Below are 69044 nucleotides of genomic sequence, written 5' to 3' on the forward strand. Positions count from 1 at the left end.
TACATAAATTTTAGAATTAGCCCATCAGTCAAGGGGAATTAAGGAGGACACTTGTGGGGATGAGCACTGGATGTTATATGTAAGTGATCAATTACTAAATTCTATTCCTGAAATCATTATTACACTACATGTTAACTAACTTGGATATAAATTTTAAAAAAATAATAAAAAAAATATGGGCAGAGGACATGAATAGACATTTTTCCAAAGAAGACATATAGATGGTCAACAGGCACATGAAAAGATGCTCTTTATCACTAATCATCAGGGAAATGGAAATCAAAAGCTCATTGAGATACCACCTCACACCTGTCAGAATAGCTAAAATCAAATACAAAAAAAATAACAAGTGTTGGCAAGGATGTGGAGAAAAAGGAAACACATGTACTGTTGGTAGGAATGCTAGCTGGTGCAGTCACTGTGGAAAACAGTATGGACATTCTCCCCAAAATTAAAGATGAAGTTACCATATGGTCCAGTAATTCTGCTACTGGTATTTACCCAAATAAAAGAGATATTATGTGCCCCTGTGTTTATTTCAGTATTATTTATAATAACCAAGTTATGGAAGCTATCCAAGTGTCCATCAATAGATAAATGGATAAAAAGATGTGGTTTATATATAAAGATACATACTATGGAATACTAACTACTCAGCCATAAGAAAGAATGAAATCTTGCCCTTTGCAACAACATGGATGGAGCTACAAGATATAATGCTAAGTGAAATAAGTCAGAGGAAGACAAATACCACGTGATTTCTTTCATTCATATGTGGAATTTAAAAAACAAAATAAATGAATTAAAGAGAGAGAGAGAAACCAAAAACCAGACTCAAATATAAAGAATAAACTGGTGGTTGGTTGCTGAAGGGGAGGCAGGTGGAGGGATGAGTGGAATTGGTAAAAGGACTAAATACACTTATAATGAGCACTAAGTAATATACAGAATTGTTGGAATCATTATATTGTACATAAGAAACTAATACAATACTGTATGTTAATTATACTTGATTTAAAAATGTCTAAAAAATTAAAAAAAATCAGCCCATCAGTTTGCAAATACATACACATAAGTTACTGGATTTTGGTTGAATAGCAAAAAAAAAAAATCTATGAAAAAATTTTGAGGAATTGACATATTTCCAATATTTAGTTTTCCATCCATAAGCATAATAAGTCCTGCCATTTAGACTTTCTTTCACGTCTCTCAGTTACATTCTTTTAATGTTCTGTGAGGAGGTCTTGACCATTCTTGGATTTTTGGATCCCTTTAGAAATGTCATCAATCTTCATATTTGCTAATTCAGCAAGGAAAATGTCAGGGCAGACGATGAGATTCAGAGTCATGGACAAGCCTGCTAGGGAAGACTCATTTCTGTGCTGTCCTGTCTCTGTTTTGATTTATTTGTTTTGTATTTTTTTCTTGTGGTGGTGGTTGTTTTTCAAAGCCTTGAGGTAGGTGTGGGATCCTCTGTGGCCAAGTATCCAATCCATTTTTGAGTAGAAGAACCCTGTTTTATTCACCAGTTTATAACAAAGCCACCCTGGGAATTCACTCTTCGAACACTTTGCCAGTGGTATCTTGGTGTAACTTCTGGTACCCCTGGTTTTTAAGACCTTTTTTTTCATGAAGTTCCTCACTCTAACATGTCTTCTCATCTCAGGAAATCTCCTTCTAGGGGCTTTCTGCCCTTGTATCCATCTGAATTTCTAGGTTCCACTGGAATGCTGCTTTCCAGTTCCACCAGTCTGCAGCAGCAAAAGAGGGTCCCTGTGAAGCCATTCTCCGCTGGTCATGTCCCCTGATTCTCTTCCTCCACTTCTTTCTTCTATTTTCATGTCCAGGAGGGGAGTGCAGGGTCCCATCACTTACTCCCTCTGAGTCACTGCTCCTTGTGATAGTGATTTGCAAGTGAACCCTGTTTATCTTTCCCTGGCACTTCTGGTACTTACATAACTCTCTTCCCTGCCATCAATGATGTACTTTTTATCATTACAATTTCTTACAGAATTTCCATTAACATTATATGGGGGATGGGATGAGGGGGTGAGAATTAAATGTATGTTTTCAAATCTCATCTTTTCCCACAGCTTTAAAACCATTGTACTAGTTAATACATTAGAATCTGGAAAGGTGTTACCTTCAAAACTCTTCCACCTGCTTCTGATGTTGAAATCTCTTAAGGGATCGGGGCGCCTGGGTGGCTCAGTCGGTTAAGCGGCCGACTTTGGCTCAGGTCATGATCTCACGGTCCGTGAGTTCAAGCCCCACGTCGGACTCTGTGCTGACAGCTCAGAGCCTGGAGCCTGTTTCAGATTCTGTGCCTCCCTCTCTCTGACCCTCCCCCGTTCATGCTTTGTCTCTCTTTGTCTCAAAAATAAATAAACGTTAAAAAAAAAAAAAAAGAAATCTCTTGAGGGAAAAACTCTTTCTGCCAAGATTAGAGGGATATCCAAGTACGGGTTTCTTTGGGAAAGTGATTCTGATAAAGGTTCAGATTAAGAAGTAATGGCAAATATCACTGCTTTTGAGGTAAGAACAGGTTTTGTTACTGGGGAAGGGGTCAAAACCTAAGGGAGATTTGGAGGGCATTGGGCATTTGAATGGGAGGGAATGAGGAAAAGGGATGTACTCATACTTATACCCTAAGTCTAGCCTTGGCAATGGGTCTGACTCTTCCTGTATCCATAGGGGTGAGTGTGTTTGTGGTGAGGGGGTGAGGGGGTACAGGGGATGTTGTTTCTATAAAAGACTAGTGACCTTCAGATAACTTAGTGTATTTTGCCATGCTTACCCTTTCTAACCTGGAACTTACCCCATGGACCAGGGTATCCAGTAAGATGGAGACTGGGTATCCCCAGCCCAAATAAATGGAAATAGAGAACAGAAGTGGTTCCATAAATCGGTGATGCTGGCTGACTTTATTTAACACAAGCAGGGATGTCTCCTTATTTCAGCACACAGACACGACATCTCCATGTTCCATTGTCACAGGGCCATAGCTGTATTTAATGACAAAAGCAAAGTGACAATAATTTTGCGAGGTGGATAGGATTTTTATTTTCCATATAGATCATGGTGCAATGCAAACATGAAAAGTCTTCTTTCAAAAATAATTTGGGAAATGTGCAGATGGATATGAAGGATGTTTATAGTCACGGCCAACCAAAAATACTGCTTGGACCACAATTAATTAAGTACATATATTTTTCAAATGCTTACCAGGTCTCTTATGTTATATTAAATCTTTGGGATTTTAAAGTAGCATGGCTTGCTTTCTGTGCTCAGGAAAAGATCTTCTAGGAGGGACTTAGAACTGACAAGGTAAAATTGTATCTAAAAGGTAGAACATTCAGTAAAATATATGTTGAAAACATATTATCAAGAATGAAAGAAATCAATATGGGTGCATGCTCATATAGAAGATGGTGAAAATGGGGAGACTTGACATGGACCTTGAGTAGTGGGGTAACATGTAGATAGAAGAGTATTATAGGTACAGTTCTCATTATAGATACAGATTTTCCAGGACTGCCTCAATCTGTTATTACGTTAATAACACATTTATTAAATGCCTACTATATACTAAGTACTTTGCATATGCTACCTATAATCCTCTCAACCATTAATCCTCCCCGTTTTTCCCCATTACTAAAATCCTCCCCATTTTTCAAATAAGCAAAGCAAGACTTAGAGAGCTTGCCAAAGGTCACATGGGTGCAAGGTGAGGAGCTGGAATTTCCAGTACACCACACCCTTCTGTATTCTGCCACCAAAAGTGTGCTTCCCAGGAGACATATCCTGACGTCTGGTTCGGAGTATATGGTCTCTGCTGTGTATTGGGTCATCAGTGTTTCTCCAGAGTCGCACATTGCCATCTGTCATTGGCAAAAACCATCCATGTGTTGCAAGCTTATCTTGAGATCTGGGACTTGAGTCGTTTCATCTTCCAGGGACACCATTTGAACTCTAGATAGTGAGTGCCCTCGGAATGGTCTCAGTCCTGGGCAGAGGCCAGGACTGTCTGAGTCCTGCACCTGGTGCTTGGCCCCTCTTGGCTCTGGCTTACCCTCATGTGCATCCCTTCTTTGTGTTCTATTCTGCTGGCTCTGATTCTTGGCTCTTGACTGATAACCTGCCCAACATCCAGGTACATACAGTTTAGATGGGGATGTTTTCTTTCTGTGGTTTACTTGCTCATGAACAAATAGTAGGATGAATAACAGACACTATGGCACCACCCTAGGCTTCCTGCTGAGCAGGGGGCTGCCGTATGCCTTCCTGAGCTAGACAGGGAAGCCTAGTTGGTATGCCTCTTTGGTGTCCCCTCCATGATTTTCGTACTAGTGCCGTCTGGGAGGGGAGAGGGACTTCCGTGCATTGCTGTCACTACTGCTGCTGTAGTCACCGGCCTCTCCCTCAGGGGTTGAGCCAGTGGGAATTCTGGAGAACTTTCCCTGGACCTTGGCAGAGGTGAGGTGGGAGGAGTGAGGAGTCAGGAGGGAGGAGGCAGGAGGAACCTGAGCCCATCAGTGCAGGTGGCAGAACTGCAGTGGGAGGAGGTAAGTGGCATTCTTATGCATGCTGGGTTATTCTAGAGTATTCTCAGACACCCTAAAATGGATGACAACCCCCAGAGCCTGAGGGCTGTCTGTGTGAGCATTTATCTGCCTTCAGAGGAACAGCTTTGCCTCCAGCATCTGGGTTTCTGGAAGCGAGACAATGACTTGCTTGGTAAAACTGTAGCCTTCTCTTGCTTCCCTGAAGGCATTGTAAACTCCCCTGTCCTTCTCTATTCTCTTCAGGGTTGTTGTAGAGTAATTTTGCGATGAGGATGACAGTGAATGGCAGCCTCTATCTCACTGGCCGACATATTGGATATAGGAAAATCAGCTTTGTTCTTTACTGTGTGTGAAAAATGCCTGCCAATTGCAGAACAAAGCCATGCTTATAAAAGATAACTTATGCACTGAATGAATACACTTAATGCTTGCATCTGGGCTTTCTATCCCCCAGGCGTAACGACATGAATAAATATGTGTGAATGAATGAATGGATATTTACAAGCTAGTGTTTTCTACTTTTTTTTTTTGATTTTTTTTTCAACGTTTTTATTTATTTTTGGGACAGAGAGAGACAGAGCATGAACGGGGAAGGGGCAGAGAGAGAGGGAGACACAGAATCGGAAACAGGCTCCAGGCTCTGAGCCATCAGCCCAGAGCCTGACGCGGGGCTCGAACTCACGGACCGCGAGATGGTGACCTGGCTGAAGTCGGACGCTTAACCGACTGCGCCACCCAGGCGTCCCCTACTTTTTTTTTTTTAACAGCAAATGATCTAAAACCCTGATGACAAGTTGCATTCCCCCCCAAAAGTCTGCTACGTGTTAGATGCTCCCTGTTGATGATATTTTCATTATTATCAATGATATTTGGCAACTTCTAGCAACAATGGTGAGAGGCTTGAACTTGTTGTTGTTGTTTTTAGTAATGTTTGGAGCTTTTGAGTACTTGATAAACTTATTCAGAATCAAAAGTTCTCCAAAAAAAGCCAAAGCTGGGTACAGCTGAGCTTTAGAAGGTCTCTGTACTGTAAATGTTGTCTTCTATAATAATTTATAGCCTGGATATCTCTGCTAGTATTTTTGCATTCGATAAAGATGGACTAGGGAGTGGGCTTCTCATGGGGCCCCCAAACGGCATGACACAAGAGGAGGGGAAGGAAAAGGACTTTTTAATTTGTGAGGCCCTGACATCTGCGGTTAGAACAGAACTACAACAGGAAACCTTGCATTTAATCAAAGTTGTAGCTGGAAGATTTTGATCCAAAGTCTATGGTAGAGTTTTCAATCCTAACATATTTGAAGAGAAGCTTATATTTATATTGATAAATCAAGTTGCATTTATTCCTTGACAGGGATGAAGTAAAACTATTCTGGAAGTTTATCTTAGAAAAGAGATGTGAAGTCTTTTGTTTGGCTGAAAAGTGCTTGGAGATCCGTATAGAGCGGACTGAAAACCTCAGTTTCACACTAGGGAAGTGTGTTATTCTATTCATGTTTTGTGACAGAATATGGGGTCTGGGTTTGCTCCAAAGCAAACACAGATTTCCTCCTTTATTCTTTGAGAAATAATCAGATTATGTTTTCCTGTCTGAACTTGGTAGTGTTGCCATAGGTGATGCTGCCTGGAACACCAGCAAATAGATAAAAAGCTCTACCTGTGACATTTTCTAGGTACAAGCCCTCCAGTCTTAGAATGTTCCCCAGAGGTGCAAAGATGGGATAAGGCTGGTTGTCCGGGCCATCCAGAGAGAAGCTGGAGCCCCAAGGACCGTAGTGCATGAGATTCTCTGTTCCCAAGCCCTTCCCTCCAGCTCAGTCAACCTCACTGGCTTCTCTCCTTCCTTGTTCCAGAAGGAGTTGGAGCATCATCTCTCCTGGAAAGCCTCCTGTAGTTAGTTGCTCTGCCTGCCCCAAAGCTCTTTCCAAGTATCTCCAGCCATCACAGAGCATGGACTGTTGGAAGGAGGCAGGGAAAATGTTAGTAATTTCCTAGTGCCCACAGTGTTTAATCTGAAGTGTTGCATTGAGGTGGCATTTCAGGCCATAGCTAGAGGCTTCCTGTTTTTTGTTTTTTGTTTCCTATTTCTGAAATGAAGAAAAACGATTTTTCTATACTTCTTTTCTTCTCATTTCCCCTCCTCTCCCCCACCTTTTCCCCCCCCCCCAATTTTTCTTTTCCTATGAGAAGTTGAGAAATTTTGGGGTTAGAGGAGGCATGAATAGGGACAAAAATCAGGGATAAGATGCAAAGGACCCTGATTTCTTTCCACTGGTCCCCTTGACATTACAATTAGCCTGTTTTAATGGCAGACACTGGAGTTTGCAGGTTGACTGAACAGAATTCACTTACAATAGTATCATTTTAAAGGTGAGTTAGTGAGGCAAACTTGAAGAATTTTAAAAATCTTTATTCAACTATGGACAAGAATTGTATCACATCACCAGTAAAAAGTCTACAGTTCTCTATATAAGATCATTGTAATGGTTGACCAATATGTTATTACCTGTCACCAAAGGTGGAAACAAATAGCAATAACATTTATTGAGATAAATATTAGGGATTTATACATGAGCCTTTGAAGTTTAAAAGTAGGAAGGTACTCATCTCAGGGCACATGATGTTCTGTAATGAGAGCATGCCGTAGGGGATACAAAGTAAAGACCAGAGCTGTTTTCTCACACCTGTTGCTACCTGTTTCCAGGCTCAGATTATGAACTTTGCTGTGTGCCAGGTCTCATAAAATCATTACACGGGGTGGGTTTATGAAGTGTTTCAGCAAAGTGGTTGAGAATGTGTGTTCCTGCACATGGACAGTGACTGGCCATTTCTGTCCGTGGGGCACAGAGCATCCATTTATGAGTGGTTTGCTGCCAGCCACACCCACAGGACCCGCAGAAGGATCCAGTGACAACACCACAATCTAACAGCAGTCCCAGCCCGGTCTCTTGTTAAAGGTTGTGAAAGCCAGGCAAGCCATTCATCTCATATGACAAAGTGGGTCTGGACCTCCGCTCCATCGCAGTTGAAATCAGGGTAGAGGATAAACAGAGGTTCCTGCTCAGTATTTTGGGGGGAGCTGGTGAAGGAGATTCTGTGAGATTAGAAGGCATCAATTACCTAGGGTGGTTAGGCCTGGCATTCCAAGACTTCCTGGCAGCTTCCTCCAAGACTCCTGTCCTACATTTTAGATTTTGCCAGCTATTTCCAGAGTTTTGGGGGGACTCAGAGTGTGTGTGTGTATGTGTGTGTGTGTGTGTGTGTGTGAGAGAGAGAGAGAGAGAGAGAGAGAGAGAGAGAGAGAGAGAGACAGAGAGAGAGAGAAGGAGGAGAAAAAGAGATGAGAGGAAATGGAAACACAAGGACTCTGATTTCTTTGTAGTTGTCATAACAGTGAATTAAGTCTTTCTTTTCTCAAATTCTCTACTGCTTCCCAAGTTAGTCACCATTACCATTTTGAAAGTTTCTGTTCCGTGTTTCGAGTTAGAAACATAGAAACTTTATCTTCCTTGCCTAGGAAATTTGGTTAGCTACAAAACAAAAATTTGGATTCTGGATTTTCTGATTCTTATGGAGTCAAATGATTGTGCATAAATTCTATTTATTACAGCATGTGTACCCTTGGAAAAGCAATTGAATCGCTTGAAATTTTCAGCTGAAAATAGGAATACCAATAATGACAACAATAAAATAACGATATTGAGGGATATGCTTGTGAGGGTCAAGAGAGAGGCTAATTTGCTGTTGCCTTTTTATAGTTTTAGTTGGTGTAATAGTTTTAAGTTATAAAGTTGGATAGAGGTCTGTCAAGAATCAATTGTGTGGTTTGCCAAAGTCTTTAATCTCATTGATTTCCAGAGGGCCATTTAATGCTTTAGGGTAGGAGTTGGCAGACTTTAGCTCTCAGTCCAAACCTGATTCTGTAAATAAAGTTTTAGTGGAACATAGTCATGTCCATTTGTTTCCTTACTTGCTATGTCTGCTTTCACGCTACAACTGAAAAATTGAGCTGTGAAAGATGGCCATACGGCACACAGACGCAAAATATTTACTGTCTGGTCGCTCGCAGAAAAAGTTTGCCAACCTCTGTTCCCAGGAGTTCCTGATGAAATAAACGGTCTCGAAATTTCTGCACTGCAATACTCAGTCTTTCATATAATTGTCAACACTGGACACCACACTTAGCAAAATATCAACAGAGCTCCCCTTCGAGTTCACAGTCTAGTTTGCCTCTCTGGTAAGTTTTAGTTTCTGAGGGGTGCTTTCCTGTTCGCTTGTTTGTCCCTCAACCACAAGTGGCTTTACCAGGAGGGTGTGTTGTCCACATATTCTAGTAATTACTTCTTCAAACCTTCAGTGTCACATTGCCACATTCTCACAGCACCTGGCCCCGCCCCTGTCATGCACACACTTGGTACAACTGCCATCGCTAACTTTGGCCTACGTGGCAGGCAACAAATGGCACGATTGGTGTGACTTTAAAATATTTACAGATATAAAGCCCCAGAAATCTTTATTAGTATCATGACCACAACTTAGCCCAACTGCCTACCCGTGCCCAGAGCCTGACACCATCCGTGGAGATGAATTCTTTTTCCTCAGATATTTGTGCATGTCCTGGCTGGTGAAGAGTGGCACATGGGACTTAAATTTTATAATAAACAAATGTTCACTGCCTAGAACGGATTAGTTAATATAAAGTGAAGCAAAAAGTCATGAACTCCTTTCTTAAAGATGTTACCTGATTCACCGAAGCCCTCAGAAATAGAACCACTGTCTAGAAACTGGCTCTAAACACCAATGGCTTGGCTCTTATCATCCAGTCTCAAATCTTCTGTGTCTGGCCCCTGGAGAGACAGTGGTTGACTGTAGAGAGAAGTTTCTGGGACAGTTACAGGGAAAAGATGCTTTAGTGCATGGGCGCGTTTAAACAACCAGATCCTCCTAGCATCTGGATTTTTGGTATATGTGACATACACAAGACTGTCATGGAAACCCTGGTGGCTGTGTGTGATAGGCTTCCCTCCCTGACCCTCCCTCCAAGGTGAACGACCACTATGAGGCCCCTCCTCCCCACCTTTGGCACAGAGCCCAGCTCTTCAAAGGCATTCTCCCAGCGTCCAAGTTCACTTAACAGCAAAGAGCAAGAATTTTACCTTTTTGGCCAGGGTCCAGGAGCTTTAGTAAGCCCTAAATATTTAAGAAAGATTTCAAAGGGATGCCAAGACTTGATTGGAATCGTCACTGGACCCACTTCTTGGTGGGTGGTTATCAAGCAATTGTAATTGATCACATGCATGGGTACCCATGAAATAATACTTGCCCTTCCTGTGAGCAGTGCTTTATGATCTATTCTATTTGTTTGTTCTCATGTGTCCTATACTATTCTGTCTTATCATGTACCAATGTATTTCTTTTTTTTTTTTAATGTTGATGTCCATCCACTAAATTTATTTCATTTTCCCCAGTGGATTATAATCTGCAGTTTGAAAAGCAACGTTCTAGGTACATTACTGACTCTTGCCTACTAAAATTGATGGCTAGGAAACAATATATATTTTCTTTCACACATGACACAGCATGACACAGGGACCTAATGGAGCACTCAGGCCTCTCTGGACATACACAACTTTTTTCCTTCTACAACTGGATGGGTTAATTTAAAATCCTGATTGTCTTTTTAATTTCATTATCTAGCTTTTTCTCTTCCTTTCTTATTTCCCCTAGTCTGTCTTTTTTTTTTTTTATTCTTTTTTCTTTCTGCCTTTGACCAGTAGTTCATCAGCCACTTAAAGGGTTGCCATGTTCCCTACTGTCCCTGAACACTTGCATGTGTGGCTCTGGCTTCCTTCCCCTCCAGACTGGATCAAGTCCACTTGTCTCTGCTGGGTTTCCCTGCTCCCTCTAGTTCTCAATGAACTCTTTTTCTTGGTTGTTCAGACAACACCCCCCTGTGGCACTTTTCCTGCTGCCTTGTAATTGCTCATCAGCTGTCTCCTTTACCAAACTTTGGTCCCATTGAAGGCTGGGACGGTGTTTTAATTTACCTACCACGGCATCCCCACAGTGTGGCGCAAGCCTAACATCCAGTTGGCTGGCCCTTGATGAAAATTTGTTGGATCAATGAGTAGATAATTTGGAACTGCTGACTGGAGGGGGAAGAACCACTAGATGAAGGATTTGAATGGGCAACCTTATTAAAATAAGTTCTGTGGGGCGCCTGGGTGGCTCCATTGGTTGTGGCTCAGGTCATGATCTCACGGCTTATAGGTTCCATCTCCACGTCTGGCTCTGTGCTGACAGCTCAGAGCCTGGAGCCTGCCTCAGATTCTCTCGGTCTCTCTGCCCTTCCCCTGCTCATTCTCATGTTCTGTCTCTCTCTCTCAAATATAAATAAACATTAAAAAAAATTGGTTCTGTTAATAGTCTTCTTTGGTTTTGTGAATGATGCCAAAATGTCCATGGAATTTCCTCCCAAAATAAGACTGTGCAGTTTTTTCCCTCTTATCTCTGGTGTACAGTCTTTGCATCTTCATTCAGGTCATACTTGCCCAAGACATTCTACTACGGCTGAGTCTGACTTAAAGATTGTTATGTGCATTAGTATGTGGATCAGATGGTAGGGGACACAGTGGCCTCCTAGACATGTTTATGGGCTGCAGGGAAGTGGGAAGAGATTATATGCATATTAAGGATCCTAGCTTCAGGCACATTCATGAAAGACTGCATGTGCCAAGGATCTGATCTGCATGGTTTTCATTGGCATGGTTGTTGATTGGGTATCGTGGCTGTCTCAGCAAGTGCACATGGGGGTTGGTGCATGGAAGCAACTGGGCTTGTTCTCCAGCAGATCAGATATCTAAGAGGAAGTATTTTCCCTTGCAGTGGCATTTTCATCTCAAATTTTGTATCGATTCAATTGAATTAATCCCATATCTATGGAATATAAGAATATAATTCATTTTATCAATATTTAGTTAAAATTTAACTTTAATATGGTTGATGGCTTTCAACTAATTCAACATGGGAAACGCCACTTCTCGGAAAACTCACCAACAAAAGGAGATTGTTTAGTCATCTCTTCTTTCTGTAATTTCATTTATGGAAGGACTATTGTTAGTTTCTACTAAGATAGAGGTTATTGTAGTGATACAACAGACACAGGCATTGCCTTCATGGGGCCTAAAGTATAAAGGAGAGACAGACATTAAACAAATACACATATACATAGTTGTAAGCTCTTACAGCTTAAGAGCTATAGTTGTCAGCTCTAAAGGCATATAAGCAATGATGGTGGTTTGGACTAAGGTAGTCCAGGAAGAGATGATAAGAAGTGGATAGACCTGGGATAGGTTTTGGAGTAGGAGTTCACTGTAGGACTTGGCAATGGATTGCATAAGTATGGGGGAGATGGAGAATTCAAAGGTTACCCTCAAAATTGTGTGCTGAACAACTGGACTAATAGAAGTTCCATTTGCATAGAGAGAAGGGCTGAAAAGGAAGAACAGGTTTGGGGAAAGATCATGAGGGAAGATCATGAGATGCTTGTGAGATGTCCAGTAGACATTAGAATATAGGAATTAAAGGAGATCTTGGGTCTGGAGATGCAATTTTGGGAGTCCTCGGTGGTGGGTGACCATGGAAGTAATGGGAGTGGCTGAGATCTTCCAGAGAGAGGGTGGGAAGAGAGGACCAGCATTTACAGCAGGAAGCAGACAGGAGGATCCAGCAGAGGAGACTGAGGATGGGTAGAGGCTCCACTAGACTTTCATCCACCTCTGAAGATGTCCGAGGGGCAGGGGCACGCGCAGGAGACAGAGTGAGAGGCCTGAGTTTTGTTGACCCATTTGACCCTCACTTGTTCTGTGGTTTTGAGCATTTTCTCTCTTGACAACCAACTGCTATGAACACTTAACTTTTTAAAACAGATAGGTAAAATAAGGGCTCTATTAAACGTGGCCTCTCCAGGTATGAATATTTAGGAAGAGAAGAGTCACTTAACATAATGACACATTTCACTATATTCAGTGGCACATTCTAGATTTATTTTTATGTATTTGACCATAAAACAAGAACTATATAAATATCATAACATTTTAAATTAAACATTGAATTACTCTCATGCCTATAATATTAGCAGATAATTGTGAATTAAGAGGCTGATAAGATATGTTTGAGGTTAGGTCATATCCTTACTTTCAGACTCCATCAGAAATAAAGGGAGGGGGGCCCAGCTACTATGGTCTAGTGTTAAACATATTCTATAACCTTGGGAATTGGGTGGATGAGGTTAGCCACAGACTCACTTTGTAATTATGGAAAGGAATAAAAGGATGGATAAAAGTCCAACTCCAGAAAGAGATTGAGCACCCTAACCAATATCACACAAATCTCTGCTTTTCATTATCAAAATATAGACATCATTTTTCTGAACTGCTACAGGGAATTGTTGAAATCTTTATGTCTTCTCTGTGTAGCTTTGTGCTACAAACTTTCTTGCTGCTTATGTTTGAGATAGTCTAGTTTCAATATTGAAAAAAGTGGTAACTAATCCACTTCAAATTTATTAGTGGGTCTAAAAAAGTCCCACTCATAAATAATTTTATTTTAAAATAATCCTGGGGAAGTTACAGCCAAAACTAAATTTGGTAATGTTCCAATTCATCAGCTGCTTGACCTAAAGGATTATTACTTGTCCACATTTTAAGTAGTTGTTGTTAAGGTGTTAAGGGAATATAAAGCATTTATGTAGAGTACTTTAAATAACAGAAAGTCAGAGAAAGGTTAGGGGCTGGAGCTAGGAGAGTTGCAGGTGTTAGTGATAGCTTTGATTTGGGTTTAGTGAGACAGAAATTAGTGGCCATTGGGCAAAGAAGACTATAACTAGCTTCCTTTGTTAAAGATTGTGTCCTTGGAACATGCACTAAGTTATTTTACTAACATGCACTAAGTTATTTTACTAATTTTTGGCAACTTGAATTCTGTCATCTCACCATGCCATGCTTTGGGACTTGGGAACATATTCCAGGCCAAGGAACCCAGAAAAGAACAAGTTTGACCTGTGTTTCTAAATGGGTCACTATAAAGAATTGCATTACGAAACAATTACAGTTGTGTAGTATTTCCCAAGTTATGAAAACAGAAACTGCATGCCATTTACGTGGTATGAACTGAATTGAAGGCAGGCCCAACAGTGAAACTTACCCAACCTTAAGTGTAAAAGAAAATTCTCCCAAGACTTGGACTCTTATGAGTGATAGATGATCTGACACGTTTGGGTGAATTGTTCTCCGTCACTTACAGCCTTGGTCCCAGGATCTGGAGTAGAATAATGTAAAAGCAGATGGGATTTGGTTATCTAACCTACGAAGATGCCACCTCTGTTCTTCTGCAGACTGTACCCCAGTGACACTGTTTTTGGATGTTTCACGAAACCAAATTTGTTTTCTGTCTGATTCATATTCAGGTAAACATGGAGTGACTGAATAGTCTGGCCCTTTGAAGGAAGTCAGGTCTCTGCTTGTTTGAGTTCTGTCTCTATCTCTTTCTACATCCCTTGTATGTTCTTTCCTGCTCCTTCCAAGCTGCTGATGGAAGTGTCCTGAGGAGCCTTCATACTAGTCTTCCAGGAGTGGCTGTCATCAGAGAAACAAGGCTAGTCTCCTTAAGGAACACATGACTCAATGTATTTTTAAAATCACAGACATTAATTCCACTATACTCTGTAATGGGATGTTTTTCTTGAAAAATAAATCTAAAATTCTGTAGAAAATTTAAGTGAATTGAAAATAGTCAAGACTGTTTTGAAAGCGAGAAGCAATTGGAGGGACTTGCCTTAGCAAATACTGAAACACACTTTCATGAAACAGTTTTAATTCACTGCAAAGAAATGGACAGATGAATGGCATGGAATAGAATGCAGAAATAGACTTACATAGTTAAAACTTAGCTTGTGATGAATGGGACTCACCCAGATTTGGAGGGAAGAGAGTTTAAAGGAATACTAGTAGGATAATTGATTATTATTATTATTATTAAATAGTAGGTCTTCATTTCATACCAAAAAATAACAGAAAGAAACAAAACAAACTAGCAGAAGACATGGGCAAGTAGATATTGAATCTCAGAGCACAGAGGGAATTTTTAAACATAAGAACAGTGGAGGAAATCCCGTATTTTTAATTGCATAAACATTTAAAATAGGAGTGGGGAGGAGGGGAGGGATGTGTAGGCAGAGCACAGAGGATTTTTAGGGCAGTGAAACTGCTTCGTATAATACTATATACTAGTGGCTATGTGTCATTATACATTTGTCCAACCCACAGAATATATAATAAGAGTGAACTCTAATATCGACTATAAACGTTGGGTGATTATGATGTGTCATTGTAGGTTCATCAGATGTAACAAATGTACCACTTAGGCGGGAGACATTGTTTGTGTGGGAGGCTAGCTATGAATGGGGGCAGGGTGTATACGGGAAATCTGGTTACCTGCCACTCAGTTTTGCCCTGAACCTAAAATTTCTCTTAAAAAAAAGTCCATTAAAAAAATTTCTTTTGTGTATGAATTGCCTGGTCACGACTTTTCTACATTTTTTCCATCAAGTTTTTGGTCCTTTGCCCTTCACATTTAAGACTTCTTTACATATTCGAAGTATAGACCTTTTGTCTGTGGTGTATGTTGTTAATGTTCCTATAGCTTGACTTGGTTTTTGGTATTTTCTGACACGCATTAATTTTAATTTTTTAGTCACATTTATTAATCTTTTCTTTTACTGTCCCTGGATTTTTACAAAGCCTTTTTCTTCACAGAAGTTAAAGAGGAATTGACCAGTATTTTTTTTTCTAGTACTTCCATGATTCAGTTTTTTACATTTAGATCCCTATCCATTTGGCGTTTTTTCCTATAGATGGGGTGAGATGGATCTAATTTTATTTTTTTCTTTTTTTTTTTTTTTTAATTTTTTTTTCAACGTTTTTTAATTTATTTTTGGGACAGAGAGAGACAGAGCATGAACAGGGGAGGGGCAGAGAGAGAGGGAGACACAGAATCGGAAACAGGCTCCAGGCTCCGAGCCATCAGCCCAGAGCCTGACGCGGGGCTCGAACTCACGGACCGCAAGATCGTGACCTGGCTGAAGTCGGACGCTTAACCGACTGCGCCACCCAGGCGCCCCAAATTTTATCTTTTTCTACATGACAACCCAATTGTCCCAGAGTTGCTTATTTAAATGTCCGTCTTTATTCCATTGATTTGAGATGCTGCCTTTATCATATTCGGATTTTCCATAGGTATTTGGATGTAACTGTGGACTTTCTTTAATGTTTCTTTTATGCCTGCTACTTCATTGAATTCTTTAATTGTTTGATTTGCTCTTATTACTGATTACCTATGGCTGTCCAGCTATACTATTATAGCATCTAGAAAATACAGGTGATTTAACTTATTTTTTTCATCCACTCTTATTCTTCTGATTGAGTTCTCTTGTCTAAGGGAATTTGCTCCTACCTTCAGTGCAAAGCTGAGTAGTAGCAGAGATAGTGGACATCTTTTTTCTTCAGCATTTAAATTATTTTTTTTTTAATCACGAATGGGTATTAAGTTTTGTCAGTGGATTTTTCATCATATGTCCGGATAATCATAATATTTTTTCCTTAGATTTATTAATATGGTATATTATAGCAGTAAAGTTCCTAATATTGAGCTAACCTTGCCTTTCTGTAATAAATTCCACAAGGTATTGGCGTATTGTTTTCTTAATGTCGTATTGGATTCTATTTGCTAATATTTTGTTTAGAATTTCTGCATGAATATTTGTGATGTGTGGTATGTGTCCCCTCCCTGCCCTACTGTCTTCCTCTGGTTTAGGTATCAATGTTACACTTGCTTCAGGGAAGGAATTGGGATGTTCTCTTTCCTTTCAGTGTTCTAGAATAATGAGCACTGGGACTCTGGTCTTTGGAATTTTGGTAGAATTCTACTGTCAAACCATCTGTACCTGATGTTTTTTTGTGGAGTCGTTCCTTAATAATGCTCTCTATTTCTCTAATGGAAATTGGTCTGTTTAAGTTTCTCAGCTCTAATCTGGTTTTAGTAATCTGTATTTCTTTAGGGAATTATCCAATTCATCTGGATTTTCCAGTGTATCTGCATTTATTTGTTTGTTTTCTATTTCTTACAAAAGTGTTTGAAACTGCTAGTTGTAGCATCTTCTAATAGCTGTTTTAAAATCCTCATTTGGGGCACCTGGGTGGCTCATTCGGTTAAGCATCCGACTTCGACTCAGGTCATGATCTCACAGCTCGTGAGTTCGAGCCTCGCGTCGAGCTCTGTGCTGACAGCTCAGAGCCTGGAGCCTGCTTTGGATTTGTGTCTCCCTCTCTCTCTGTCCCTCCCCACTCACACACTCTCTCTCTCTGTCTCTCAAAAATAAATAAATGTAAAAAATATTTTAAAAAAATAAATAAAAATAAAATCCTCATTAGATAATTCCAACACCTGTATCATCTTGATGTTGAAATCTATTAATTATCCTCTGTCATGTGAATTGGGATTTTTCGTGGATTTTGGTATGATGATGAATTTTGAATTGTATCCTAAACATTTTGAGTATTTTGTAAGGAGACTCTGGTTTCATTTCAGTCTTCTCTTTGGTAGGATTTAACACATTTATTATTACAAAGCACGTCCTGGCTCCCTTTGGTAGGCTGTGGTTTTAGTGTCAATTTAGTTGCCACAATCTTTGCGGTACTATTCTGGTCTGCCCCACTTGTGCATTATCCAGAGGCCTGTGTGAAACTGCACCACAATTCCCTTCTCCCAGTGTTTGCTTTATTGATTCTGTTTGGTTTTACAGATGAGTGGAACAGGGGTGTGTGCCTGGGGCTTCATATACAAATTTGAAGGATCTTTTTTTTCCATCTCTTGCCTTTGTGTGATCCTTCTCAAACTCTCTAGTTGGGAGAGGAGGGGGCTACTTGTTTGTTGGTTATTGTATTCTTCATTTTCCTTCCTTCAGGGTGGTCAGAGTGGACAAGATCCCACCTCAAAGACTGTGTTCTCAGTGTAAATGGGAGGGAGTAGGGTTCTATTTTCTGTGGCTGCAGCCACCACCAGTGGCCAGACGTGTGACACTGTTTGCTTGAGGTAGGGTGGGGACGCTCACCGTGGTTTCACCCCACTGTCTCTGCCGCAACCAGGCCAAGGTGAGGGGGAGTTGGGGCGTTGCTTCCTTCATGACAGCTGCCTGTAATTGTTTGGGTGCGGTCTAAAGGGCTCTGTCCTGCCGGGCTACCCTCTTCCTAGACCTCTGGCTGGAGAGAACAGGCTTTCCTTCAAGATTTCTTTCCTGTCCCTGGTAGTACTTCCAAAGTATGGAACACAGGCTGGAATGTATAGGAGGGTAAAGACCCAGCTGTGCCTCTAGTCCTGAGGTTCTAGCCTTTCTTCCTCCTTTTTTTCCCCCCATTCACAGTCGTCTCATGGCTTTTGTCCAGGGATTTTAGTTGTAATTCATAGGAAAAAATGGGGTGGGATATGTTTTTCCTATTCTGACTAGAACTGGAAACCAGTGTCATTATTATTATTATTATTATTATTATTATTATTGTAATTTTAGTTTCTATTTTCCCTTTCCCCTAGGAGTTAACAGGACGTTTACTATCTATGTAGAAGGGTCTTTTTGTGCTCTGTTTTTGTTCGTAAACTCTAGTTGTGCTGCGATGGGATCAGAAGGTGTTGTTTGCAGTACTCCCTTTGTTGAAGCCACTGATGGATGCTTTCTTTGTGAGCCAGTATATGGTCAAGTTCTATGAATTAGCCATGGGCATTTGAGAAGAGTGTATTCTCTGTTCTCAGGATATAAAATTCATATAGGTCCATTAGATTTACTCTGATGACTATGCTGTGTAAATATGTTAGCATCTTACCTTATTTTATTGCCATTTCTTTCTCTATCTCTCACACACACACACACACACACGCCAAAGAATGTTACCACCCTTCACCAGAATAAAGGGGGATGATAGTCTCATGAAATGTAATCAGAGTGGGAGAGAAGCTGAACTTCCAAAAGATGTGCATGCACTTTGCATGGTGGGGAGGAGCGGTGGGTCCCCTGCCGTTAGGTGTTCCGTGGGCGGGGATACTGCAATCTTGAGTAAAACAGGAAGGGGTGAATGGAAAGTGGGGCATAATCGTGGTGAGGAAATATGTATTTGTGATACAGAGAAGGATATTTAGCTGCTGCTGTGAGTGAAAGTTTGGGGGTGGGAAGAGAGATCTAAAAAGGATCTAGGAGGGACTTTTTGTGTGGCAGGCTTTGCGAAGTCCTTAGAATGGTCTCTTGAAGGAAGCTAATAAATGGAGTGGGATATGTGTTTTCTTTGAATGTGACTTTTTCTTAGAGTTTATTTATTTTGAGAAAGAGAGGGAGAGAGAGAGCAGGAGCAGGGGAAGGGCATGGAGAGAGGGAAAGAGAGAAAATTGGGGTCCAATGTCACACCCGTGACATCATGACCTGAGCCAAAATCAAGAGTTGGATGCTTAACCTACAGAGCCGCCCTGGCGCCCCCAGAACCATGATGTTAAAGGATGAGGAAATAAAAGGTTATAGAAAAACTAAATACAAAGGTTTCCCCTACTATCCTTTTGTAAGCTGAAACGGCCTCAAGCGAAGAAGAAGAAGAAGCGATGACTATTAATTTACATGGCAAATATTTGAGTATTCTCTGACCCCAAAATAACCCCTGTTAGGCTTTCCTGGTACCTTAAGGACACAGATGCACCAGTAAATGGAGACAAAGCCCAGATGCTCACACACACAGTTCAAAGGTCTGGGGCTTGCTGCTGAGACGCCTTGTGCGGTTCCCCGGAAGGAGCTGGGCAAGTACCACTCTCGCTGCTAGGTTAGCGCTGCCTCTACAGTGGCTCCTGCAAAACTCATTTTGTACCTTTTCTCATAAAAGAGAAACTCCTCTTTGGAATTATTTCCGTTAGACCTACTGATGCAGGTCTTTCCTTAAAAGCCAAGTGGCTTAACTTGGAGAAGTGGGGGATGTCTGTACATCAGTTATGTTCAACTTGACCACCAAAGTTGTTCAAAGCTTAATGAGTCTGCGGATTTCAAATCTTTATTTTTCATGAAAGATAGGTGATATTCCAGTTGGGGTGAAAATATAATTCAGGAAATCAAATGGGGCCGATTATTGCATTTATTTGGGAAATTCACATTCTGAGATGGAAAAGTGGACTCTAATTTGCTTCTTAAGAAGCTAGAACTAAAAGAGTTCAAATAGGAAAGGTTACTAAGAAGCAACAGTGATGACTCAATTCTTTGGGAACTTACCGTTTATTATTCTGTTGTTTGTGACCATGACCCCAGTGCAAAATGACACGACAGAAATAAGTGGAAACCAATAAGGCCTCCAATATTTGAAATTCTCATGGGAAAAGATTGTAGGACGTTCCAATGACTGCATTCATTGAAATGTCGGAGGAGAATGCTCCATCACGGTATTTATGGCCAGGTGAGAGCTAAGCTCGTTCATTTCATAAATAAAAGGGGGAAGAAGAAAGTGGAGGAGGAAGAGCGAGAAGGGAAGATTGGGTAAATACTGACATGTAAATAAGAGATGTAGACTAATGGAATTCTTTTGTGCCCTGCCCATCTCGCAACAACAGAGAATACAAGAAATAAAAATAGACCTAGCATTCAAAGCATTTAGGATGAATTAACCATGACGCAATGTGATATTAAGCCATGGAACTTGCTGCTGCAAGGTTTTACTCAAATAGATAACTTAGATTAGAGGATTAGATAGGGTACACACAGTTTATAATAAAATTTCAGTGTCTGCAATTCAGAACAAACGAATGAAACACCAAACAAAACAAAACGCAAATGACTTCAGCTTCCAGGGAGGGAGTGTCGTAATCTATTTTAAGATGTGTAGGAAATTTCCCTTAAGTAATGTTTTATTGCTATGCTTTTTGATGGATTTTAATAATAACCTCCAAAACTAGTGCTGCTGAAGAAGAGGCAGAAGCGATGCAGTATGAATTCATTGCTTTTCAAAGGAAGTGGCCATAACTGTATTGTAACAGTTAAAAATTGTGTAAAGAGAAACTTCAGGGAGAAAAGGTGAAAACATCGTTACGTCAGTAAACAATTTAGTGTAGTGAGAGGACTAAGCGTTTTGGAGGTCTGCAAACTTCCTCCCAGTTTTCCTCCTACTCTCTCGCCTCTTGCTTCTGCCTTGGATACTTACTCGATCGAACTGAATCCTACCTAGCCCACCAACGAGAATTCAGCAAGCCCGTGGATTGCAAAACATAAACCTGAAATGACAGGTAGATCTTGATTAGACTATGTGCATACCTCAGAGTGTTCCCTGCCAACTCTAGGAGCTCACAGAGGAATATTTGATGCTGAAGAGGGTGACGATGATGGTTGTAGTAGAGGAAACAGTCAAAATACGGCAGCCTAGTCCTCAGGGGTCTCCTACAGGTCTCTGTCCCAGCTCTCAAACTTGACCTACACATGAATGCTATAAGGGACCCAAACTGGTCTCTTTCCCCTTCAAGCAGTGAGGACATGAAATGTGTATTTTATCCTTTTTTTTTTTTTAACTTGATTTAATGGTGTACTATTGTTCTCTTCCTAGACTGTCGTTCCAGTAGACATTTTAAATTGTTGTTGTTGTTGTTTTTAATATTTAAGAGAGACAGAGAAGACAGAATGTGAGTTGTTTAGGGGCAGAGAGAGAGAGACACTGAATCCGAAGCAGGCTCCAGGCTCCGAGCTGTCAGCATGGAGCCCGACGCGGGGCTCAAACTCACAAGCTGTGAGATCACGACCTGAGTCGAAGTCAGATGCTCAACCGACTGAGCCACCCAGCACCCCTCCAATAGACATTTTAAAATTACATTTTATTGTTTCTGAAGCACATGCAGAGACAGAGAGAGAGAAAGTAGTCTAAAGCAAACCCTGTATCCACCAACCAGATTCAACAGATTCAACACGTGGCCAGTCTTGTTTCATCCCCACGTCGTTCTGCCACATCGTGGGGTTATTTTGAAACAAATCCTTAATAAGGTGTCAATTTTAATGCTCAGGTCAGGTCTTTCCGATGCGAACATCCTCTCCCGGAGTAGCCTTCCTGCTTCTCTTCATTCTAAACACACAAGTTCAAAACCGGCATCGTCCATGCCGCAATCATGACAACTTCAGACTGCGAGGATCTCAGCCTCTGTCCACTTAGACTCTAAACTCTATACACTTAGACTGTGTATTATTTGTCAATGCCACTCCATATCTCTCCTTCTTTGTATGCATTTTAATGTCCTTTCACCCTAAGTATACTGAAAAGTCCATGAGGACAGGGACTTCTTTTTTTACTCCCCATATGTGCTTTTATCATGCCCCTTTTAGAATCTTACTATGGAAGGCACATAATAAAGAGTTTTTGTTCTGTTCCTTGGGAAAGTCAGCACTAAGCCATAGGCCAGTCCCCTTTCAGAGCACCCTTCTAGATTTGCACCCTCCAGTATGCCCTTCCCGTTAGTATTCTTTCACCACAGAAACTGTGTATTCTCAGCCCAACTACAGAGCTCTCTAATCAGAGTTCACAGCCTCCTCAACCCATACCTCATATAATCCTGAATTTATTCTGAGTACTTGCTACAAATTCTTCTCAATGGAAGCTGTTTACTCCCTATGAACTCCTTATCTGAGGCCAGGAGAAGAAGGTAGGCCAGGAGAAGAAGGTAAGAATGGTGGCTCCCCACCATTATTTTCAGAGAATTTTTCTATCTTCTTGTATTGCCCTTTCGCCTTTCTCCCATCTGCCAGATTCTTAGTTACCCCCTTAGAACTCTAGAGGACTTTGGCATCTTAGTTACTGTTTTTGATTTTGCTTCCAAGCATTCCTGGCTTGAACATTCACGTTGGTATGCCATCTAATATCTAGCCTCCTGTCTTCCTCAGCTGCCCATTTCTCTGAGCACATGTGAACCTTGTTATCTGCTGAAGAGGGTCCACTTCTGAAGTTTTGAGCCCTTTACCCCAGTCACATGTACTGACCTTTGTGTGGCCCACATTCCCAATAAACATGCTTAGTAACATCTTGTCTTCCAGCATAGTGATGTGCATAATCTTATGTTCCATCATTTTTTTAATAAACATTTTAAAAAATGTTTGTTTATTTGTGTATTTATTTATTTATTTTGAGAGAGGGAGAGAGCACACCCATGAGTGGGGGAAGAACAGAGAGAGAGGGACAGAGAGACAAGGAGAGAATCCTAAGCAGGCTCCACTCTGTCACTGCAGAGCACAACGCAGGGCTTGATCCCATGAACTGTGAGATCATGACTGGTGCCTTAACCAAGAGTCGGATGCTTAACTGACTGAGCCACCCAGGTGCCCCACATTCCATCTTCTCTGTAGCCCGCCAAGGCTCACCATGCTCAGGGCAGTTACAGGAATTTCGGGTGGGAGCATCATGTGTTGATGTCCATGGTTCTGAAACAGTCTCTGCTCTGGGATATTGTGAAAACGGTCATGCTCTCTCTTTACTACGCTATGTCTAACCTGAACTTTGTGCTCCACCATTTCAACCACACTTTCATCAACACTAACTTTGAATCCACCTCATCTGCATTTAAAATTCAAAACCCAACCATTTTTTTTCTCTGTGCTGCTCTTGGACTTCCTGCTGCTACTGTGGAGAAGTCACGCGACCTTGCTACTTAGCTCCTCTTCGGGTAATTTCTAGCCACAGCTGGTTGCCTGGACTTTGTAAGTCTCATTAGGGGTCTAGATCCTTGCTGTGCCTATCTTGTAAATGGAGAAATGTCTCAGGGATCCTTCCCAATGAGGTTTTAGTCTTCTTGCTCTGGACCCTTTGTCTGGTAATCTCAGTCATGGTTTTAGTTACCATCCCAGTGTCAAAGATTCCTAAATTCGCATCTGCATCGCCAACTGCCTCTTTCATAGACAGACCTGAATTTCCAAGTACTTTTTTTTTTCCAGCTGGATGTCCTCTAGGCATCTCAAATTCAACATATCAAAAGCAGACCTTGTTACCTCTTCTTCTCCTGTCCCGCATACTCTTCCTGCTGGGTTCTTTGTCTCTGTTCATGACATCGTCCATCACCTATCCAGGCCGCAGAGCCTATGGGGCCTCCAGCCCTCCATGCCACCTCACTAGGTACTTGTGGGCTATTCCGAGAGCACACTGTGTACAGCACTTCCCAGGGGCTTGCACTCCTGCTGTTCTGTCTCCCCGGAATGCCTCTCATTTTCTCCATTTCCCAAGATCCAGCTCAAATGCTTGCTCACTTCTGAGGCCTACTTAAGACTCCCACTTCCAATTAATTATTCCTTCCATAGAGCTCTCACTTGTTTGCTTTTCTGTCATAACATTTATTTTACCCTAAGCCCTTTCATTAATTCAATAGTATTTATTAAGGCGGAATGAAATACCAGACGCTGTCATAAACATGAGGGAAGAAAGAGAGATGCCTTTGGGTCGAGATAGACTACTTTGTTTTATTCCCCAGACTTCTGTTGGAAAGAGTGGGCATTTTATTCACTTTATATTATGCCTTTAAAGAGAATATATGCCTAGTGGGCCATTTGAGGATAGTAACAGAAAAACATGCTTCAGATAAAGCCTTTGTATTAAATGTTAAAGATAGAAAGTGCAGTAGTTACTTTAAAGAAAATGCAGACATATTTGGGTCATATGATGGCTCGGTAGTCCCCCAAAGTGCCTACTTATTATTGTTTAATTGAGGCAAGGAGCCTATCCAAAGGATGTTCATGCATAGGCATTTATGGGCACCATGGGCGAGTGAGAAAACAAGAACAGAGGAACCTCTGTTATTCGTCTGGTCCTAAGGATAAGCATCAGCCAAAGAAACTGTTAAGATGACAAATCCTGGGAGATGCATCCCTGCTAGGTGCCTGGCAATACAGTATAATATGAGCAGGGAAGGGAACTTCTTCCCATTTCTTCATGGGGCCAAGTGAAGATGTTGAAAACCCCTCCATGACAGTTGTGAGGGCACCAGGAAGGTATTCTTGGTAGGGACACCAGTGCTCCCTCATTGAGCACCAGCAGCAGTAACAAGGGTGAGGGAGCCTCAAGGATCCTGGAGGTTGAGGATGTTGATGAAGGTACCAGAACAGACAAGAAATATGGAAGGCTTATGTGGTGGTTCTAGCTGGTGAGCAAATTTGTTTCCTTGGGAACCCTCAAGCATCATAGCAGGCTTCAGTCCTGGGTAAATAAGTGAGGGCAAGAGACAGTCAAATTTAGCTTATTACAATTTATGAAACCTCATCTGTACTCATGAACCAGTGAGGCCTTTGGAAATTGGGGTTGTTGACGTGTGGCAAAGGAGAAGAATTGACGTGACACACCAGTTCCCATGGCTGAACTTCCTTCCCAGACTTACGTCACTTTGGGATTGGTTAGTTCTAAATAGCCTATTGTAAAGACGGTAGTAAGAGAGTTGCCTGGGTTAAAGTGGAGAAGGAAACAATGATGAGAACTTTAATTATGATTGACTCTTGGTAATTCCAGGAGGATTGGCCAGTTTATGTGTCACTCGAATCTCTTTACCTTTTACCTATTGGCTGTTTCACCACTTGGAAGTACTTTCTGCCTACAACAGGTAGATAGATGGTAGGAAGAATTTGGAATTCAACGTATTTCAGCTCTGTGCAATGAGAATACAGAGAACAGGAAATCCATCTGTAACCCTGTCTTCCGTATTAACAGCAGCCTTCTCCATCAGAAAATTTATTGAAACTGCTAAGTCAAAATCAAGTTTCCCGGATTCATTGTGACTTTATTTTTCTCTACTGTTATATTACTCATAGACCATCATGGAAATAAATGATCCATTTGAGGGGCGCCTGGGTGGCGCAGTCGGTTAAGCGTGCGACTTCAGCCAGGTCACCATCTCGCGGTCCGTGAGTTTGAGCCCCGCGTCAGGCTCTGGGCTGATGGCTCAGAGCCTGGAGCCTGTTTCCGATTCTGTGTCTCCCTCTCTCTCTGCCCCTCCCCCGTTCATGCTCTGTCTCTCTCTGTCCCAAAAATAAATAAACGTTGAAAAAAAAAATGATCCATTTGATTTTGGATAAGCTAGTTGGATCTCCTTCTTCCTGGGAAAGAAACAAGACTAGACAAAATTGACAAGCCACTGTAAGATTATGGCCCCTTCAGATTCCAATAGCTCTTTACAATAGAGGATCCAGTAATTTGGGTAAGCGTTGGCGACTCTTTGGAAAACATTCAGCGAGAAGAACTAGGCTTGTAGTTCCTTTTGTGCACAGCAGACGCGGGTGGATACAGCAAGGAGCTCAACCATGTGATGTTAGCACAGACACTGGAATGTATGCCCCAGTATGGTATGTTCTGATGGTAAAGGTGTCAGCACCCAGTTGGTCCCAACCTACCTTTGTCTACATGTGGCCACTTAAGCAAGGGGCAAACCCATTTCGATGAACTCTAGCCAGTATTCTAGGAGGGAGAATCTAGGTGTTGTAGATGTGGCTTTCCATTGCCAGATCAGAAGGGTGGAGAAGAGTCTGGCTGAGTGACAAGAATGAACTAACACCCCAAGTTTCAGCTTCTACCTGAGGCTGCTGCATTCAGGGTGTGCATCTAGAGAAGCCAGGTGGGATTACAAACCCAACAGATATGTTTCTGGAAAATTTCGGGCCAGAAAAAAACTGGGATAAAGGGAAAGTAGGGGAAGGATGGAGGACAGGACAAAAAGAAACCAGTGAAAATAGTCTGAGGTCCAGACGAACATCTGAGTCTGAGGAATGATGAAAATATTGTATTAAATTCTATTTTAGGCCCTTAAGCTAAGCACATTTACACAGGATAGGGTTGAAAGGAATTAGAGGATTAGAGATCATCGACAAGGTGTGATAAAACTTTGTAGAAAACTCACAGAGTCTCTGCTGTCTTTTTTTAATCTGTTGATGATCCTTCTCACAAAGGATATGTTTTGAGACAGACTGATAAATGCCGTAGATCCTGAATTTCTTTTTTCATGTTTACATTAAAACCATTGGCATTGTAAAGAACAGAGATGGGCAAGTTACACCTTTACATTTTGGGGCACCGGAGTGGCTCAGTAGGTTAGGCGTCCGACTTCAGCTCAGGCCATGATCTCGTGGTCTGTAAGTTTAAGCCCTGTGTTGGGCTCTGTGCTGACAGCTCAGAGCCTGGAGCCTGCTTCAGATTCTGTGTCTCCCTCTCTCTCTCTGCCCCTCCCCCTCCCCCACTCACACTTTCTCTCCCCCCCCCCAAAGACAAATAAAAATTAAAAACAATTTTTTAATTTGACTCACATACAAACTGAGTGAATCCCATAATGACTGTCTTTATCCAGAGACTATTCTGAAACCTGGGGCGAAGGTCTAAATGCTTGTTAGCTTCTTTAGAGACAGTGCTTGCTCTGAGTCACAGGGAATCCATCCCAGAAGGTAAGTCTACACATCAATAAGCAGGTGCTTGGGTAGGGAGGGTGTAGACTGCACCCGCAGACAGCCTTTAACACCTAATCCTAAGGTTTTTAGAAAAAAATCTACCTAGGGACGCTTGTTTCTTTTTATTGGCGGGTGGTGACTCAGGCTTTCAGCTTGCTTCTTTCAGCTTTTGTCCTCTTCCTAAGTGTGCAGGGAACACATGGAGGCTGAACAGTCCAGAGCAGCATGGAAATATTTCCTTTGTGAGAATGCATCACTTTGAGAAAGGAGATCAGATTCTCATCACTGCATTTGTGCACCGGGGATGTGGGTATGAATATGCATTATTGATTTGCATATTCAAAAGGCTTCTCCCATTTCTGCTGCAGTAGGGAAGAGGAAAGCTCCCTGCTGAATCTCCAGAAAGATGTAGAAAAATGGCCAATGATCTCATGCAGAGGCCTGAAATCTCTCCAGGTCACTTCTCCGGAGGGATTGCTAGGTTTGGGCGTTGCTGGAGGGAACACGGGGACCCCCGGTCTCCATCATGCACTGTGTTGGTCTGGTCTCTTGGCCTTCTCTGACATCCTACTCTTTACCCCATTGCCACTCTGTTTATCTTGGGCTCAGGGTCCCCAGCCCATCCTCCATCAAAATCTGCACTCAGGAATAGACCAATTATCAGTTAATGTACAACGCACTTGCTCCTATTTCGGAGGTATTTTATTTCCTTATGTATTTTGACCGACTTTTTAAAATTATGAAATATAACTTGGATACATACAAGTACATACATACGTTTTATGTATGCATATTTACATATGCAGTTGTATATGTACACAGTTTAACAAATAGAACATTTTCAGAACCTCTGACACCTCCCTCCTCGTTCTTTCACCAACAAAAACTTCCTTCCCCCAAGAGGTAAGTAGAGCTAAGTAAAGGGAATCATTCCCTTAACATACATAGTCTGCCCACCTATGTAGACATTGTTAAAAATGCAATTTTTCTTGGCCGGATCTTTTCATAAACGGAATCGTAATATGTGTAGTCTTTTGTGCCTTACTTCTGACTGTGGCTTGGGACCCCACCAGTCACGGTGATTTCAGGCATCAGTGAGCAGATGAGGACATATTCTTAGCGTCAGGAATACATGTCTGTCTCAAGATAGTTTGAGTTGAATGACCATGACCTGCTGTGGAGCACAGTTTTGGGGTGGGCTAGATGAGCAACAGTCTGGGAACTGTTCTTGCATCCAACCAGGACTGAGGGGGTCCCAGGATGTGGGACTTTCAGGCAAACTGGAACCAATTGAATACTCAGTTCTTTTGCCCACATATCAAGCTCCATGCCAACAGTGGTCCCTTCCCCCACTCTTAACTCTCAGCTTTCACTCCCAACTGCCCACTAGTCCTAAAAGCCTTCCCCATTCCTCCTATGAAGGAGGATGAAAATCTCTCAAATATTTTGAGAGAGAGAGAGCAGGGGAGGGGCAGAAGGAGAGGGAGAAAGAGAATCCCAAGCAGGTTCCAGGCTCAGCAGAGCCTGACTTGGGGCTTGTTCCCATGAGACCATGAAATTATGACCTGAGCTGAAATCAAGAGTTGGATGCTTAACTGACTTAGCCACCCAGGTGCCCCCCAAATCTCCATATATTATGTATCACTGTATTGTTTCAGAGGGATGGAACTATCACACTAGAGGGATAGTAGCAGTAAAACTCCAGATTCTGGAAGGCAGAATGCTACATAAAAACAATTGAAGTGATTCAACTTCTTATACTGTGTGTAATCACAGGTAATACGATATAGCAAAGGCAAAGTGAGCATTGAGGAGGATTAACATTTTCGAGGGCCCATCCTGCAGCCAACGCTGTACTGGTGTATATAGTATCTACGTATGTGCACATGCATTCGTATGTTTTCAAATAAAAATAAAAATAGAACTGATCTGAATTCTTATTTTACAGATGGGAAAATGGGGCGCTCAGAGAAATGAAGTTATTTGCTCAAGGTCACAAAGCTAGTTGAGTTGCCTGGCTGGAATGGATTCCTAGATCTAGTATTTTATCCATCTATTTGCCAAGTTCATATAGGATCTAAGCAGTGAATGGTCTCTAAAGGAGACCAAGGAGACCTCCGAGCTGATGGAGTAGACCAGCAGTGCCCTCCTCCCTCCCCCTCTCACCCTGCTTCTCCCATAACAGGAAAAACAACTCTCAATGCTTCTGTTTTTAAAACCACTTCATTAAAGTATGATTGATTGTGGTGGTGATTTCATGGGTGTATACTTATCTCCAATCTCAAGTGCTTGTATCTTTCTCCAGATATCTCAATACCATGCTAATGTTGTTTGGTTTTTTTTTTTTTTTTGTTTTTGGTTTTTTGGGTTTGTTGTTGTTGTTTTATTTTGTTTTACATTTTACTCTTATGGATTATCTGTAGACTTCGTTTCATGGAAGGAAGATATGCTTCCTGGATTCCCCATTCCTCACCCACCCCCTACAATTTCCTCCCAGCATCCTTAGAAATCATGAGTCTTGTTTAGATCAGTACTTGGTGTTTAAATCATTACAACTAAGAGAATATTATCCAGAGCTGAACTATAAAGTGCAGTAGGGGGGGGCACCTGGGTGGCTCAGTCGGTTAGGCGTCCGACTTCCGCTCAGGTCATGATCTCGCGGTTCGTGAGTTTGAGCCCCGCGTTGGGCTCTGTGCTGACAGCTCAAGGCCTGGAGCCTGCTTCAGATTCTGTGTCTCCCTCTCTCTCTGCCCCTCCCCCACTCACTCTGTCTCTGTCTCTCTCTCTCTAAAAAATAAATAAACATTAAAAAAAAAGTGTAGTGGGGTATATGTTTCATGTGGAATCTGTGCTTTCTCACTAATTAACAATTATATTCCCCCCCACCCTTTTTTGTTATTTGTTTAGTTTCCAGGGTTCCTATCACCAGCTCATTCCTCTCTGGTGGAGATAGGTATTACGTCATGTTTTATATACGTTCTAACATATCTATCCCTCTGATGGGATATTCACCTTAGAGAACTTTCAACTTTCAATGATCAGGAGATCAGGATATTCCCTTTTAGCATTAAAACATACAACTAAATGAAGGCAGGGTGGGCGAACGCTTGTAGGAATAGCGTGTAAGGCAAAATGAGAAACACTATCTATGTGAAGTAAAACCTGACGACTCCTGAAAGACTGAGCTCCCCTGCTCTCCCAAAAACAGAAATCCCCAGTCTTGGGGCCAGAGCAGTGCCTCCCCGCACTCTGTCCTCCAGCTCTTTGCTCTCTGCCCTCCTCTAGGGAGGAAGCCTTTCCATATGGAAAAATACCAGGTGTCCCACGATACATGAATATATACATATACTACATAAAAATACGATGTGATGTTGATATCAAATTAGATAAAATTCCATGCTAAAACTTGACTATTAAAACCTATCTGTTTTGACTACTTTGAATTGGATCTGTAGGACATATGTGACACATTTCTCTTCGTTTGCTTTATAAAGGGCCTTAACATAATTGCATTTTAATGCCATTATTTAAAATTTCCAAGGTCATCACAAAAGGAAGCAGGGAGTGTCTGAGTCAGAGGCTTTATATTTCAGAGTAATGCAAGGAACTCTTTCAGACTCACCCAACCAGCTGCTAACTTCCTCTATGAAGAGAGTAAGGTAAATATTTCTGAAGCCCACAACTTAAAGTCTGGCAGACACTTTGAATGAGAGTCAAAGAGGTTAAGAGAGAAAGGTAGAGAGAGAGAGAGTGCGAGAGAGAACAGTGGCTGTTTCACTGTACCTGAGGGTCTGAACTCATCAAACAACATCAAAGTCATTGTCTAGTCCTGTCGTCAGCTTCTCTGTCTTCTGGCTTGTCTATGGCTGAGTGTATGTGGTGTCGTGGGGAGGATGGCAGGCACCATCATGCAGGGGATCAGCGACAAGTTGAATACCTCATTTTCCATTTGGGAATAGAGAAACAAATAGCAGGTGGGGAATTCTGTACAAATCTAGATTCTGTATTTCCAGTGTTTTTCTCCAAGGCATTATGGGTTGGAATATACTAAGTTTTGAGATGAGAACTGAACTTTAAAAATCACTCAGCAAGGTTTTTGATGACAGAGTTATCAAAATTTGAAACCATATTCTGAAAGAAGTAGATTTGAAAATACTTGCGTAGAAAAGTAACTACTGATAGCCTTACATCTGATTTCTATGATAGGAATAAAAATTAAGCATGCTCAATAGTAGTTTTTACCTACTGCTTCCCCCCCCCCCCCCACCAGTATGTGTATTCTAATTCAGTAACTTTAGGAGTTTTTATTTTCTTCAACAATGTACCATGAAGTAAGATTGCTTTTCCTTGTATAAACAAAATTATCCTGAGATTAGGTAATATTTTGATCAATCATTTAAGGCACATTATTTATCAATCAAGTATAGTAAGTCTGGGTCCATAACATATCACTATAATTTCATGGGGTTTTTTAGTGTGTTTTGTCCCTAGTTTTTCCTATGCTTTAAAAATTATTTTTCTTGCCTTTTATTAGACTTAAAAAACTTCAGTGAGAACATATGTATCCTTTTGTTTTGACATGAAAAATGTAGTTAAGAATGATAGCACATTTCTTGGATTGAAATATACCATTAAGTAAGCGAATGGGCTTTGGGCTCCTGTGGACTTTTAGATCCTTAAGTTGGATGTTTGGGATTTAAAAACCATCATGAGTCTTTGTTAGTTTGTGTTAACCTGTAAATTGTAAATTTCATGTCTGTACATTAAACTAAAATGTTTGTGTAAAGAATGTAAGAATACAGTATACCTTTAGTGGAATGAAAAATTAATCCGAAGCCAGATTCTGTCATGATTTGGAAAGAATATTCCTTCGTTGCTATGTCTGGACCATGGCCTAATGGGTAGAGTCATGCTGACATTTTCTGTGGCTTCATGTAACTTATTTTCTTCTTCAACTTCCTTCAGTTATTTAACTGGGACCCAAATCACTGGATACTTGTGCGTATTAACTTATTTCTGTTGGTGCTTGTTTATTTCTTTAAAAGATGCTATGCAAAGTAATTATAGGAGAAAGGAAAATCACACTTTTCCTTATAATAATAAGGAAATAATACTCCAATAAATACTAATGCTAGTATTTATTCATGTCACCAGATGGAATCTGGGGAGTGTATAAAAAGTAATTTGACCTAGGGGCGCCTGGGTGGCGCAGTCGGTTAAGCGTCCGACTTCAGCCAGGTCACGATCTCGCGGTCCGTGAGTTCGAGCCCCGCGTCGGGCTCTGGGCTGATGGCTCAGAGCCTGGAGCCTGTTTCCGATTCTGTGTCTCCCTCTCTCTCTGCCCCTCCCCCGTTCATGCTCTGTCTCTCTCTGTCCCAAAAATAAATAAACGTTGAAAAAAAAAATTAAAAAAAAAAAAAAAAGTAATTTGACCTTAAATATAGTTATCAGTTTGCCAATGGGATTTAGACTTTATATCAAAAGAGAAGGAAAGAATCTTGCTTTCATTCCTGGAAACTAACCGTGCACCTGCGTAGAGAAAGATAAAAACAAGTATGTGAAGTGGAAACATACTATTGGCTTTTATTTTCAAAATGCATAAACATGTCTGTACAGGAATGTTTAAGGATAAGTGATCTGGTACCATTAATTAATTAATTAATTTTGAAGTTTATATATATTTGAGAGAGAGAGAGAGAGAGAGAGAGAGAGAATGAGTGGGGTAAGGGCAGAAAGAGAGGGAGACACAGAATCCAAAGCAGGCTCCAGGCTCTGAGCTGTCAGCACAAAGCCTGATGAGGGGCTTGAACACACAAACTGTGAGATCATGACCTGAGCCGAAGTCAGTTGCTTAACCGACTGAGCCACTCAGGTGCCCCACCGTTTATCATTTTAAAAGTCATTGCTTGAAAATTTAGAACTCGGGGGGCGCCTGGGTGGCGCAGTCGGTTAAGCGTCCGACTTCAGCCAGGTCACGATCTCGCGGTCCGTGAGTTCGAGCCCCGCGTCGGGCTCTGGGCTGGTGGCTCGGAGCCTGGAGCCTGTTTCCGATTCTGTGTCTCCCTCTCTCTCTGCCCCTCCCCCGTTCATGCTCTGTCTCTCTCTGTCCCAAAAATAAATAAAAACGTTGAAAATTTAGAACTCGGAAAGTCTGAATTCATTTTTAAATATTTATCTAGGATGGTTTTTCTCTGCCATAAAATTTATCTAACTCATAAAAATGTGTACTCAGTTGCCTCAGTGAACACATTCCTTGTAGCTTCTCTTCAATATGGTGATAGCTTTGTGAAAAGTCACCAGGATGATTAAAAAAGCAGAAAATGAATATTCATGGTTATTGCTTAGAAAATAATTTAAGAAATGATTTTTAAAAACACGAAAAGTTCTCCCCTCACCCCCTCACCCTTTACTTTTATAAAGCCTCGAGAAGAATCGGGGCTTGACCAAAGAAAAGAGCACTGAAATTTTGTTCTACGTTAGTATATACCACCAAGTAGCTTCCAGACCCCATTTGGACACACGGGTGGGTCCCCAAACAGGGCCATTTTTAAATCTTTCAATTTATCAGGTCTTAAAGATTCAAATTATATTGAATATACCAAATATATTCTTTACAATGTATCAAAATGAACCCACAATCCTCTAATTTTCACTGTGAATATTTGGAAATGATTATTATAATTTTGCTTTTAAAATTACTTTCCTAAGAGTGAATAATTTCATTTACTGTGCTTTTCAGCAATCGACCTGAAGTCTTGGAAATTGTTTAAAGAGAGAGTCCAGCACACCGTTTCTCTCTAACATTAAAGAACTTCTTACGAGTAAAAACTTTAATATAGAAACCAACTTATGTTTCAATTTAAGGATATTTACTGTATATTCATTAATTTCAATTTTGTCATTTTAAAAACTATTTTAGAAGCAATACTTACCTTTCGATGTAAAATGTGACTTTGAGCCCCTGAAAAGTCGGGGGGCTTAGTCCCTGCCAGTACTGCTCATTAGATAAAGCTGTCCGACATGTCTCATCCCGTGTCCTCTCCTTTTTCTGGTTCCTTCTCTCTTTTGCTAGAAGGAAGGGGTTTCTTCTGTTCTTAAAATCACAGCTGCCACTGCTCTTCTCCCTAGTTTACATGGATGTGATGTGAAATCATTACATTTTCTGGGTAGCTATTAAAAAACATAGATGTTCTTTCTTGGAGTGAAGAGTGTTTGAGTGTGAATGATTTTTTCACCCTGTATTTCTGGGGTCATAACTGAGGAGTGGAGACCTATTATGAAAGCTGAAGTTGACCTTGCAAAACAGCATCAGTGATGTTCTCTTGAAATTACGAAGTGTTGAATATGGGTTCCTCAGGAACACTCTGGAAATGTCCAATTTGTGGTCTTTTAGGAAGAAAAATAATCATTTATTGATTTATTTAAAAAAAATTTTTAAATGTGTATTCTGAGAGAGAAAGAGAGAGAGAGACAGAGCGCAAGCAGGGAACAGGGAGAAAGAGAGAGAGAGAGAGAGAGAGAGAGAGAGAGAGAGAGAGAGACAGAATCCAAAGCAGGCTCCAGTCTCTGAGCTGTCAGCACAGAGCCCAATGCGGGGCTCGAACTCACGAACCGCGAGATCATGACCTGAGCCGAAGTTGGACACTTAATCGACGGAGCCACCCAGGCAACCCTGAATAAGATGAAATTTAGAAGGTTACGGAAGTGAAAGACTTGACCCAGGTCATACAACTGTTAGTAACAAGTTTGGGATTAGCAGTGGGTCCCTTAAGGGACTCTTGGAACCTGCCACACCATTAGGTGTAATGTCACAGAATATTGAAGGAGAATAATTTGGAGGATCCATGTTAATCCATTTAGTCAGGGCAACCCCACCTGTGGGACTGGGGATCAGTTTGAGCATTGTGGAAAAAGTCTGCAAAGAAATACCAGAGCAGATACCTGAAGAATTCCATGCCGGTGGCAGCCTTCTATATTTCGGAAACATTATCAAGAATTTGAAGACAGCCTCATTTTCATCCTAGATTCTAAATTAGCTGTTATACCTTAGGTTCTCTGGTAAGAGATAGACCTCTGTGTTGGAAGGTCATGTGCGTGTCTGTGATTCATAATATGGTTAATAGCATTTCCATTCCCCCTAAATTAGAAAAAGGTGTGAAAATAACAACTACAGGATTAAGGATACATGATATTTGAAATTGGGGAAGTCCTGAAAAGAGTTAGGATATAGGATCACTCTAAGCACATGTATGGTGGCTATACTGGAGAGCAGGAAATTATGTGTTCAATCTCCAAATGTTAACCTTTTTTAAAACTACCGATTTAGAAAGCAAGGACTATAGCTTCTTTAATAGACTGTCTAATGTCCTAATATTTGTTTTACTGCAAAGAGCACTTTTGCTCTATTTCAGCTTAGGAAGTTGAGGTGATTCACTAAACGGCCCCAGGAGGGGGTCTGCTTAGGAGGTGAGAACAGAACTGTCTGAGGCCACCGGTGCTAGAAATGCCCCATCAAGGACAGGTGGGAATCCGTCCTGGATGTGAGTAGGAGAGCAGAGGCAGAGACATGGAGACACTGCACTAACGTGTGTCCGTGTAAAAAAAGATGACTGTATCATGATTTTGCCAGGCAGGATCGTTTTAGAGTTGTTGGTAACAAGGACACTGGACCAGAGGACGTCGTTTTCTTTTTGTTCTAAGTTATTTGATGGTTACCTCCAAAGCTGAAGAAATGAGGCTTCAGATCTAAAACAACAGATGAATATAAAAACCTTCTTATGTCCAGAGGGTGTACTTGGAACTCATCCCGTTTCTCTGCGTTCTCTAGGCTGCGCACCGTTCCGCAATGGCCTCCCTTGCTGCAGCAAATGCAGAGTTTTGCATCAACCTGTTCAGAGAGATGGATAACGGTCAAGGGAATGGAAATGTGTTCTTTTCTTCTCTGAGCATCTTCACTGCCCTGGCCCTGGTCCGTTTGGGTGCACGAGGTGACTGTGCTTCTCAGATTGATAAGGTCAGTCTCGGGTTGTGCCACTGCCCATGGTTCCGGCAATGAATCTTTTAGGGTAGATTGTTTTCTGCAAGAGCATAAACTGTCGCTTTGATTCTTTACCTTGGTCAAGTGGTTCTCAAAGTGTGTTTCCTAGACCAGCTGCATCAGCATCACCTGGAGAACTTGTTAGTGTTTGTTTATTTTTGAGAGAGAGAGAGAGACAGAGACAGAGCGCGAGCAGGGGAGGGGCAGAGAGAGAGGGAGACACAGAATCCGAAGCAGGCTCCAGGCTCTGAGCTGTCAGCCCAGAGCCCGACGTGGGGCTCGAACTCACAAACCGCGAGATCATGACCTGAGCCGAAGTCGGACGCCTAACCGACTGAGCCACCCAGGTGCCCCCTGGAGAATTTGTTAGGAATGCAAACGCTGGACCCCACCTGAGACCTAGTGAATCAGAGATTATGGGGATGGAGCCCAGCAATCTGTGGTTTAATAAACTCTGCAGGTGCACGTGAAGGCTTGGGAGCCAGTGCCTGAGTAGAAGTAGATGAGAAAGAAGCACAACCAGAAGATGCTAGAGTCCCAACTTAAACATGAATGACCTGGGCACAAATGATGCAATAGTACATTCCAGGTAACAGCAGCCTACCTGAGTGGTTTTCACATTGTCACCAACAGCCATAGAAAGCGCTTTTTACGTTACCCTTCGTACACTACCCCGAACCAGGCTGGACGGGGAAGTGAAACGATCATGGTTTCCCTCTCCTCTCGGGAGTTGTAGGAGCTCCATGGCAGGTGAGACAGCAGGTCCACGCTGCACGTGGAGGTCTTTGTCATCCCTTTCTGCCCCCTTGTTCCCCCCATTATTTTCGTTCATAAATTGGAGGTAGAGGAAGCTGGTCCGTGTTGTAACCGTAGTTGTTAGAGAGTGTTTGTGCAGGTAATTTAGAATTACTCATTAGAATATTATTAGAATAATTCATTTCTCTCTCCCGATAGCTCAGTGAATATTTGCTGCTAGGGAAAAACCACAGGCCTCAGGGTGCCATTTTTTTCCAAGAGCCAGAGTGAGTCCCAGCCAAGTACACTGAGCACCTTTAATGCGATGACAGCCGCTATAACTGCTGAGAACCTCATCAGTGTCAGGCTCTGGGCTAAGCTCTACAGATATCTTATTTGCTGCTCGCAATGACATCAGAGTAGGTAATATTACCTTGATTTTGTGTGTTCCCGTGCCATCTTGACTAGCAAGTTGCAGAGCTATGATTCAAATTCAGGGTGACCTTCTAAATCAGGGTTTCAAAACCTTGGACATTTTGGGCCAGATAGTTCTTCATTGTGAGGGGCTTTTCCCCACTAGATACCCTTCGGGTACCTCTTTCCAGTAGTGAGAAGCAAAAGTGTCTCCAGATATTGCCAGATATCCCCCAGGAGGCAGAATCAAAAGAGTCGAGAACCATTCTCCCTAAAGCCACCGAACTGAAATGCAGCCCGAAGTACATTATTACAAAGCCTCAGTTTTTATGAAGTTAGTGCTTTGATAAATATAAAGCCTTTGGCGGGGTGTGGGGGGGGGGGGGAACCTAGCCACTAATAAAAATGTATTCATTCATTAGTATAAATACATAATGCTTTAGAACCAAGGAAGGCAACTTGGTCTTGGAGTTAGAAAATTAGATCCAAATTCTGGTTTGGGAAAATTAGTTCATCTGTGTTAGCCTCAGTATCCTTACCTGTAAACTATAGGGTGGTGGGGGGGAGGGGGGACTTGTTGGTATCCACTTAAAAAATAGCTTAAAAGGTGTTTCTATTCCAAAGACGTGGAGACTTCACACCTATGATGAAACACCATGCCTTTAACACGACAGAAGACACAGTTACTTGTTATTGTATGATGTCAGGTTAGGAACTTTCTTGGGCTGTTGCCTGATTCATTTCCTGAGGTCTCTTTGCGAGCCCCTCTCCTGCCCCCCTCCCAAGCTGCCTGGCGGGACCAGTCAACCCTTGGGAGGTGGGTCACAGTGAATTCAAAGAGCCTGTATTGCTGGGGTCTGCTCTTTTATAGTCACTGACGGGATCAGTGCCTTTCCTGAATTACTTTTTATAGCCCCTGCTCTTACAACCTCTTATAAGAAACAGGTAGGAGGACCCTCTCTTCCTCTCTGCCCTTCCCCTGCTCTCTCTCTCTCTCTCTCTCTCTCTCTGTCAAAATAAATTTAAAAAATAAAAAAAAAGAAGTATGTAAGAGGAAAAAAATGACAACTGTAGGCACAAAACCATTCACATAACTCATTTGTACAAATATTTAGTCCTCTGCACTATACCTCCTTGGAAATCGATTGTTTAGCTTCCCCCTCTCGCCCCCACAACCCTGGCCCAGTTAGTTTCTTGTCGCAGTGCCCGACACTTGGTACTGTGTGTCACATATGTATATTTGATCAGTTTAGTCTCTGTGGAATCCATCTATCTGTCTCTCTTAAGCATTGCCATGGACCAGTGGTCATTCTTATTTTTTATTTTTGATGCTCGGATGGTCACAGTTGGGCCAGGAGAAATCCCTTTAAACTTGTCCCTTTTTTTGTCTTTAAAATTTATTTTTATTTGAGAGACAGCGAGCGAGCAGGGGAGTGGCAGAGAGAGAGAGAGAGAGAGAGAGAGAGAGAGAGAGAGAATCCCAAGCACGCTCCTCACTGTCAGCACAGAGCCCAACATGGGACTCAATCCAGGAAACTGTGAGATCATGACCCGAGCCAAAATCAAGAGTCAGACACTAAACCGACTGAGCCACCCAGGTGCCCCCTAAACTCGTCCTTTTTAAACAGTCCTTTCAGATGACTCTAAATCTTTGCTCCCTGACCCGGTGTTCTGGGCCTGTCCTGAATTTCCTTGGTTCAAGACAGGTCAGCTACTCTCAGCAAAGATGTGATTCCTTTACTGGATAACAGTACTGAAATCCAGAATCGGCATGAAATCTGCATTGAATTCAGTGGAGTTCAGGTGACATAGCAGGCTGATTCCCATTTGAGTGAAAAAGCAGAAAAGTACATTTATTTACAAGATCATGTGTTCAGGTTCATATTTTTTAATTTAGCTCTAATATTACTGTGCTTTTTAAATACAATGGGTTCTAAAATTTAGTTTTGTTTTCTTTGAGATGCCTGCTTCCTCTCTTTTCTCTCACATAACATTTCATTGAAATAAAGTATGTCATAAATTTTTGTCTTAAATCATGTCTTTATATCACAGTGTTTTTTAAAAGTTAGGCAAATTTGAATTTTTTAAAAACAATTGGGTTTTACCAAAAACATTTCAAAAATAATCACTGTAATATGTTACTTATTCTGCCACTTCTATGAGAAGACATAATAGTTTTATCATTTGGCAAGAATACACAGGTAGAAAGAAGTCCGTTGGGATGCAGATAATTCATAGTCTTTGTTTGTTTGGAAAAAAAATTTTTTTAATGTTTATTTATTTTTGAGAGACAGAGTGTGAGGTGGGGGAAGGGCAGAGAGAGAAGGAGACACAGAACCTGAAGCAGCCTTCAGGCTCTGAGCTGTCAACACAGCCCAAAGCGGGGCCCGAACTCCCGAACTGCTAGATAAGGACCTGAGCCAAAGTCAGATGCTTAACTGACTGAGCCACCCAGGCGCCCCAGTCTTTTTCTTTTTTTTACCCTCAATCCAAAGATCCTGAAATATCTTACATTGTGTAGATCCAGGATTTTCCTTGTTTGTCGTTATCTGAATATGTTACCAGTTATGAACGTGAAAAAGAAATTCTGCTTTTCCTACATGGGTCAGTCAGGGAATATGAGACCACAGGACTGCTAGCATGTTGGATTGTGATATCTATGCCTGTTGATATTTTATTTCATATTTATTACATTTGACTATTTACTAGTGTCCCTGTTCATCTTTAGTCATGGCAGTTTTATTGTTGAATGTACAATTTCTTAGAGTTTTTGAAAATGTAAAAACATGTATGTATCACCTCAATATTGTACCAGTCAGGTTTACTAAAAGCCAATTGGGAATATCAGAAGAGATGGCCAGATCATTATCAAAATAGATTAAAATTAGAAATGATCAAAGAATGATGTTAAATGTTTGTGCTTGTTAAAGCTTCATTCAAAAACTTAACAAGGATGACTAGGGATTCAGACACCTTTTATAATATTGCTTGGGTTCCACAAAAGTTAGTTCAGGAAAGACGTTTGCATTTTTGAGTCCTGACCCTGTCCCATGATAGTTTATGTTTCTGGTACATCCATATATTCCCAAATACCCATCTATCCAATGTCAAGGCAAAATGAGAAAGGAGGCTGATAGTTTTCATGCTCCACAATGGCACAGTCCTGGGGGGTGAGGGATGGCGGGATGATCCCCTCGTTGCCAGGCATGGTGCCTTGATGCCTGCAAAGACCCCGCTAGTGAATTTTAAACTGACTACCAATTTGTATATTGAACGTGCCTTGTTACCTGCGCCTTATCTCTCACTCCATCTCATTAATTATTATTCCAGATTAAGAGGATGTAGAAATTGAGGTAGGCTCCAATTCTCCATGACCTGTTGAGACTAACAGTGACACTCATAGCCTTCATATGTTTTCATATATTTTACTGAGCTGTTCCATTTTCTCCTACCCAGTAAGATGGTGCTATTGATTAGGGTTCTGAAGCCTTGAAGTTGAAAGCCTGCACAGAGGCATTAATAGCAGCACTGACTTAATTAAATTCCCATGCGTAATTTCTAATGGACTTCACCCCTTCTCCCTCCCTCCACCTCCCACTAGGGATATGGTTCAAATGTAGCACATACGAGCCCTTCAGGAAAACCTACATCTTTCTTACAGAAAATCTTAGCTGTTTCTGTGTATCATCCACCCACGCCTGGGAGGCAGAACACATTCGGTTTGCTCCCGACAGTTGCATAAATGAGTATCATATGCGTAGAACACTTTATGAGAAGCTGTTTTGCATTTCAGACCCTGTGGACATAAGGGCCTGGGGAAATTCGGATAAAGTGCAACAGAACATTAAAGTTTGGGCAGAATAGCAATTATGAGAGCACTGGGATTATAAGAGCCACACTGGAAAAGCAAACTCCTAAAATGATTTAATTCCAAATAATTGCAGAAGCTGAAATTACATCTCTCAAGTCCCAATTTTGCTTCACATTTAGGATTTCCTAGATGTTCAGTAACTACTTCTCCCTTTTCCGTCTTGGTGCCTACATAATTAGTCCTAATCTTGGCCGCCACGTAGGTAAATAAAGTTTCCATTTTTTTAAATGTCTGTTTATTTTTGAGAGAGAGAGAGAGGGAGGGAGAAGGAGAGCATGAGCAGGGTAAGGGCGGAGAGAGAGAGAGGGAGACACAGAATCCGAAGCAGGCTTCAGACTTTGAGTTGTCAGCACAGAGCCCGACGCGGGGCTCAAACTCGTGAACCACGAGATCGTGACCTGAGCCGAAGTCAGACGCTTAACCCACTGAGCCACCCAGGCGCCCCAAAGTTTTTTTATTTGATTTCAGTTTTTTATGTGATTCGTTTTGATCCTTGTCTACGTTTAGTCGGTGAGTAATTGTAAGATTGTTCCACCAGAATGAGCAAACCAAAATAGTTATCAAACACATTTCATTTTGTAGCCATCAATTTATTAACTCTGCCGGCTGGTGGCACTTGCCCCGAGTGATCTGTGTTCTAACCATGTCAGTAGGGTGGCTGCACCTGTCCCCGCTGCCCGGTGTGCTAATAAGCACACACACAGATACAGCCGTTAACAATGAAGTATCTTCCTTGCTTGGTTCTGTGGGGTCTCCTCTCGTTCATCAGGACCTGGTAACTGCTTTTCTCCTTTCCTGTCTGCAGATACTTCACTTCCACAGGGTCTCAGGATGGGGAAACTCTTCTAACACTCAGGTAAAGACAATACGTTCTTCTAGGGAAGGGGAACGTGGGGCTAAAATTCGAGAAATTACTGTCTCGCCGATGTATTTAATTATGCTCGCTGTCTCCTCAAAGCAGAAGAGTATGTCTCACTCGGATTGCCATATTGTGGTATCTCAGGAACAAGTTTTGATAATTTACTTGTTAATTGTTAATTTCCCAATATTTCACCATGTGTTGGCTGGATTTTGGCAGGACAGTATGGAACTAAATGTTTTGCTTTTATCCTTCGATATCCATGGCCAACTTAGAGAGGTAAAATGAATTATTTAGCACACATATGAGGCAGATTCATTATCTGCTGTTAAGAATTTTATTCTGAGGTTAATTATTTTAGTAAAACTTTTAATTAACTTTGATCACAGATACTATTCTGAGAAGGGCAAGAAATCGTAAATTTCTGTGGCATTGCTGCTTTTATGAGCATCATTCTTTTTCAGTTCTTTTATAGCACAATATACATGTTTTATTTCATGTGTAAATGAGAGCGTGGATATATTTGCCATCCCATAACACATTTTTTTATAAATCTTTTCAATAACAGCCAGGACTTCAGTCTCAACTGAAGAGAGTTCTCTCCGACATAAACACATCCCATAGGGACTATGAGCTCAGCATTGCCAATGGTCTTTTTGCAGAAAAAGTGTTTGACTTTCACAAGGTAAGTGCGGCCTCCCATGTCACAAGGTTATTTCCACTCTGGATCCTAGTCTTGTTCGATCCATCATCTGTAAAAGGGCTTGTGTCTTTCTACAGAGCCAGACAATGGTGATTTTTTTGTTTCTTATAGCTGCTAATCATGTTCCCAGATATCTTTGAAATATCATCACTGTGTTTCCAGAGTACAGCTTTACTTCTTTAGCTGAGCGATCCCCACGTTCAGGGTCACCAGACTGAGAGGCTCCAAAACCAGAAGAGACAGTGCTCTCTGGCAGTGAGGCAGAGCTATAATCGGGTGGGAGGAGAAGGCAGCTCATTTAGGGTTGTCTGTGGGCAGCAGAAAAAGTCTACCCACTTTTCCTCTAAGCTCTGTGATCCTGGGATCGCTGTGCATCCCCAGAGCTGAGTTCACCTCCTCTGTTCTCAGCTGTGCCCCGTGATCTCTCCTGCCAGCAGTAGCTCTGCAGGGCGATCACTTACAAGAGCTCCTTGTGGGGGACGTAGGCAGGTAAGGACCCTGGCAGGGGGGCAGATCGGGCTGGAAAGAGGCAGGGATATGGTTCACTCGAGGTCAGCAGGTGAATTGCTCATACTGCTCGTGAAGTCTGAGCAGTTGCTGGGGCATCCCACTCACCCAAGGACCAGGGAGACCCACACTGTGTTCTCCGTGCCACTGTGCTCGATCCATGCCTTCGAGCCATCGCTGCTGTGACCACCGGAAGCTGGTTAGTAGATGCATTCAAGCAGATGCAGTGCCCATGATTTTCAGGGCGTGTGTGTTCTCCCTTTTAATTCTCCACTTGTCAGACAACCGTAAAGCTTTGCTTCCATGCCCTCTCCGGGCTAATCTCCACTTGTATCTTTGCCAGCATTCTGTGTTCCACCCAACCGTCATCGTCTCCTCTGTCTGTCACCCACACGGATTCTTTGCCCCCTTCTGACGCCACTCCCAACCCTTTGGCAGCCTGCCAATTATGAGGCATGAAGCCACTTTGTTTTTTAATCTTTCCAAGAAGAATCCCACACAAGCTTTACAGGGGCTACCCTGTATGTTCAGATCCACATTTTGTGTCTCTTTTCCCACACATACTGCCGAGTTCCTGAGGGACTGCCAACTCTGTTGAACAGGAAGTTGAGGTGTCTATCATGTTACTATTCACAGCACACATCCGGGTTCCCTTATCCAGCACTTAGTGTGTGTGGGGAGCAGGGCACCCAGAAGCACTGTGAACACGAGATCTGACCACGAACATGGAAAATAGAGACACTGCCATCTTTTCCTTCCCAGACATTTACAAGTAGAGGTAGTTATTCTAAAGAGTCCTTTTTGGGGGTGCCTGGATGGCTTAGTTGGTTAAGTGTCCGGCTCTTGATTTCGGCTCAGGTCATGATCTCACGGTTCAGGAGACTGAGTCCCAAACTGGGCTCCTCGCAGAGTGTGGAGCCTGCTTAAGATTCTCTCTCTCTCTCTCTCTCTCTGTCCCCCTCTCCTCTCTCTCTCCCTCTGACCTTCCCCTGCTTGTGTTCACACTCTCTCTCAAAAATAAAAAATAAAATGAAATGAGAACTTTTAAAAAGTTTCTCTATTTTGAGAGAGGGACAGAGCATGAGTAGGGGAGGGGCAGAGAGAGAGGGAGACAGAGAATTCCAAGAAGGCTCGGTGCTGTCAGCACAGAGCCCAATGCAGGGCTTGAACTCACAAACCATGCGTGAGATGACCTGAGCCGATATCAAGAATCGGATGCTTAATTGACTGAGCCATCCAGGCGCCCCATAAAAACTAGTTTTGATTAAAGATGTGACTATTGTTAACTTTCAGTTGTCTGATCAGTACAAAGATAGATCATCTCCAATTTTTTTACATTTTGTTTTACAACAGTTTTTTTTTTACTCATATCTGAATATGGATGAGTCTATGAGAACTGATGAAGATAATAATAACGTATAAATTATCTTCACAAAAAGTAAGGTAGCATAGAAGACCTAACCACCACCTCTGATACTTTCTCCCTCCTCCCCAAGTCCGTGCTAAATCTCTCTTGGTCAGACCTCTGAGGATGTCATTCCATTACTCCCCCAAGCTCTGCTATCATTTTGGGTAAGTTCAGTGTCCTGTGACACCCAGCTGTGAGGTCACCTTCCCTCTTTATAGTCTCCTGACCCTCTCTCTCTACCATTACAGTAACAAATGCTCAAGCCACACCCTGAAACTCATCAACGCCCAGAATGTTGCACTCCTGAAATCTACAACTTGAGTTTCCCCTTAGTGGCCACATCATCCCATACTTCTCAGTCTTTCATTATTTCATGCGCACTCTACCTGTTCTTCAACTTGCACTGACTGAGTTCTGCAGTTTTTCCCTCTCTGCATCGGCTCTCAGCCTATCAGCTCTCTCTTTCCCCTAACAGAACCCCACCTGGATCAACCCCATGACTTCTCTCAGCAGGTGCACCTCAGCTCCTACGTGACACTTGTGCCACGCCTGGATATGTGGTCACCACCGCAACACCCTGGGATCCCAGCCTAGCTAGGTGTTCTCAGTGCTGACCGACAGTCAGCTGTGTGCTCATGGTCATTTCTTTCTCCCATTCCTCACAACAGTTATTGAAATCTCTTCTGCTTCTCTCAGTTTCCCAACAACCTCTTATTGCCACCATCAGTTTCAACTAGGTCTGTGCCATGAGCTCCAGGTCTCTGATGCCTTAGATTTTTCTAGTTGGCCCTGGAACAGGAGAAGGGCCCAGTGCTGTGGGAGCCCATGTGAGGACAGGAAGTCGTGGATTTAGTGGAAAAAAGCCTGGGCTTTCTTCAGTATACTTGCTGCCTCCCCTGGTCAGAGAATCACCACAGTAACAGGATTTCAACCACTGCCTTTGGGTGGGTGGATGTCTGGATCATGAGGGGTTGCCCGAGACCTCAGGGTGATACCCCTTTGCTCCTTAGAGCTGCCGCTCTGGGCTCCTGGAATGACCAGCCAGAGGGAAGGGATGGCTCTGCTCGCCCCCCCTCTCACCCCCACCACCCCACTGCTCTCCACTTGGTCATGACCACAGACTGGGACTTGATCCTAAATCTTCCAATCGTTTGCCATGTACCTAAAAATAGTTTCCATACCTGGCACAAGCACTTTCAACTTTCAAATGTCTTTTTCTTTAAGAGAAAATTAATTTAATACTGAAATGAAATATATGTTGTAATATACACAGGATGAATATTTTGTCCTAGATAGGCAATGTGATCTTAAAGTTAATGGAGGAATTTTCAAGAGACAAAGCAACAGTATGACTCTTTCTTAAAGGTGAACACATTATATACGTTCATGGAACAAATTGTATGTGGAGACAAAGGATTGGACATGAGTTGTCTTACGTTTCAGCTTCTCTTCTACAGGTAGAAGCACATCCACCTCAGAATAATGTGTTTTCATTTTTAAGCAATAAATTCCCATCTCCACTTGTCTTTTACTTGACAAAGAAAATAGAGGCCATCGGGGGGGATCCACATCTAACTCACACCCTGCCCCCTTTCCCCTTCCCTTCATTTTCAGAGGGGATACTTTGTTTAATGGATAATTCATCCATTTCTTTTTGCCTCTTCACCCCCAGTTGCTTGGTGACATGTTTCTAGCAGTATTTTTCTGGAATCTCTTCACTCTACTGTCTTCTTCCTCATAGCATATAAATGTGCTCCAGGTACACATCTTCTAAATTTTTCTCTCCTTTTTTTTTTTTTTTTTTAAAGCTACCCCATGATTCTCTTCCTTTTCTGTACATCTCACTCCGTCAATCTAAGCTTGAAAAATCAAGCTTCTCCAATCAAGCTTCTGTACAGGCAGAATCCATTTTCCACCCTCTCTCACTGCTCTCTCTATTGCAATACACCTTCCACCTTCTACTTCTCCTGAAGCTTCTCTTACCAAGGTGACTAATGGCTTCCAATGGACGCCGGGCTGTGGGCTCTTGGCAAAGTTTTGATCTTATCTGCCTCCTTAGTGTTCCACACTACTGTAGCAACCCCGAAAACTTTCCCCTTTCGTGGTTTCTGTGGCATTGATTTCTCCTGTTTTTCTTTCTTCTCCTTTATCTCCATTTCCTTTGTTTATCTTTATTCCTCTGCTCATCTCTGAAATAGGAGTGTTCTTTAGAGTTTTGCCCTCAGGCAACTTCCAATTTGAGTCTACTCGCTGCCTCAATTCAGGACCTTTCTATATCCCTCGGGATAAACTCTACGGACATTTTAACAAGTTCCTCTATCTCCAATCCATTGTTTTTCCTAGGCTGATTTCAGAGTCACCTTTACAAAATGCACATTTAATTACATTACTCTCCTCTTTACATCCTTTCAATAACTCTCCCTAAAATAAAACGAAAGCTCCTTATCCAGGGAGACAAGACATGCTCTTCCTCTGTGCTGGCTTGTGCCTCCACCTGCCCCATTCACCATAGGCTTCAGGCATCACAAACTCCTGCTGGGCTCCTGAGTGTGCAAAGATCCTCTTACTCCCCTGAGGGTACTGCTGCCTGGAGGGCTCGCCTTTTCTGCTCTTCCTCCTCAACTTCGTGTCTTTCTTTCTTTCTTTCTTTCTTTCTTTCTTTCTTTCTTTCTTTCAGTTTTATTTATTTAAATAAGCTCTATACCCAATGTGGGGCTCAAGAGTCACATGCTCCTCTGACTAAGCCAGCCAGGCGCCCCGACTTCATTTCTTTCAAGTACAGGCAAGTCTAGGGGCTTGGGCTGTATCTTAAGTGCAGGAAGTAGCCCGGAAGCCTTCCTGCTGCTTTCAGTATGAAGGGGGTGATGCAAGCAAGGGAGGCAAGCTAGGAGGCTGTTGAAGTGTTTGCGATGAGAAAGCAGTGGTAAAGCCAAGGGAATGGGCTTTAGTCGTAGTCGCTGTTAGCCTCCCCTAATCCATTTCAGATAAACTTACGTTCAAATAGCGTGCTTGCTGTGCAAATTCAGTTGCAGGCTTTCCAGCTCCCCTTCCAGCCATATTTTCATATTTCTAGCCATATTTCCCCATCTTTGAGTGAGGAATGAGTCCTTGAGTAAGATGGTGGAAATAAAGAGACAAGTTCAAAAACAGATTTGTTATATGCTTAGTTAATGGTGTAAATACAAGAACTGTGTATTGCTTATAGACTTACTTATTACTGTAATTATTTATGTTTTTTAGAACTATATTGAGTGTGCTGAAAAATTATACAATGCCAAAGTGGAACGAGTTGACTTTACAAATGATGTAGAAGATACCAGATATAAAATTAATAAATGGATTGAAAATGAGACACATGGTGAGTGCAACCCTATTTTTCTAAAAGATTTGTTAGTGATATGTGAATCCTGAGAATGGTCAACGTTAGAGCTGGAAGTCTTTTGTAAGATGTGAAAGGAAACAGTTCCTCCTAATCCAATGTAATGATTGCTGTTATTGAAAATTGCTCGTGCACTGTTGGTGGGAAGCAAATTGGTGCAGCCACTGTGGAAAACAGCATGGAGGTTCTTCAGAAAGTTAAAAACAGAATTATCAATATGACCCAGTAATTCCACTCCTGGGTATTTACCCAAAGAAAACAAAAACACTAATTTGAAAAGATATATGCACGCCTGTGGTTACTGCAGCATTATTAACAGTAGCCAAGTTATGGAAGCAGCCCATGTGCCCATCAGGAGATTAATAAAGAATATGGGGTATATGTATCTATATCTAGATAGAGAGAGAAATAGATAGATAGATAGATAGATAGATAGATAAGAGTATTACTAAGCTATAAAAAAGAATGAGATCTTACCATTTGCACCAATGTGGGTGGACCTAGCGGGTATTATGCTAACTGAAATAAGTGAGACAGAGAAAGACAAATATCATGATTTCACTCATATGTTGAATTTAAAAAACAAAACAAATAAAGAAAAAAGATACAAACAAACGACCAGACTTTTAAATACAGAGAAAAAACTAATGGTTGCCAGAGGGGAGGCAGGTGTGAGTATGAAATAGGTGAAGGGAGTTAAGATACACTTATCTTGATGAGCACTGAGTAATGCGTAGACTTGTTGAATCATTATATTGTATACCTGAAAGGAATAAAACACTGTATGTTAGTTATACTTCAATTAAAAAAAAAATAGAATGGTGGTTACCAAGGGCTGGGGGTTGGTGCTTAAAGGGGAGTTGTTCGGTGCATTTAGAGTTTCAGTTTTGTGAGATATGTGATATACAACAAAATGTTTACCATTAATGCCACTGACACGTTAGATGATAAATTTTATGTTTTTTCACTCACATTAAAAAATGGGGAGCAAAAATTCCTCACAATCCTAGCACCTCAACAAATCACTGGCTTCATTTTTCCATGTTCTATTCTAGTCCTTGGCCTTATGCATAAGGAATAAGTTGACCTAGTTATGTTCATAGTTTATGTTCACATCTGTGTCTAGATTTTCTTCTTCACATTCTATCTCTGACATTTTTACGGGCGACTTTGCAATTTTTCATAACCATTTAATTGCATAGACCGAGTATGAAATAAAGAATGTAAACATAACCCTTAATAATTTTTCTACTTCTTATATGGTGGAATGATAATATTTGAGGCATACTGGTTAAATAAAATATATTATTAAATAAAAAAGAAAGAAAATTGCTTTAGTATTTGCCCACAATGTGGTTTTGAGTAATTTTAATAATGGGAATGCTTTATACTTTTCAGAAATCTTATCTATTATTACATTATCTCATTGGATTGAGAAAGAATCCTGTGAGACAAATACTGATTTTATTATGACCATTTCATAAATTAGTGACAAGCTGAATTAATATACTCAGTTATCCTCATTATCTTACACCTGGTTAGTGAACAAAGACTAAAAGTGGTTTATAGGATATTATTTTCAATGACCACAGCATTATATTTCATTCTAATGATTAATCCAATATCTTTCTGTTTTCTTCTTGGGTTGAAGAATCGCATTAAAATATGACATCCTACTGTGAAATGTATTTTTATATGATTGCTTCTCCTACAAGATGCGTAGTTTATCTTTCATTTTAAAATTCTCTTTATTTATCAAAATAATATATGTGTCAAAGGTAGTATCTTCCCCGAAAAAGTACATTGCTTAATTGGTTGGTAAGTGTCTTGCACAGCTAAAAACTGAATTCCCACAAATGTTCTGGTTTAGTTCAAAACAAATAAGGAAATGTATTCACTGCTATTTTGCTAATCAGTTGATTCCAAACCGAGTCATTTCTTTACCAAAGGCTGACCTTGGTTTATACCCTGAAAAACACACATGTATTTGCTGAGTCTGGTTCTGTTTCAAAAATATGAGACATGACTTGCATTCTTCAATGCAAACATACTATAATTAGCCCTGGGAATAAGAGTGCGGTGTCTCAATTTGCTTTTTGTTCATTGGTCATTACCTCAGTAGAGGGTTACTTTGACCATTAGCCATCACATGTTTCAAATATACTACTCTCAAACCAAGAAAAAATATGCAATTGCTTTTTCTTTCAAGTTTATTTCTTTATTTTTGAGAGAGAGAGAGGGAGACAGAGGATCTGAAGTGTCTCTGTGCTGGCAGCAGAGAGCCTGATGCGAGCTCAAACTCATGAACCATAAGACCATGACCTGAGCTGAAGTCAGAAGCTTAACTGACTGGGCCACCCAGGCGCCCCTGCAATTGCTTTTTCTAATAATTGAGTGGGACTCTATTTAGTGTTTAGTGTTTAAGGGTATCAGATTGCTAATACGTTTTTCCATCTGGACCAATGATTAATTTCTCTTCCTTTTTTATTCAAATCTATCTGAAAATTATTCTCATTTTGGTAAGCATTGGTTCTTTTTTTTTTTTTTTAATTTTTTTTAACGTTTATTTATTTTTGAGACAGAGAGAGACAGAGTATGAACGGGGGAGGGTCAGAGAGAGGGAGACACAGAATCTGAAACAGGCTCCAGGCTCTGAGCTGTCAGCACAGAGCCCGACGCGGGGCTCGAACTCACGGACGGTGAGATCATGACCTGAGCCGAAGTCGGCCGCTTAACTGACTGAGCCACCCAGGCGCCCCGGTAAGCATTGGTTCTTAATGCTGAATACTTCAGAATGCTGCCAACATTTCACCAAACTCACCCAAGTCTTGTTGCCCCTTGCCCATCCTCCGCACACTACCAGAGCACCCCTTTTGGAAGGTAAATCTGACCCATCATGACCTTGTCCTTTCTTATCTTCCAATGGATCCTCAGCAATCATTTTCCATTGCCTTCAGGATAATCCAAAATTACTGCCAGACATTCAAGGCTCTTCATTAGTTGGCCCCTCCCTCTAATCTTTCCAACCCTCCTTTCCCTAATGCATCAGAATGTGCTAGGCTTTCCCCAAACACACTGTGCTTTTCCAGACTTTCATGTCTTCGAATAAAGAGCTACTGCTATACGCAATTTCTCTCCACCTTGCGCCTCACCCTCAGCTCAAGCAGAGGGCTGAGCCAGAGAGGGCAGCCCTTGTCTGTGCTCCCACAGCACACTGAGCACATGACTATGGTACCCGTGTGGGCAGCTCCCTGAACTAGACTGTGAGTCCAATGTTGGCAAAGACTATGTCTTTCATAGTTGTGATTCAAGCATCAAGAATAGGGTTGACGTCGAGCAAAAATCTTGTTATGTGGAATGAAGGAAGTAATTAGCCCTCTCAACCAAATGGAGTTCAATTATATCTGGAATGCTATGGCCTCGTCCAGGTGGTAAAGGTAGTTTGGGCTTACCAGCAAGGAGGGGCTTCGGGAATCCTCTTTCTGGGTTGGAATCCTGTTGCCGTAACTTTCTTGTTGTGTGGTGAAAAAATTACTTACTCTCTCTGTGCTCCAGCATCTTCAACAGGAAATGGAAACAATCATAGTGCCTACCCCACAGAGTCTTTTGTGAGGATTAAACCAAATCTTGCACACAAAGTATTTAGAGAGTACTGGACAGAGTAATTGATTGCTCATAGGCTATGACAAATATCATTGTTATTATTCTAATTATGTCATAAGGAAGAATATCATGTTCATCTTGTCTTTTTAGACAAATTACATTAAAACTTAACAATTTTCCTCCACTTATTTTTCAAAAGGCAAAATCAAGAACATCTTTCAAGAAGGTAGCATAAGTTCTTCCGCTGTCATGGTGCTGGTGAACGCTGTGTACTTCAAGGGCAAGTGGGAGTCGGCCTTCTCCAAGAACGAAACCCTAAATTGCCGTTTCAGATCTCCCAAGGTATGGAAATCTATTCAATTAAGATTCTTTTGCCAAGAGTATTCCTACACTTGATCTTAGCCAAAAGGCCAAGAAGCGATTGCCAATAGTATTCCTTTGCAGAAATTACGATATTTGCATAGACAAAGGATGGACTCATCATTTCTTTGCTCCTTTCTTCCACTGCTCACCAATGCTTTGTGGTGGATTGCTTATAAAACACACTTTCTATTCTCCTGATAATGCAGGTTATGGATCACAATTGGAGGTATCCCAGAAATTGATATTTCTTAAGATACATTCAAAATTGAGGAAGGTAATAAAGTATGAATTCATTTTTAAGGTATTCTAGTTGGATGCCTGTAAGAAGAAAATGGGACAAAAGTGTGTCCCATATTTTTCTTCTGATTCTAACTGTGGGTGGGGTGTACGGTTCTAGTCATTTAATACCGATGATTTTTCCCGAGTCAAAGTGAGGGTGCATTTGTTTCCTTTTACAGAGGAAGAAGTTATGTTTAGTAACGTTATGCATTTCCAAGTGTCAGTCCTAATCAACTTTTGTAAAATATATATTCTTGTGTTTTTTGTTTGTTTTTTGTTTTTACCAATTTATACACAATAATCTTAGAGTATAGTAGAAGCATCAAGGCTTTGGAGTCGGAAGTACTGTGTTGGGGTCCCTGCCTTGTGTCACAGAATCTGCGTTGTCCTAGGCAAGTCAGCTTAACCACCGTAGACCTTCCTACCCTCACAAATAAGGCGATTCCGCTAACTGACCTGTAAAGTTTCTTTCAATCATTCGGCCTTTTATGTTCATGCAGAGAAGGCTAAACTTGATAAATATTGCTATGAATACTGAAGATGTTTTCTTTCATTGGAGGTAAAATACAGACCAGTACTATCAAAATCACACAATTTTAGATGAGGTCTTATTAAAAAATCTATAGCATTCATTTTATTTTTTTTTTAAATATTTTTTTTTCAACGTTTTTTATTTATTTTTGGGACAGAGAGAGACAGAGCATGAACAGGGGAGGGGCAGAGAGAGAGGGAGACACAGATTCGGAAACAGGCTCCAGGCTCCGAGCCATCAGCCCAGAGCTCGACGCGGGGCTCGAACTCACGGACCGCGAGATCGTGACCTGGCTGAAGTCGGACGCTTAACCGACTGCGCCACCCAGGCGCCCCTAAGGCATTCATTTTAAATTATAATTCTATTTAATAATTATTCATTACTTATTATATAGACATTTTCAGGTAAAACACTAGGTGCAAGGCCATGTACCAAGTTCTAGGTATATCAAGTCACATCATCTCTACAATGGTCCTATGCAGTAGAGACTATTTTTACCCGCATTATATGGATGAGGAAATGGAAGCACAGAGAGGTGCTAGCCCAAAGCTATACATCTGGGAGTTTTATTTTTTTTAAAAAAAATTTTTTTTTTTTTAACGTTTATTTATTTTTTGGGGACAGAGAGAGACAGAGCATGAACGGGGGAGGCGCAGAGAGAGAGGGAGACACAGAATCAGAAACAGGCTCCAGGCTCTGAGCCATCAGCCCAGAGCCCGACGCGGGGCTCGAACTCACGGACCGCGAGATCGTGACCTGGCTGAAGTCGGACGCTTAACCGACTGCGCCACCCAGGCGCCCCCATCTGGGAGTTTTAAACCCAGGCAGTTAATCCCAAAGCTGGGAACCAATGCAATGCAATCACTATTGGCAACAGGTCAGGAAGAATCTACTGAATCGACTGGACAAAGACTAAAGACTATTCTTATTTTATTGTGAAATAAGGTGGGCTTATAAAATGTTTTTTGTGACTTGACTTTCAGTGTCCTGGGAAAGCAATCACCATGATGCACCAAGAACGGAAGTTCAATTTGTCTGTCATTAGGGACCCGCCCATGCAGGTTGTTGAGCTCAAGTATCATGGCGGCATAAGCATGTACATAATGCTGCCCGAGAATGACCTGTCCCAAGTAAGTTACTACTGCCACTTTCACTACTGGGGACTTAGAAGATTTTTAAGATATTATTGATTGTGTTTTTATGCATCCACTTGATGATTTCAGGCTGTAAGAATCAGAGATTTGCCTGCTGATTCCTTTATTTGACAAATATTTAAGGAGTACCTACTCTGTGCCTGACACCATTATAGATAGATGCTGAGATTGACTTACTTCAGTTTAGCCTAAATTTTAGTTGAATAGCTATGAAATTGGCACCCTCTCAAACCTCAGCGTTGGAGGGAAAAGGGTATGAGTTTAGGTCTTTGCACTTGACCATCAAAACAGTCTTGCATGTGTTATTAGAACTTTGATAGACTGACCATTTTAGGCAGGAATGATACAGTGGGGTTTTGGGCCTTTGAGCATCAAAATGTACGCTCTCACCGAGTTTCTGTGTCTCTGCGAAAAGCGTAGGTTAGGGACTGCCCTGTGACTGATGTAGCCAGGGCAACAGACCAGCACAGTGCAAGGGACAAAAAGAGGCATCCCAGGGGCCCCACAAGGCCACATGGCATCACCATGTCTCAGATCCTGATTTTCCTCCTGTCCTTCTTTCTCGTTTCCTCCCTGTGAATTTGGCCTCCTAAGCCTGTGACCTGAAATCCCAGAAGCCTGGATCTTTGGTTGCTCTCTGTACTTCCAATCAGAAGGAATAATAGACGCCATTCAGTGAGCACCTACTGTGTGCCGGGTGTGTGCTCTGAGCCTCATTCATGTTGTCTTATTTGGCCCACACAGCAACCATGTGGGATAGGGAAAGGAGGCTCATGGGATTTGGTCAATTTGTCTGATAAATACCTATGTACAAATGTGTGTGTGTGTATGCACATATATCAACTACCCTAAAAAGTTACATCTAAAGTTTAAAATATTTTTGTGTTTTGATTCGTAAAATAATGAATGTTGCTTGTAAAACAACTGGGAAGTAAAAAGAATATGAAGAAATGCTCCTCCTACCCAGAGGCATTATTTTCCATTCCATCTTTTTCCTACGATTTAGAAACTTTGGACTTTAAAACTTGGGACATGTAATTTCTACAGGGACAAAACCACCCAATCATTTTAATGATTTTCATTTAGCTTCATTTTAATTACCTTTTTGGACATGGACAGCAAGAAGAATGTCATAAAGTTGCTATTATTAAATCTAAAGTTGACAATATAAAATATTGGTATTCCTATGAAATCAATAACTCACTCGATAATCTTTATCAACATTTTAGCACACATCAATTATTTTAACTTCAAATAATCTACAGTAATAGAGAAAGTAGCCCATATAAAACAAACAGTAGATAACTCGAAAGATAGATTTGTTCTTACACTTATTGTCTGAGTTTTTCTTTTCTGTCATGGATTTTCCTAATGATGTTTCAATCAGATTAATATAAATCCACTATATACCTACATTATCCTACATAATGGAATAATGAGGAAGTTGGCTTTACAGTGAGCCATCAAATGAGGAAAAAATTCTAAGTCAGAATGAGACGTTATTACCGACTAACCATGAACTGGATAATTTACACACATAAAATTTAAATTAGGCTAAATTTGATTATATAAGTTTAGGTTCTTGATAAGGATAGCTGTGAAAGGCTGTTTAGGATTCTAGTGAGCCTGAATTTGAGAACAAATGTCTATATACAAGATTTGTAATCAGTGTGCGTGTGACTAGTCTCTGATCAGTTCTCAGTATTCAGGAGTTGGTGAATTCCACTCATGAATCATCTGGGGCAACAGTGGTGCTGGAGAGAGAGCCGTGGGCTCCTAGCTGTGTAGCCGAAGTGCCCACCTATGCAATTCAGCACATTTCCTTACAATGTCTTGAACTTCAGTTGTCAAGTTGGGTAGGAGAGTGGGTTTGGATCCAAGCCGCCCAGATGGTGTAGGTGATGGTGCTGGAAGGTAGTGATCACCTAAACCCTTGAAGCTAGAGCTCTGGGCTCCTTGCCTTGGGCCACCTGGGGTCCATTGGTTCTTCCCGCAAGCTGTGCAAACATTACCATTTTCTATGTCTTTAGTGATGGGAAATGGTCGAGAAATGCTGACTTAAATGACCACTGACTTCCTTTCTCCCTCTGATGATCTCTGATACCCTAATTCCTTCACTTGCCCGTTGTTCCACTTTGGCTATATTTGTGGCTATATTTGTTTGTATGGGGGCAGAGAACAGAAATGCCTGGAAATACAAGTCACACCTTGTCGCAGCAGAGCAAATTGAACAAGTGATTTAATAGAGTGCTTGAACTGTTGGTGTTAATAGTTTCCCATTTTCAGACTCTCCAAAATCCATTCACATACTTACATGCAAATATCTAGGAGAGGATAATTATGGAAAACTGTCTTTGTAGTTGATGATGTTTTATCTCTCTCTTAAGCATATGGTTCTTTTTTTTGAGAGAGAGAGAGAGAGAGTGTGTGGGAGAGCAGGGGAGGGGCAGAGAGAGGGGGAGAGCACTAGCAGGCGAGAGGGGCAGAGGGAGAGAGAGAGAGAGAGAGAGAAAGAGAGAGAGAATGAATATCAAGCAGGCTCCATGCTCAGTGCAGAGCCTGATGTCGGGCTCGATCCCACAACCCTGGGATCATGACCTGAGTCAAAATCAAGATTCCCATTCTCAGCCAGCTGGACCACCCAGATGTGCCTTAAGCATATGATTCTAAATTGCCTTTTCAACATTCCTACAGATTGAAAACAAGCTGACCTTTCGGAATCTAATGCAGTGGACCGATCCGAGAAAAATGAGCTCTCAGTATGTCGAGGTGTTTCTCCCTCGGTTCAAGATAGAGAAGAATTATGAAATCAAGCATCATTTAAGAGCCCTGGGGCTGAAGGACATCTTTGATGAATCCAGAGCTGATCTCTCCGGTGTAGCTGCTGGAGGTCGTCTGTATGTGTCCAAAATGATGCACAAGTCATACATAGAGGTTGCTGAGGAGGGCACGGAGGCGGCTGCCGCCACAGGGAATAACATAGTAGAAAAGCAGCTCCCTGAGTCCAGGGTGTTCAGAGCTGATCACCCGTTCCTCTTTGTCATCAGGAAGGATGACATCATCTTGTTTAGCGGCAAAGTCTCTTGCCCTTGAAAATCCTGTTGGTTTCTATTACAGTAGTTCCCTGCAACATCAAGGAACCACCACAAGGGAATAGATTTGAGTGTGACGGAAGCACGTGGTGTTTCCCTTGCATTTGCTTCCTTCTAATATTGGTCGGACAGATGATTTGGGTGTCTTGACCCTTCGCAGACACCTGGTTGCTTGTCCTGATCCCGCTTTAGCCTTTCTACTACCGTGTGCCTCGCCCATTTCTAAGTTCACTCTCTTTTTACCCCCACTCATTCCCGCCATTCTCCCCTGGAGCCCCTTGCACCCAGAGCCGGGCCCCGTCTGGGAACTGTGGAGTTGCTCTGTTGGCAGTGACGATGCAGAAGCGGCCCTCAGATCTTGTCTGAAACTCTGTACTGGATATGGATATCCCAGCTACTCCGGTTTCATGGTTAACGAGCTCGGAAGGAAGCCCGGCTACTGAACCTGGGTGTGAGGGATAACCTTTCCTTGCCGACCTAAGAAGACAGTAGAGCTTACTTTCACACATCTGATTTGAAATCAGTGTCTAATTTAGATGCTAAAAACTATAGATTTGGGATTAGGGGACAACGAAAATATTTCGTCAATAACTTCAAGTTGATGTCTTTTGGTCTTTCCTTGATACAGACTTTTTTTTCCTTGATAGAGACTTAATATGTACATAGTTTTTCAAATATTAAATATCTTTTCACTACTGCCATTTGTTATTTACAGTAGATATCTCATGTGCTGTGTAGTTTACAAGTTTTTCCTCTTATTTATCAGAATAAATAAATACAACAGAGCTGGACAGTGTGATTGTTCTCCTCTAACCAATGGTGAGACTACCAGCACTTTCTTTATCTGGTAGGCCAAGCAAACGAGCAACAAGCGGAAAGAATGCTTTTTAAGTATAAATCTGATTTGGTTCAATGTTGCTAATTTATTACACATGAAAGTTACTTTTACAGACACATAGGCTGATAAGGTAATTTTAAATACTAAGATTGAAGTTCATTAAGAAAAGGATTTGCATATGTGAATATTTATAATAAGACATAAGTAACTTTACAAAACAGATCAAAAATAAGTTGAGAATGAGTAGACCAAGCTGAACTCATTTAGAATTTTATAAACAGGAACAGCCTATTGACTTATGTTTTTATCACAGAAGACTTTCACCTGAATAGAAACTAAATAAATCTGGATAGTCTATAGCATGGCATTGTGCTGCATAAAACTAGCCCTGGCAGCTATTTGATTTTCAACCATTATTTTGGAGTCCGTGAATACAGCACGAATGAGTTAATGTGACATGATTTGACAGATGTAGAAAAACCTCTGACCGAATAATCACTAACCTGCCACACCTGAAATAACTATTGTGTCTTTAAGAGATATTTATGGTGGGGGGTGGGGGGAGTGAAATGAACTGGTATGCATCGGTATCTTTTTTTTTTTCAGGAACTAATTTTTCTGATTAACCCCATTCCCACCTATTGCCATTCAAAAATGACATACTTCTAGATTCTGCTCTTAGATGATAAAGATACAGGATGAGGGTACAGGAGCATGAGTGGTGACGGTAGCCATAATGTTCAGAAGCATGGACGCTCCTCTCTGCTGATAGCATTTTCTGTGGGACTCGCAGCTACTGAGGTTTGAAGCAAGCATCAGGAAGACTTTGGTCAGGTCTGTAAGGAGATAGTTTGGAAAAACTCATAGAAGCTTGCCCTACAATTTCGGTTGGTTGGTCCTGCCCATGTGGCCACCTCACGGTTAAGGACCCTAGCTCATGCAGAGAAGGTCTACCTTGTCTAGTCATGATCTAGGCTTAGTTTGGTGTTACTTTCACAAGTCTGTAACTGTTGTCAGTACACCCCTGGCTCAGTGACAGCAAAGGTAACAGCTATTGAATTTCATGTTAGCATTGAACTTCATGCTCCTTGAGGCAGGAGCCATGCCTGATTTGTTTCTATAACCAACACCTCTAGAACAATGCTTAATATATAACAGTCACTCATTGTGTCTTTAAAATAAGTGTAGTTGTGAGTCCCAAGGGTGTGATTTGAGACGGAAATGAGACCTCAGGGACCACTTTGGTATAAGATCAAGTCATTGATCTTGTAATTGATTTCTTTTTATACAAAGACTACTTTTTATCTTTTAGGGTCATATTTATTTTCAATCTGCTTATTTATCCATAAGCATTTCCAAATCTCTTCTTCACTTACTCAAAATTCTCTCTCTGTATGATCCCATCTAAACACATGGCTTCTGTAATAGCTGATGACACCTATCTCTATGTGTAACTTCACCCAAATTCACTACTGCCTCCTGAAACGTCCACCTGAATTTCCTAGAGTAAAACTAAACATGTCTCAGCTAAAACACATCACCATCCTCCACATGATCTTCTTGGGGACCCACCTTTAGTTAAGGACAAATGTTTTCTAAAACTCCAAGCTCAAAACATCAAGATTATCTTCGTGTATTCCTTCTTTTTCACACTGGAACTGTTTGCTGGTCTTACTACTAAAACGTCTCTTGAATTTATCTCTTTTTCTTTCTTCCCATGAGCACTGCTTGAGTTTAGGCAAATTCAAACTACTTCTGTAGTTTGTTGCTTATCTTTTCTTCCTGCTTCTTGTGACTTGTATTTCCCTTTCACTCTTAAGCCCAAAGTTGTGAAGATTACTGTTTCCTTCTTAAGAACAAAATTTTAATGTTTATTTATTTTTGAGAGAGAGAGAGAGAGAGAGAGAGAGAGAGAGAGAGAGAGAGAGAATGAACGGGGGAGGGGCAGAGAGACAGGGAGTCACAGAATCCAAAGCAGGCTCCAGACTCTGACCTGTCAGCACAGAGCCCAATGCGGGGCTCAAACCCATGAACCTCAAGATCATGACCTGAGCCAAAGTTGGACCCTTAACTGACTGAGCCACCCAGGTGCCCCAGAGATTTCTGTTTTCATCCATAGATGCCAGTTATCTTCCTGAAACACAGATGGGAAGACTGTCTTATAAAAGACTTGATTCCTCTTCACCACCTAAAGACAGAGTCTAAACTCCTGCATGGCACTGCAGGCCTTCCCCAATTTTCCTTATCCTCCTCTTTACCTCGTTTAGCCACTTAGCCACTCTCTGACAAGACTCTGAACTCAACACACCTTGGACTAATTGAAAACCAAATCCAATATTTCATGTTGTTCAACCTGTCCCTTCTGAGTGACATACTCTCCCCATCTTCGCTTAATATCCATCCAGTTGTTCAAACATCTGATCACGTTCATATTCCCTGGGAAGATCTCTATTTGAGTAGACTCACAAAACACATCGTGCCTCCTTTTACGAGAGCTACGCTCACATTTCTTGCTATGTTCTGTTAGTGGGTATGTGTGCGCGCACGTGGCTAGGTTATAAGCTCTTTAAAGGCAGGGTATGGCATATGGTTGGTATGGTGAGTGTCCCTTCCTCATCTCAAATCAATAGGTCCTCTAAAGGACCCAAGAAAAGACAAAACTCAGAGAGTGTGGTATAGAGGGAGGCTCTGGGCAGATAGTGGGAACCCTTGCCAGCACCTTGTCAGTGCCTCCTTGAGGGCGTGCCGCGCAAGTCAGGTGGCAAAGCCAATCTAAAGGCAAGCTCTCAAAGGTGGGTGAGAGCACTGTTGGATCTTCTATGTTTGCAGGAACGGGAAGAAGCTGTTTTCCACCCATTCTTCAATGAAGAGGAAGAGCAACATTGTCGTCGTCCTTACCCACCGTCACTGCTTCATCATTTCCAAAATGTTTTCGTGGACCCCATCTCGATTCTGCTTACAGTCCTGTAAGGTGGAACCTATTATGATTCTTAATGTTATTTATTTTTATTTCATCAGGAAAATTGGAGTCAGAGAAGCTGGGCAATTGCCTGACATCACGTGTGCTCTTTCCATCGTAACACACTGCCTCGGACGTCCTTCCGAATCTCACTTGCACCTTGGTTCTGCTCAGGATCCTCCCATCTTGTGCTCCAACACCTCTCATGGCTCACTCCTTCTTTGGCATGCCTACCGACTGACACCACGTGTCTCGGATGACCTCAGGCTTTCCTAAAACACCGCACCTCTTATAAATTTGGGCAAATCCAAAATTACATGACTCTGTGTTCTTACATTTGGGCCATTTACACTTTTATGATTTAGGTGATTAACTTGACTCTGTATCATTTGTCTTACTAATACACTTTTTGAGAGTCTATATAGGAATTATAATGATATTACAAACTTCCAATCGTAAACCCTCCTAAGTATAAACTCTCTGAGACAAGAGACAATTATCTTCTGCTTGCTTTGTAATTTCTCTTCTGCACGTTCTACACCCCTTCACTGACTGACAGGTTCTAGTCATCAACAGAGAAAGGCAGCATATGTGTCTGTAATCTGGTTATCATTTGACACTAACATTTTATTTCTGTCCTGACCGACAAACCTAGAATTTGTAAAGAGCCATGACTAGAACAGCCTTCATAAGCTTAATCTTCCCTCTAGATGCCAGCAGCACCTTGAAGAAGAGAAAGCCACAGTGAGTTTACCTCCAAGTGGTAAATGTCGGCTGTTAGAACTTAATTGTGTTATGAGACATTTCTCTGATATTCTTCGTACTTCTTGTTTCTTGCCTGTGGCACGGTGAACCAAAAACAAGAATGCCATTGTACTTGAAACTTGAAAGTCATTTAGTGAAACTGAGGTGACTAATCTTTTCTAAATATTAAGTTTTATGATTGGCTTGTAATTTGAACGACGAAAAATAATGTGCTTGGGTATACTCAGTGTGTTGGGAGGGAGAGAAAAGGGAGCAGAATGGAAAGAGAGTGTGGAGGGAAGAGAAGACAGACAAATACTTTCTAGATATTTTTAAAACATTTCATTCTTAAGTGTAAAATTTCTCTCCCAAGTGTGTCTCTTCAGAAAGGACTTGTTGACGCTGCTATGAGTTTGAGTCTCAGGCCGGACAGAACTATCACAGTTTTTGCAAACCGTAGCAGTGTGATGAGTTCTGTGAATGAGGCAGAGATGCTGTGGAAGCGTGCGGCAGGGGCTTCTCAACCAGCCTTTGAAGAACAGGAGGGCTTCCTGGAGGAAGGAACCTTGTAGCTCAAACCAGAAGGAGGAGTAGGTAAAGGGACAAGGAGGAGAGGGGAGGAGGGGTCCAGTAGAGGTACCAGCATGTTCAAGGCCCACCAGCGAAAGACCCTGGGCTCCTCTGATCGCTGCAGGGGTGACCGCAGAATGTGAGGGCAGAGGGCTGTGAAAAGTAGACTGGTAGGAGCTGGAGCAGGGCCCCGGCACTACTGTGTGGGGTTTGCGTTATTCTAAGTTTGGTGCAAAGGCAGCAAAGGCTTCAAGGAGGAGAGCGACGGCTTTCAAGTCTGCATTTTGAATGATTGTGTTTGCTGCGTGGACGCTGATATGGTGCTACAAGACTGTTAGCAGGGAGAAGTGGGAAGTGGTCCAGCTGGGAGGCAATGATGGTCTGGACCAGAATGCAGGTCTTAAGGGTAGTCAGGTGACAGGTGTCGTACGTAGCCTTTGGTTGAATGAATGTGGGGTCAGGACGTCGTGACTGAGCGAATTTGGGGGCAAAAGATAAGGACTTCTCAAGATTCAACTTAGCACTCTTTAAATGACGGTGACATCAGGCGGCCAGAGCACAGAAGGTGGACACCAGAGATGGGGAAGGCTGAAGCACAGGGGCACCAGTGTGAGGCCACTAGGAGCTTTGATTGTCATGCTCCTTTATTTTTTAAGTAAATGCTCCCTTTAAGAATCAGATTAAAATATCAAAACAAGCACATATATAAGAATTTACATGTACAAATTTAAGTTCAAAGACTGCTTGACTCTCATCTGCTGGATTAAAAATCATTGTTATGTATACCTCAGGGGTGCCCGGGTGGCTTATGTGGTTAAGCGTCCAACTTCGGCTCAGGTCACAATCTCATGGTTCATGGGTTTGTACCCTGCATTGGGCTCTCTGCTGACAGCTCAGAGCCTGGAGCCTGCTTCAGATTCTGTGTCTCCCTCTCCCTCTGCCCCTCCCTTGCTTATGCTCTATGTCTCTCAAAAATGAATAAATGTTAAAAAAAAATTTAAGGAGAATCACTGTTACATATATACATCAGTTAATGAATTCTGGGTGGAAGCCATCCATTGTAACACAGAGAAAATTAAATACAAGAGCCATGGTCCACTAAATGGGTACAGTTTCTATGAAATTAGGGTTCCAGGGGTGACTATATACAATGATCTGTCCATTTAACCATCTAGGACAATAGGCAGGAACACACAGCCTCACTCCTATCTGTTAATCAGACTCTTTATGGAGAAGAGGCTTTATATGCAAGAGAAACCAGTACATGCCCTTTTGTTAGTAGTGTTTATAGCTGACAACAGCACAGGAAGTCATTGAACACGCCCAGCCAACTCTTTGCAAAGAGCCCCATGGTTCTGTGACTACCCAACCAGTGAATAATTTACTTTTTCTTTTAAAGTATCTGTTCAGCAGATACTTTATCTGAACATCATCTATAGATGATGAAAGTCTTGTGAAGTTGATAGACTTCTTTATTCACTGGGACCCCTTCTCCTCCTTGAATCCAAATCCTTCTACATGAGAGAAGTCAAGTTCTCTGTATTGGCAGACAAAATATTTCAAGATGTATTTCTTTGAGAGACTGAAGAAGATTTTAAGAGTCATTTGGAAGCTCATTTCTCTCCAGAGCATGAATATTGACCCTTTTCTCTTTCTCAAGAGTCCCTATGCCCTTCTCCACTCCTCAACAAGGGACACCACATCTCCTGCATCCCTTTTAAATGAGTCTTTACCCTGAAGGGAGGATGGCAGCCTGGAGTGCTTCGGAGAGGTGAGTGGACTCTTGAGAATACAGTCTGAGCATCCAGGATGCCTCATCTGTCATAAGTCATTAAGTTGCTTCATTTCTTCCCTTTACCTTCTGAGAATCTGAGAACCCAAGGGAACAAAGGGGTGTTTCCTACTGGCTTGTGTGCCATTTTCTTTTCCCACTCATTAGGGTGAAGCCAAACACTGCCACTAATCTAATATGGTGGGTGTTTGACAATTCAGTTTTGTGAACACACTAATCCAAGTTTTTATTCCTGGATGTGCCATAATTTTATAAAATTTTCTATCAGTTCACTATAAAGTTGTATAAAGGGAACTATTGGATTTGTTTCCTGTTACAACTCTAATTTGTGTCTATTTTTATGTTACCTGCACAAATCAGGGGTCATGTGATGGAAATACAAAGGACCTAAATCCTGCTTCCCATCCCCCCACTTTTTTTCTTTTTCTTTTCCTTTTTTTTTTCTTTTCCTTTTTCTTTTTCATTGCCTTGAACTTGAATCTTTTTCTTCCATGAGTTATATTCTTCTTCCTCTGGACATATTTGTAGTTTGGATATCATTTTTAAAAAGCAGAAGCTTTTCTATGTATGTATATATGTGTGTGATTTGATAAAAGGAATTGGTACAAATGGCTGGATCTGACTCTAATTGCGCCTAATTAGTGTGAGATAATAATTTATTGCGGTGATTCTTTATGAAAAAGGCAAAAATGTATGCCTTATTTTTAGCAAAGAATGCATTTATACTATAGTGGTTTAATTTGTAGGGGTAAAATCAAAGCCAAAAGGTGTTAGGGAATTTAGATGAAATGAATGAACTCAACCGGGAAGCCTAGTACTAATATATAGGTAAAATCTGCAGTTGAACGCAAACACCCAGAATTAGCATCTTTTATTTAAGTTACTTCCCTCTACTAAACAATTTGAAAACACTAATTCATTCTAGTCTAAGCACTGTATTAAATGCATACTTAGTTATATTAAACTTATCTAGGGCTTTATTTCCTCTTGTGCAAGATGAGACAGTTGGGCTAGATCGGCATTTTCCAACTGTGGGATGGGACCAATTAGTGGGTTGCAAAAACAATTTAGTGAATTGCTACCAGTGTTTAAAACATCAAAAAGGAGAGGATAGAAAAGAAAATATCAGAATGAGTCATTAGTCCTAAGGGGAAGTATTTTTTGCGCAATTCTTGTTTCCATTTTGAATACCTATTCTGGATCACAGTGTAAGGAGTATTTCTTCATTGGGGTTTAAAAGTCCCTGAAGAAACCCTGTTTAAGTTCCCTTCATGTCTCACATTCTGATTTTACACCATATTGGTCTTCCTCTGAGTTGGAGCTATAGTTGATCTGTAACTTTCTCCCTGTGGGAATCCTGGCTACATTTGCCATGAGAAGTCTGAAATACTCAACAAGGGTTACTTCATCCTTGGATGCCTCTGTTTCAGAGAGAACAACATTTCCTTCATCATGTCTCATCTTAGGAGTCAAGGAAAGAAATGTGTTTCCAGTTCCCAAGACAAAAATGCCTCCACTCTGCCTTTTAAACATCAATAATTTATTGTCATAGCCAGAGAGTGCTATGTAATAAATATACGCACATTACATTTAATTTTTGAACATCTAATATATTCTGTAATCATAAAATAGCACCCAATTTATTGTATAAAATCCATGGCATTAAATGTTTCATTAAGATTTTCCACATCTTGGGGCACCTGGGTGACTCAGCCAGTTGAACATTTGGCTTCAGCTCGGGTCATGATCTCATGGTTCGTGAGTTCAAGCCCCGCATTGGGTTCCGTGCTGACAGCTCAGAGCCTGGAGCCTGCTTCAGATTCTGTGTCTCCTTCTCTCTCTTCCCCTCCTCTTCCTCCTCCTCTCTCTCTCTCTCTCTCTGTCTCTCTCTCTCTCCCTCTCTCAAAAATAAATAAACATTAAAAATGTTTTTTTAAATAATAAAAAAAGATTTTCCATATCTCTTGAGTCACTACATTGACCAGAGAAGCAGTGTGTTTTACATTGCATACATCAGCTGGCTTATTCTCTACTCCTTCGCATAAATACTTTAAATCACTTCACAGTGCAAAGAAAAATGACTTGTGCAACCAAATTCTGAGAAGACTTTGGGTGGTGAGTACTGGAGTACTGTGTTTGTCTCTGTGTTGTAGACACAGCTGTGGGAACACAGAACAGAATTTCAGCCCACCTGAAGACAAGGTATAAATGCAAAGTAAACCGTAGCTTCTTTGACACGATGTTTATAACTGCTGATGAGTCGTCTGAGAAACTACAGGAGAATGTATTTGGTTGTAATCAAAGGACAGTGAGAAGCACCATGGTTTGAGGGGCAGGGGGCGGGTGGAAGGGAGGCACAAATGTAAAACAAGGCATTGTGGTTCTGTTTTCCACTATTCACACTCACTGAGGGAGCTTTTTGATGTCATGTTTTCCAACACTGGAGAGAGCCATTCCTGTCACCCATCTTTATTCCCAGGTTAAGGTAAGGACTTTCATGGTGACTGAACTCAGGCTGAGTGACGAATTTGCTCCTAGATGGCTACAACACCTACAAAGAAACTGTGCTCTGTGGTGCCAACGTTAGATCTTCTTTTTCTATGTTGTGTATCTATCTGGTAAATTAGAGGGCAAGATGCTGGCCAGTGTGTCGGGAAAACTGGGTGTTCCTGGTGAATTGGATGTTTTCTAGCTGTGTGGACTTGAGTAAATTATGCAGCCCCACTAGGCTCACTTCAGTTTCCCCATTTGTAGAATTAATTTGGGGTACTTTCCTTCTCAAATCTATGACTCTTCCTTGAGTTAAATCCATAATCCTTAGAAGGGGGGAGGGAGATAAGAGTATTGAATAATGTTTCTATTCAGAGGCTTTATCTGTATTTCACACTCACCACAACCTGGTCAGATGACTCCTATTTTATACTCAGAGATTTATTTTATGGGTAGGTTCAGAGAAGTTAAGTAAGTTACTCACATGTGTAGCAGAAGGCAAAGTTCATATTAGAACTCAAGTTTGTCAGATTTAAAGGCTCTCTGTTATCAAGACCCGTGATTGGCCATTTCAGCTAATTGTCCCTTCAGCAATCATATTTCTCAGTTTCTGTGGATCCAGTTAGAATTAACTGGTGTAGCCAGAGGACTGTTTTTGCTTGTAGGGTGGCCATGAAAGGTTACCAGGAGGTAGATTTCTCAAACAGTTGAATGAGGGAGGAAAAAAACCCAATGGGTCAGTGTCTCACAAACTCTGAGAAACAGATCTTAGCCTGTACATCTGTTTCTATTTTCTTGTAAACTTGAACCCCATCTGACCCATATTTTTCTCCCCCCACTCGATCCCCAGAATATACAGAAATATACTGGTGTCTTAGAGGATCTTACATCCCTGTTGATGGGAAGAGAGTGGTAACTTTTAAGCAAGTCGTAACATTTCTGGTCCCTATGAAATGTCAGCTTCCTAGCTAGCCAAATTGTTTAAACTCGATCCTCACTGTGTAGGAACTCTTAAGGCTGTTTTATTGGAACCACACCCCTGGGTTGGGAAAATTGCTTCTGGGCCCCCGGATATTGGCAAGACGATGTTGTATAAGTTAAATACTTCGGTGGAAAATATAAAGATATTTACATCTTTACTCAAACTCAGCAACTATATTTTTCTTGTTCAGATGTTTTTAAAGGAAATGTACCACGTTGAGTTTTTTCCCCTTTAAAATGTGCAGGAAAAAGAAGGCATTTTCCTAAAACACTTTGACTTTCCTAAGGGTAAGATACTCCATTGACATCAACAGCAGACAACGGGAGAATTTCACTCTGATTCCGATATCTTAATGGAAACCCTTTAAGGTGTCTGTAGTATAATAGAACAGTACAGCCACCAGAAACACAGACCTGCAGCCTCCTGTATCCAAAACCCTGACCTGGTGTCCCAAGCAGGGCCAGGAGCAAGGACAGGCAAGCAAGGTTCCCAAAGGAGCAAAATTTAAGGAAGCACTCATTCTTTTTTTTTTTTTTTTTTTAATTTTTTTTTTCAACGTTTATTTATTTTTGGGACAGAGAGAGACAGAGTATGAACAGGGGAGGGTCAGAGAGAGAGGGAGACACAGAATCGGAAGCAGGCTCCAGGCTCTGAGCCATCAGCCCAGAGCCCGACGCGGGGCTCAAACTCACGGACCGCGAGATCGTGACCTGGCTGAAGTCGGACGCTTAACCGACTGCGCCACCCAGGCGCCCCATGGAAGCACTCATTCTTAGGTGTAGGCCCTGCGACTTTATGACCCTGAGTGCCTGTGCCTCCTGAAATTTTGCTCAGTGGGTGGCTCATTCTTTTTTTTTTTTTTTCCTTTTTTTAAAAAAAATTTTTTTTTCAACGTTTATTTATTTTTGAGACAGAGAGAGACAGAGCATGAACGGGGGAGGGGCAGAGAGAGAGGGAGACACAGAATCGGAAACAGGCTCCAGGCTCTGAGCCATCAGCCCAGAGCCTGACGCGGGGCTCGAACTCATGGGCCGCGAGATCGTGACCTGGCTGAAGTCAGACGCTTAACCGACTGCGCCACCCAGGGCCCCTGGGTGGCTCATTCTTAAGGACGTACTCACTGCCAGGGACAGGGCCACACAAGCAGAGGGTCAACACGGTAAAGTGAGTGCTTCCTAAAATTTTGCACCCTCAGGTCTTCATTCATCCTTGTCCCAACACTGATCCCAGGGGGCCCAGACTCCAAGTGGTTCTTCAGAATAGCCCCACACAGTACGTGGGGTCCCATTATCTGATTCCACCAAGCACCAATAGAAGCAAAACTCCTGAGCCTCCCCATTGTTCTTTAACCTCATTTCTCTAGACATTGCCCAGGGGAAGGGAGAATTTAGTGAATGAAGAAGGAATGACAGACTGTCCTTCATCTAAGAGTGCTCCATTTACTTGACTTTGCATAACTCCCTTGGAGAGATTCAGAGCTTTGAAGCCCTGCTGTGGTTGTGAGTGGCCACATGAAAGCGTCAAGTCAAAGTAAGGTCTTCCAGCCCGACAGCCTAGAGCAGGGAGCTCCGTCTTTCTCAAATATTGGAGGATTGAAAAAACAAATTTTATTATTATTTTTTTATTTTAGAGAGAGCACACGAGCAAGGGAGAAG

At 41.7% G+C, this 69044-nt stretch overlaps 1 protein-coding gene, 1 long non-coding RNA gene and 1 pseudogene across 3 annotated transcripts; 1 reads left to right on the forward strand and 2 right to left on the reverse strand.

Moving 5' to 3' along the window:
- Positions 1 to 2905: 2905 nt before the first annotated feature.
- LOC147575677 (uncharacterized) lies at positions 2906 to 31283 on the reverse strand. Its single transcript, XR_015242638.1, has 4 exons — positions 30862 to 31283; positions 13770 to 13883; positions 11619 to 11747; positions 2906 to 3005 (listed from the first exon to the last, which is right to left on the reverse strand). It is a non-coding gene; the product is annotated as an uncharacterized LOC147575677 (long non-coding RNA).
- On the forward strand, positions 4474 to 57799 carry SERPINB7 (serpin family B member 7). Of its 2 annotated transcripts, none has more exons than XM_025931321.2 (8): positions 4474 to 4565; positions 35906 to 36091; positions 41941 to 41991; positions 42563 to 42679; positions 47853 to 47970; positions 51794 to 51936; positions 53752 to 53898; positions 56617 to 57799. In XM_025931321.2, the coding sequence occupies exons 2-8, from the start codon at positions 35924 to 35926 to the stop codon at positions 57013 to 57015; spliced, it is 1143 nt and encodes a 380-aa protein (XP_025787106.1). In that variant the 5' UTR covers positions 4474 to 4565; positions 35906 to 35923; the 3' UTR covers positions 57016 to 57799. The 2 variants fall into 2 exon arrangements, with proteins under 2 accessions (XP_025787106.1, XP_086539304.1); XM_086683178.1 differs by lacking the exon at positions 4474 to 4565 and adding an exon at positions 30687 to 30737.
- On the reverse strand, positions 51879 to 52016 carry LOC112868457 (U2 spliceosomal RNA; annotated as a pseudogene).
- Positions 57800 to 69044: the final 11245 nt, after the last annotated feature.

The sequence above is a fragment of the Puma concolor genome, chromosome D3, assembly GCF_028749965.1.
Source record: "Puma concolor isolate L17-30 chromosome D3, mPumCon1.1.hap2, whole genome shotgun sequence".
NCBI lineage: Eukaryota > Metazoa > Chordata > Mammalia > Carnivora > Felidae > Puma > Puma concolor.

Excerpts from the sequence above, each read along its gene's own strand:
- SERPINB7 (XM_025931321.2), top strand. The coding sequence starts at position 35,924 with ATGGCCTCCCTTGCTGCAGCAAATGCAGAGTTTTGCATCAACCTGTTC. Across the intron at positions 51,937-53,751 it reads GCCGTTTCAGATCTCCCAAG|TGTCCTGGGAAAGCAATCAC; the intron begins GTATGGAAATCT and ends CTTGACTTTCAG. Across the intron at positions 53,899-56,616 it reads CCGAGAATGACCTGTCCCAA|ATTGAAAACAAGCTGACCTT; the intron begins GTAAGTTACTAC and ends ACATTCCTACAG.